The sequence below is a fragment of the Amblyraja radiata genome, chromosome 2 (genome assembly GCF_010909765.2).
Source record: "Amblyraja radiata isolate CabotCenter1 chromosome 2, sAmbRad1.1.pri, whole genome shotgun sequence".
In the NCBI taxonomy this organism is placed as follows: domain Eukaryota; kingdom Metazoa; phylum Chordata; class Chondrichthyes; order Rajiformes; family Rajidae; genus Amblyraja; species Amblyraja radiata.
This window is the reverse complement of record NC_045957.1, coordinates 14641513-14713601: the sequence shown is the minus strand read 5'-3', so window position 1 is coordinate 14713601 and position 72089 is coordinate 14641513. Positions and strand designations below refer to the sequence as shown.

Genomic DNA, 72089 nt, shown 5'->3' with positions numbered 1-72089 from the left:
GAGGTGAAGAATGCTTTTGGCCTTCATCAGTCAGGGTAGTTATATGTGGCCCTTGTGGCTAAAGGGATCAGGGGGTATGGAGAGAAGGCAGGTACAGGATACTGAGTTGGATGATCAGCCATGATCATATTGAATGGCGGTGCAGGCTCGAAGGGCCGAGTGGCCTACTCCTGCACCTATTTTCTATGTTTCTATGTTTCTATGGTATTGATAATAGAGAAGTTGGGACCTTATGTTACTGTCGTACAGGGCATTGCTGAGGCCGCATTTGGAGTATTGTGTTCGGTTTTGGAAGAGGAAGGCTATCATTAAGCTGGAAGGAATGCAGAGAAGATTTACGATGATGTTGCCAGCTACAGAGTGCCTGACCTGTGGGGAGAGATTGGGCAAGCTGGGACGTTATTCCTTGGAGGCCAGGTGGCTAAAGAGTGATTTTATTGAGGTTATAAAACTATGTTTGATTGATACTTCATTATCACATGCAACATGTCATAGTGAAATTCTTTGTGTTGCATACCATACACAATGTATGCAAAGAGTATAGGCAGCCGACAAAGGAACAAAGGTGTTCAATATAGTTCCCAATGGCCCCTTTTTGTTGTCGGCGGTTCCCCCACGCTGAGTCCCTCTTTGTTCTCTCAGCGGCCTCCCTTGATATAATTTGATATAATTTAATTGCCACACAACCAAGGTCGGTGGTATTTGGGTTGCCAGCAGCGGTACAGTAATAAAGAACACAACCACAATAAAAAATTTACACAAACATCCACCACAGCATTCATCACTGTGGTGGAAGGCACAGAGCTTGGCCAGTCCTCCTCCATTTTCCCCCGTGGTCGGGACCTCCACCCTCCACAGCCGTTGCTGCGGGCGTCCAGATGGTAAGGGACAAAGTCAAAGTCAAGGTAAATCCAGGATCGGCTCTTCCCAACCAGAGACCGCGGCTTCAGGCTGGTGTAGGCCGCAGGCCGGCGGTCAAAGTTTTAAAGTACCTGCCGTGCCGCAGCCGGAAGCACCGCAGTCTGCAGGGCCGGCGGTCGAAGCTCCCCTCCAGGGGAGATGGTAAGTCCATGCCGCACCCGCGGTAGAAGATGGCCGCGGGACGGCGGTGGAAGCTTCTTCTTCCCCCCGGGTCCTCCACGAGGGATCCCAGGCTGTAGACGCCGCACCAGCTGGAGTTCTGCAGACTGCTGCTTTGGGCTGCCGGCTGCCCCGGGCCAGCGTAACGGAGCGCTCCCCTCCAGCGAGCCCCAGCGAGGTCTCACCCGCTCCGCGCCGAGAGTCCACGCTGCGCCTGCCGCTGAAGCCCCGGGCGCATCTCCGGGAAAGTCCACGCCGATCCTTGCTGTTAGGCCACGGGGGAGGCGACCTGAAAAAAGTCGCCTCTCCATGGAAGAGGCGGCCGAAACGGTTTCCCCCTTACCCCCCCACACCACCCCCCACACATAACACACAAAGAAACATTAAAAACAGACTTTTAAACATACTAAAAAAAAAAAAAAGTTGAAAAAAAAACGGACACGCTGCCGACAGGCTGCTGCCAGTGCAGCACCCCCTTCACGCGGGGATCCTCTGTTCTCTCAGCGCCCACCCCACGCTGGGTCCTCTTTGTTCTTTCAGCGGAACGTCCTCGACCGGCCTCTGCCACACACCGCGGGCCCACCCGTTCTATTGTGAGGGGAATTGATATAGGAATCAAGAGCCAAAGGACATTGGTTTAAGGTGTGAGGGAAAAGGTTCAATGGGACCCTGAGGGGCAACTTTTTCACATAGAAGATGTTGGGTATATGGAACGACCTGTCAGAGGAGGTAGTTGAGGCAAGTACGATAACAACATTTAAAAGGCACTTGGATAGGTATATGGATAGGAATGGTTTAGAGGGATATGGGTGAATTGCAGGCAAATAGGCTTAGTTTAGAGGGGGCATCTTGCGTGGTGTGGATGAGTTGGGCCCAAGGGCTGTTTCGGTGTTGTATGACTCTGATTATAAAAAGAGGGGACAGATAGGAAATTAAATTACACTTTGAAAAATCAGCAAGAATTAAAACATATGGGATTAAGATCATTTCTTGGCAATGGGCTGGAATTGGCATGACTTCATGTTTGGTGCTAGAAATTACTTTATAAAATCTCGCAGCTGTATCCGTCAATGGACAACTGGTGAGGTTGACAGTGGGATGATGTTCATGTGAAACTAACATCAGAGCTGAGCGTCTGATTCTTATGGAATCAATTTGGGCTGAAGATGTTTCCTTGCTGAATAATTTTATAACTTTAACTAAAACAAGAACATATGGATATCTGTGCAGAAAGGAACTGCAACTGTTGGTTTATACCGAAGAATGTCAGCGGACAACTCAGCGGATCAGGGAGTATCTCTGGAGAAAAAGGATGGTGACGTTTCGGGTTGGAAGCCTTCTTCAGACATCTGTATTTATTTCCCAATCTGCCCCTCGTTTGTGCAGGAATAAAGTCATGCTATGAGCCTCAGTGTTATTTTAGACTTTGGGCCATTAAACAGATTCATGGAATCACAACACAAAAGGAGGCCATTCAGCCCATGGGTCTGCATTGATCATGTTAGATTGTAGCATATGTTAAGCTCACATGAGGTAAAATATCGGACCCTGGCCTCTTTCAGATGTTTCTACCTGTGCAGCATTCCAAAACTGATCAGGTAACTGAACAACCCTACCAACAGCTAGAGAGTGGTCCTGGGCTGCTATCAACGTCATTGGAGGCCCTCAGACTATCTTTGATTGGACTTTATCTAAAGGGCCTGTCCCACCAGCATGCGATTGCATGCGTCCAGCGTGACCAAATGTGGTGGCTTGAGGCGTACGGCCTCGCGGGGCCGGTCCCACTTCCAACCGCGGAGCCGTATGGAGCTGATCCCGACATCATACTCACCAATCAGCTGGGCAGGAGGCGGGCTGACTGAATTTGGACGTCGCACGGCGTCGGGTAGTTATGACATCACGCAACGGCACGCCGGGCGGTGACGTCATCGAGCAACGCTACGCGCTAGGCGTACGGCGTCAAGACGCTGCATACGGCGTCGAGACGCTGCGTACGGCGTCGAGACGCTGCGTACGGCATCAAGACGCTGCGTACGGTGTCGAGACGCTGCGTACAGCCTCAATGCGGCTGCGGGCCGACAGGCCATTGCCGCACAGGATTTTTGGACAGTGTCAGTTTTTCGGGATGCCCGGACCAGCTCCGCACAACTCCATATGGCTCCGGCGATCGAAGTGGGACCGGCCCCGCGAGGCCGTACGGCTCAAGCGACCACGTTAGGTCGCGCTTGCCGCATGAAGTCGCATGCTCGTGAGACAGGCCATTTACACTAAACATTATCTACATTATTCCCTTTATCATGTATCACCACTGTGGGTGGCTCGATTATAATCGTATATTGACTATCTGCTGACTGGATAGCATGCAATAAAAGCTTTTCACTGTAACTCGGTACATGTGGCAATAAATTAAACTCAACTCAACTCAATCGATGTCCAGCCGGAGATATTTTTCAAATAGAAGTTGTTCATGAGGCAGAGAAGCAGAATTAAGCCATTCAGCACATCGTGTCTACTCCACCATTCAATCATGGCTGATTAATCTTTCCCTCTCAACCCCATTCTCCTGTCTTCTCCCTGAAGCCTTACTTATCAAGAACCTATCAATCTCCTCTTTAAAAATACCCAATGATTTAGCTTCCACGGCTGTCTTTGGCAATGAATTCCATAGATTTACCACCCGCTGACTAAAGAAATTCAGCCTCATCTCAATACTAAAGGTACGTCCTTTTATTGAGTCGTAGACTCTCCCACCCCTGGAAACATCCTCTCCACGTCCATTTTTTCCTCACTGGAGCGCGGGAAGCTGAGGGGCGACCTTTTTGAGGTTTATACAATGGTGATGGTCTTGGATAGTCAGCTTTTTTCAGAGGGCGGGGGAATCTAAAATGAGAAGGCATAGGTTTAAGATGAGAGGGGAGAAAGTTAAGGAAGATCTGAGGGGCAGGCTTTTCCCACAGAGGATGGTGATTATAAGGAACATGCTGGTAGATGGCGTTATTTCCTTTCTATTGTGGTCCATGCCCATTAGGGGGTCAAAGCTGAGAGCCTGGAAGGTGATGTGAAAGAAAGCCAGACGATGGTAGATGGCGTTATTTCCTTTCTATTGTGGTCCATGCCCATTAGGGGGTCAAGAAGGTGGTAGAGATAGACACAACTACGATGTTTAAAAGTCATTTAGGCAGGTACTTGGATCGGAAAGGAGTAGACAGATAGGGGCCTGATGTGGGCAAGTGGGATTAATGCAGATACGCATCATGGTTGAAATTGAATTGTTGGGATAAAGGACCTGTTTCTGTGATGTAAAAGACTATGACTCTGACAATCCTTTTGCCCACTCTCTCCCCATAGCCCTGGAAACTCTTAAGGGCCGTGTCCCACTTGGCAATTATTTTGGTGACTGCCGGCGTCATATCAGTGTCGCCAAAAGATTTTGCACATTTCAAAATCCAGCGGCGACAAAAAAATGTTGCGACACTTGAAAAAACACCACGCATCATATGTCATCACGCCGCGTCATATCGCATCACACCGCGTCACGCCGTATCACGCCGCACATTTTTTGGTGACCTGATACATCAGTCAATGATGCCGGCAGTGATCGCCGAAACAATCACCAAGTGGGACAGGCCCTTTAAACTGTGTCCTTTGAATCTGGCTCCACCAGAAGAAAACACCGTGTGAAGAAAATACTGCTCAGGTTTCTTTTAAGTCTTTCCCTTTGTACCCTAGACCTATGCCCTCTAGAACTGATTTTGGTTTACAACAAAGATGGACACAAATTACCTATTCCTTCTCTCCAGAGATGCTGCCTGACCCGCTGAGTTACTCCAGCATTTCGTGTCTGAACTGCTCTACCCTGACAAATAGACTGTGACAAATCCCATTATCTATGCCTCCCATGCTTTTGTGCACCTCTGAAGGATTGCAGTCTCTGGTGCGCCAGGGAAAATAGCCCCAAGCGGTCCAACAACTACTTAATGATCCATATGTGAGTCGGAAGACCCATTCCTTCTCTCCAGAGATGCCCAGAGTTGCTCCAGTGTTTTAGTTTGGAGATACAGCGTGGAAATAGGCCCTTCAACCCACCGTGACCGCGCCGACCAGCGAACCCCATTTATTAACACTATCCTATGCCCACTAGGGACGTTTTTTACATTTACCAGGCCAATTAACCTACATACCTGTACGTCTTTTAAGTGTGGGAGGAAACCGAAGACCTCAGAGAAAATCCACACAGGTCACGGGGAGAACGTACAAACTCCGTGGTCGGGATCGAACCCGGGTCTCCGACGTTGCATTCACTGTAAGGCAGCAACTCTACCGCTGTGCCACCGTGGGGCCGCCCATTTTGTGTCTATCTATATGCAGGGATCTCTAGAACCAATAGTGCCAGATGTTGCTTCAGGCTAGCGTTGAGAAGGACACATGGACTGGTGGTTGTCCAACCTTTGCAGTTGTCCAACTCCAGGAAACTTTCTCGAGCGAGTCCAAGGGAAAATGGTAAATGATGATTTGCAGGTAAGAAGGTGGACGTATTACCATATGAGGTTCAGAGAGATATGTACCTTCCCTGATACTAATGTGGGGTCACGGTGGCTGGATGGGAAGATTCATCTCAGGTGGAAGGGGGAGAAGGGTGGTGCGGAGAGATGCAGTGCCGCCAGGTGACCAGGGAAAATCTGTCGATGAGCAGAACAAGTAGCTATCGAGAACTAATCATTGAGTACATCTGTGACTCTGACGTTGAAATCCATGGTCCACGGGCCATGAGCAGCCTCTGTGAGACGGTGGAAGCCAGTTTCAGAGTGCCTTCCTCTGGATTCTTCATCTCGGTCCTAAATGGCCTACCCCTCGTCTGGCTTTCTTTCACATCACCTTCCAGGCTCTCAGTGTTGACCCCCTAATGGGCATGGACCACAATAGAAAGGAAATAACGCCATCTCCAAGAAGTATATTGCTTATCCTACATTTGTCACAGGATAAAAGTCACATACAGAACTCTCTGTCCAGCAGCATTTTATGAGTAGCTTCCTATATAGATAGCAGAGACTGAAGAAGATGGGGCAATCAGGGACAGCATTCATGTTTGGTCCTGTCAGAAATGATCACTCTCTCTGAATGACTGAAAATAAAAGGGATATGTTTTTTCCTGGGAATCCTCCTCGTCTCAATCAACGAACAAGCGGCATTGTGGCGCAGCCTTACCTTTCCTGCCGTATAGCGCTTGCAGCACCGGAGACCTGGGTTTGATCCCGATTACGGGTGCTGGTCTGTACGTTGTACGTTTGTACGTTCTCCCCGTGGCCAGCGTGGGTATTCTCTGAGATCTCCGGTTTCCTCCCACACTCCAAAGACGTACAGGTTTTGTAGGTTAATTGGCTTGGTATAAGTATAAATTGCCCCCAGTGTGTGTAGGATAGTGTTAATGTGCGGGGATCACTAGTTGCTGTGGACTCGGTGGGCCGAAGGGCCTGTTTCCGCGCTGTATCTCTAAACTAAACTAAATCAATTAAACCAAACTAAATTCTGCATGCAGGTTCCTTACTCTGAGACCTATTTGTATGTGCAAAGTAGTTTTTAACTCGGCCTCCAACTCTTGGCTGAGTATTTAGATTGGCCTTCGGGGAATGCCTTGATTGTTGGCCATCAATTAAAAGACTAATTATAAATGTAGTGTCTGCATTAAAAAGAACCTGAAGAATTTAGAAAGGTGGTAAGAGGAGAATTTCAATTGCTGTGCTCCCTACTTTGTGATGTCTCTACTGACACTATTTCCATTTTTGCTTCTAATGTTCTCTCTCTGGTATTAAATGCACGTAAATGGCTTTGTTCTTTGCAATGTTAATTAACAGGAAGTGTAGCAAACCGTTTTATCTTGCTCATCTTGATACCAACCACGTCCTCGTGGCAGTAGAAGAAATGACACTCAAAGATACCAGATTACAACAAAAGACATGATGTAGTTGCATGTTATGTTATCTCTCCCACCACATTGTAAACGATTCATTTGAGAGATTAGTGCAGGTTTAGGTACAAAAACCACCGAGCTCCAGGGACGTGGGTTTGATCCTGATCACCGGTGACGCTGTGTGGAGTTTACACTTCCTTCCTGAGACTGTGTGGGTTTCCTCCAGGTGCTCTGGTTTCCTGCCACAGCCCCTCAACATGCTGTTTGGGAGGTCAATGGACCATTATTAATTGCTCTGAGTGGAGATGAGTGGCAGAGTTAACGGGCATATCTGTGAGCATAGGTTACCAGGATATAACTGGGGGAATAGTCATAGATCTATACAGATAGACACAAATGCTGGAGTAACTCAGCGGGACAGGCAGCATCTCTGGAGAGAAGGAAAGGATGAGATCGTTGTTGGTTCAGAGAAGGTAACAACAAAGCAAACAGATAAAATGTAGTCGGAGACAGTAAAACTGGGCGGATAACTGGGAAGGGGAGGGATAGAGAGAGAGGGAAAGCAAGGGTTACTTGAAGTTAGAGAAGTCAATGTTCATATCGCTGGAGTGTAAGCTGTCCAAGTGAAATATGAGGTGCCGTTCCTCCAATTTACGCATAGGTAAATACATAGGTCTATACAACACAGAAACAGGCCCTTTAGCCTGAAACGTCCTTGCTGACTAAATTGCCTACTCAAGCTAGCCCCACTTGCCTGTACTTGGCCCAAATCCCTCCAAACCATTACTATCCATTACCTCTCCAAATGACCATTAAACATTCTGGGTCAGTTGCTTTCGTCAGATTCACTCTTAGAAAGACAGATCTGCCACAGTGACTATGGGTCCATGTGTACTTGGCACTGACAGGGCAGATGATGCTCTTCCACTGACCTTCTGTTCAAAGCGAGAGTAGAATATATACTGTAGAGCTCGCCAGGAAGGGATGGGCTTGCCAGCAGAATGCTGGGGAAGGGGAACTTGAAACCATCTTTCTCAGTCCCACTATAGTGCAGCGCTTCTCCCACAGGGCTTCACACACACAAGATTCACATGAGTTATTGGAGTAGAATTAGGCCATTCACCCATCGAGTCTATTACGCCATTCAATCATGGCTGATCTCTGCCTCCTAATCCCATTTTCCTGCCTTCTCCCCGTAACCCTTGATACCTGTTCAAATCAAGAATTTGTGTATCTCAGCCTTAACAATATCTACTGACTTGGCCACAACAGCCTTCTGTGGCAATGACTTCCACAGATTAACTACCCTCTGACTAAAGAAGTTCCTCCTCACCTCCTTTCTAAAAGAGAAGCCCTTTAATTCTGAGGCTATGACCTCTGGTCCTAGACTCTTCCACCTGATTCTGCTGCTTTTTGCACTGACAATTTAATAACTCTGGCACTGGCCACTTAAATCAGCTGCCCTGGACAATTTATGACGTATTTTAATGTTGCTGTTTTTACCTGCACTTTTTAACTATTCATACTGTTTTATCAGGGACTGGATTGTTTTTATTGTTTTTATTTTATGTGTGAAATGTTTAAGTTTTATGTGCGATGCTCTGGTATTCCCTGGGAAACGTCTTCTCATTTTGCACTGTACAATTGTTGCTTTGCAAGATGACAATAAAGGTTGATTGATTGATTGATTGAGTGGAAACATCCTCTCCACATCCACTCTATCTATGCCTTTCATTATTCTGTAATTTTCAATGATGTCCCCCCTCAACCTTCTAAACTCCAGTGAGTACAGGCCCAGTGCTGTCAAACGCTCATCATGCGCTAACCCACTCATTCCTGGAATCATTCTTGTAAACCTCCTCTGGCCCCTCTCCAGAACCAGTTCATCCTTCCTCAGATATGGGGCCCATATTTGCTCACAGGACTCCAAATGCGGCCTGACCAGCGCCTTATAGAGCCTCGGTAAGGCTTCTCCTGGGTAGACACAAAAAGCTGGAGTAACTCAGCGGGACAGGCAACATCTCTGGAGAGAAGGAATGAGTGATGTTTCGGGTCGAGACCCTTCTTCAGACCTCCCCTGGCCCTGGTTGGACCCAGGAGTTGGTGCGTGGACTCTGCCACTCCGTGAGGTAGGTGGGTGCGCTTGGTGGGATCGAGGAGTCCGATCACGTTGTCTGACACCCTGAGAGGCTGGGCACCCGGTCTGCTCAGGCCCCGATGTAGGGTCACGGTGACAAGCGAGGTCGGACCCCTCTCGGTCGGGCCCAGTGATGTGAGGTTGTGGGGTGTGCAGCGCTGGAACGACGTCCCTTGAACAAGCGGAGGTCTCGTAAGAGCCGTGGGCCGCAGGCTTCGTTGGTCGCAGTGGGCCTCGCTTGTTGAGTCTGTTCGGTTCCAGGAGTCTGTCTGATAAGTTCTTTAAACCTGGTGCTCGTTCGATCGCCAGACCTGAAAGAAAATTTAAAAGAATATTGTTTGTGCAGCACGAAATCCTGATAGATTTTAAATCAGTGCTTTAAAGGCAGGTTATTTCATGCATTCTGGAGCGGGGCAATCTTCAGTGAAAAGGGAGGTGTGGAATTCTGTATCGGGTTCACTTGCTCAAAACGAGCTGTCTGACGGGTAGAATGTGTCTGATGCTATCGCTGTTCAGTGTAGAACACTTGTAATTGGTTTTCCAAAGAGGAAAACTGGGTGAGATAGCCGAGTGACTGGACTGTGACTATTCTGTAACAATTGAAGTGTGATTTCTATTCACTGTGCCGTGTTCCTGCACACTTTACAAAGTACCAAAACTCTATCTGCAAAGAGTTTTTATTTGTTCCTTTTTACGATAAAGTCAAGATTTATTATTCATCTGAAGTTGCCTCCCCTGATGACTCTCCATCTGAAACTGCCATTGCTTCATAATTCCCCGCGTTTCACATTTACATTGTAAGATTGGTTTTGCTGGTTTTAGAGTGCGCAGTGGTAGAGGTGCAGCGCCGGAGACCCGGGTTCGATCCCGACTACGGGTGCTGTCTGTGCGGAGTTTGTGTGTTCTCCCCGTGACCTGCATGGGTTTTCTCCGACATCTTCGGTTTCCTCCCACACCCCAAAGACGTACAGGTACGTAAGCTAATCGGCTTGGTACAAATGTAAAAACTGCCCCAAGTGTGTGTGTACGATAGTGTTAATGTGCGGGGTTCGCTGGTCGGCGTGGACCTGGTGGGCCGAAGGGCCTTGTTTCGAGTTGTATCTCTAAAAGTAAACTCAAACTAAATTGATCATATATATCTTCCATATTTGTAATGAGGCCATTCGGCCCATTGAGTTTATGCCAGCTCATGGGCAATCTCCTACTGGCCCAGTTTCCCAAAAACACTCAACCAGCATCATGAAATAGTAAAGAAGAGAATGAGATCATTTGGCTCACCATTCCGTACTACCTACTCCATTCCTTGTGTCTTAACCAGACACACTCTGGAACTGGTGAACACATTTACGCAGCTGGTTATTCACCTCATCTCTCTATCACTCTCATTCTCAGCCTCTCCTCTTGCTCAGCTTTATTTATTCTCTCCCAGATGTGGTACACAGTATTCCATGCGCACAGGGTTTTCAACTCAACGCAACATCTTGTAGCACTTCGCAGAAGCATTATTAAACAGTCAACACTGAACCACAGGAAGAGATTTCTTTGAGCACAAGGCGGTGAAACTCTGGAACTTATTACTGTGGAGGGTCGTGGAAGCTGGATCATTGGGGAGATTTATTGAAGATGTTGATACATTCTTGAAACATCGGTTAAATTAATCACTTTGCGTGGATCAGCCATGATCATATTGAATGGCATTTTTATGGGGTCAAGTGGCCTACACATGCTCTTATTTACTTTAAAGCATGGAAACAGATATTTTGGCTCATCGAGTCCAGGCCAACCATCAATCACCCATTCACACTAGTTCCATGTTATCCTGTTTTCTCATCCACACGCTACACATTAGGGGCAATTAATAGCGGCCAATTAACCTACAAACCCGCATGCCATTGGGATGTGGGAAGAAACCAACCCGGTCACTGGGAGGATGTGCAAACTCCACATAGAGAGCACTCGGGGGTGAGGCTCGAACCCGGGTCTCTGGTGCAGTGAGGCAGCAGCTCTACCTGCTGCGCCACTGTGCTGCCTTGTTGTTCTTTGGTTCAAAGACTTGATGGAAAAGATTTTATAGAAAGTTTCCATAGGAGCAAGAAGAGTGGAATGGCAAAGATGTGCAGGAGTCAATGATAAAATGTAGGACCTTTCCAGGTGAAGGTTTGTTCAGCGAAGGTGAAGCTTTGGGTGCAGGTATCTCAGAGGGTTATAACCCTGGTGGAGCTTACAGAGGTAGGCTGGGGGTGCACGACCACATGAGGATCTGGAAGGAAGGGTGGTATTTTTTACATAGTGACATTTATTAACCAGGCTCCAATGTATTGCTTCATTATTGTCACATGTGCTGAGATACAGAGTAAAACAGTTTTGTATACTATTCAGGCAAATAGTTTAGTTTAGTTCCTTGTCACGTGTACCGAGCTACGGTGAAAAGCTTTTGTTGCGTGTTATCCAGTGCACGGAAAGATAATACATGATTACTATCGAGCCATTTACAGTGTATAGATACATGATAAGGGAATAATGTTTAGTGCAAGGTAAAGCCAGCAAAGTCCGATCAAAGATAATCTGAGGGTCACCAATGAGGTAGATAGTAGTTCAGCACTGCTCTCTGGTTGTGGTAGGATGATTCAGTTGCCTGATAACAGCTGGGAAGAAACTGTCCCTGAATCTGGAGGTGTGCGTTTTCACACTTCTATACCTTTTGCCTTATGGGAGAGGGGAGAAGAGGAAGTAGCCAGGGTGCGACTCGTCCTTGACTATGCTGATGGTTCTAAATCATACCCAAATGAGTACATTTAACGACCTGTCCCACTTTGGTTTTTTTATCGGCGAATGCCGGCGACTGTCATAGTCGTAGCAGGTTGCCGTAAAAGCGGTGACTGGATCCCCCCCTACGACAATGTCTACGACAAGCTACAACCTACCACCTAGTCGACGTCAAGCTACGGCAAGCTACCGACAACCGGCGACCCATTTGGACATCTACCTACGACCACACCTATGACAACCTACGACCACACTGGCGACAACCTGCGACCACACAGGTGACAACCTACGACAACTGAAGTCAACGTACGTCCACCCACGACAAGCTACGACCCAGTCGACGACATCTGAAGACAACTGAAGACAATTCAGTCGCCGGTTGACGTAGGTTGACGTAGGTTGACGTAGGCAGTCGTCAATGGAATTGACCGAAGTCAGCACCGGCAACAACCTACGTCACCTGGCGACATCCTATGACAGCACCTACATCAGGAGAAGTCAAGCTACGTTCAATGGCGTCAACTCACTGTTGCTAAAAATGTTTGAACATGTTGAAAATCCAGTGGTGACCAGAAAGACGTTAGGTGACCATACAGGCGACTGTAGTCGTCTAAAAAATAGCCTAAGTGGGACTGGCTCTTAATGTATAATTTATGTTTAATTTGTTGTTGTGCGTTTATCTGAGTCTACCTGTCTGTGTTGCTGCTGTAAACAAGATTTTCATTGTACCTCCACTTCACCGTACTTATGCATCTTACAAAAGACACATGATTTGCCACAGAGCACAGATTCTCTCTTCCAAAAAGCAGACGGCATGGGAATTCTTAGCAGGTCAGGCACTAACTGCAGAGAGTAAAATAAAGTTAAGATTTTTAATAGGTAATCTATTATTAGCCAGGTATAATTAGAATTAGGATATCTTTGGTGGGGATGTGAGGGGCACTTTTATTTACACAGTGGTGGGAGCCTGGAACACATTGCTGGGGGGTGGGGGGGTGGTTGGGGAGGGGAGTGATGGAGGCATACACGATAGGGGCAGTTAAGAGGCTTTTAGATAAGCTCATGAATAGGCAGGGAATGGAGGGAAATGGATCAGGTGTAGACAGAGGAGATTAGTTTGACTTGGCATCATATTTGGCACATATTTGGCACAGACATTGTGGGCTGAAGGGCCTCTTGATGAATACTAGAGTGAGCTTGATTACCTGCTCCTACTTCCATTCTTCCAAAAAGTTATTCTCTTTTTATGTCTTTTTGGTCAGGCAGCATATGTGGAGAGAAATAAACCCAGTTTCATCCTTCCTTGCTCTTACACCAGAACTGGCCAGTTCTCACCCAAAATGAAGTGTTACTCCTCAAGCTTTCTCTGATCTTCCAGAGAGGAGTGAAAGAGGGTAAAGAGAATGTAGAGTGGAAGTAGGATTGGGGGTTAATGTGAGAGGCAACTGGGATATCAAAGTCACCCTCTTGGACTAATGATGGATGTATTGTAAATCAATCGCACAATCTATGTTTGGTTTGTGCAACGGCAAGGAAGCCACATTGTCTGAAATGGCCCCATAGCAGAAGCGTCCATGTCGCGGGGCTGGAAACGGGAAGTATCCTGAGCTAATTCTGCCACCACCATCATCTATTGTGACGAGTGATGGCTTCCACTGATTGTCGCCGGAAGCTTGCGTCCTTTTGAGGACGGACGATGACAGCGAGGTCAACATTTGTAACAAGATGCACACGAAAAGAAGAAGAAGCACTGAAATGTGGTGCGTTAAAGTGATAGGAGTGCAAGTGAATTATTGCCATTCCTGGAAAGTTAATTCAGGTTCCTGTATGGGGAAGGGGGGGGGGGTAAGAATTCCCATGTTTACCTGGGAAACCGTGTGAATTGAGAGTCGCTAATGGTGCAGATGGAAGAGTGGACAGGAGATATACTAGAGACTGCAGATGCTGTAATCTGGAACACAAAACACGTAGCTGGAAGAGCCAAATGTCTGGGGCCAAAGAGCTGGTCTAGGTTTTGAGTCAAGATGTCGCATCAGGACTGAGAGTTTAAAGCAGAGATGGCCAATAAAGTGGTGAGAGGGGGGGAGAGAGGTAGGAGCAGGCAGGCAATAGATGGCCAGACTAGATTCAACAATGGACCATTGTGGGCTCCACCTTTCCTTGGTCATCAGTGCCGGCTCTGATTTGTTCTGAGCCTTTTCATACCTCTCGTTTTACTTCCCCCCGACTCTCAGTCTGAAGAAGGGTTTCGACCCAAAATGTCACCATTTCCTTTTCTCCAGCGATGCTGCCTGACCCGCTGAGTTACTCCAGCATTTTGTGTCTATCTTCGGTGTAAAACGGCATCTGCAGTTCCTACCTACAAAAGCAATAGATGGATCCAGGTGAGGAAGAGGTGATGGCGATATGGCGCCAGGTGTGGAGGGACGGATGGAGAAGGTGATTGAATCTAGAAGGTAGACAAAAAAGCTGGAGAAACTCAGCGGGTGAGGCAGCATCTATGGAGCGAAGGAATAGGTGACGTTTCGGGTCGAGACCCTTCTTGAGACTGTGATAAGTGGAGACAAGAAAGGGCTGCACATTATGGAATTTACTAAGAAAAGAAAGTGATGAGTGGAACCAGATAAGGGAGGGATGTCGGGCTGATGGGAACATTGGGGGTGGTGGAATGGGGGACTCACTGGATTGAGTGTGTGGGTCATAAGCAGATGGAACCAGGTGCGAGAGGGAAAGAAACTGAGTAACAGGAGGTGGTGAAGGGTGGGGGGGGAGGTAGTTTAGAAAGGATGAGAAAGGTGAAAGGACCTGTGTGGATTAGCAGAGAGAAAGGAACAGAATGGTGCAGGTTACTTGAAAAGGAAGTTGATGATGGAATGGACCATTAAGAATGCGACTGGGGAAGACGCGGCTAATGGGGGCATCATCTTCAAGGTAGCGAAAAATGATGGAGGAGGACCAATTGAAGGTGGAGATTGATGGGATGAACGTGATGGCAAAGTAACCCTATCTATCCCCTGGGTGCACCATTAATACTGGCTCTGCTAGTCTTTCCATTTTGGATATTAAAACTTTCACAAAAGTAGGGTTCAAGACAAACCGATTGAAACAATGTTTTCAGTATCGTCAACCTTGCACTGTTCCCGTTCCTACACAATGCTGGAGATCTATGGCCAAGGTTTCCCCCCCGCAGGGATCAGTGCTAGGACCGCTGGCGATTGTGATAGTTATCAATCACTTGGATGAAAATGTAGATGAATTGGTTAGTTAAGGGCCTGCCCAACTTGGGCGTCATTTGCGTGTAATTTATGCGACATCATTTACGCGTCACGACGCACGGCGCACGCGTCGTGCCGCGCACATGATGTGCGCATGGTCCGCATTACGCGCGCATGGTGCGTGGTGATGTAGGCAGTGACGCGCGGTTGCGCGCGACGCCCCAGGATTTTGGGATGTACAAAATCTTCGCGCGTCATCTGTGTGACGTGCAAATGATGCCCAAGTGGGACAGGCCCTTTAGTTTGCACACAACACAACATTTGGCGGTGTTGCAGACCGTATAGTAGGCGATCAAAGAATTCAGAGGGTTATAGAAGACTTACAGATATGGGAGGAGAAATGATGGAGTTTAATCTAAGCAAGTGTGAGGTGTTCCATTTTTGGAGCTCAAACCCTTAACAGTATTGATGTATAGAGGGATCTTGGGGTCCAAGTCCCAGCTCCTTGAAAGTAACCACATAATCAGAGAGTGGTAAAAAAGGCATACGGTATGCTTGCCTCCATTGGTTATAAGGGTCAGGAAGTCATGTTGTATCTTTATAAAATTTGGTAAGGCTGCATTTGGAGTATTGTGTGCATTTTGGGTTGCCCCATTACAAAAGGGAGTGGAGGGTGTAAAGAGGATGCTGAAGAGATTTTCCAGGATGCTGCTTGGATTAGAAGGTATTATCTGTCAGGAGAGTTTTGAAAAACTTGGATTGTTTTCTCTAGGGTGTCAGAGGCTGAGAAACAACCTGATAGAAGTATATTAAGGTTCAGCAGTTCAGTTTATTATCACAGATTTGTCCTCCTTTTGGAAGTTTATTTATTTTCTTCAAATCTGCTGTCCATAATGGTTTCAAGCACAGCAACGACAGTGTTGGTTCAGTTCAGTTTATTGTCACGTGTACCGAGTTACAGTGAAAAACTTTTGGTTACGTACTAACCAGTCAGCAGAAAGACAATACATGATTACAATCAATCAATTTACAGTGCAGAGATACACGGGGATAAGGGAATAACGTTTAGTGCAAGGTAAAGCCGGCAAAGTCCGGTCAAGGATAGCCCGAGGGATATCAATGAGGTAGATAGTAGTTCAGCACTGATCTCTGGTTGTGGTAGAATGATTCAGTTGCCTGATAACAAAGGCATAGATAGGGTAGCACAGCCAGGGCTTTGGATAGCCAGAACGGTGGAAATATCAAAGACTAGAGAGCATAGCTTTAAGGTGGGAGGCACAAAGTCTAAAGAAGATAAGTAGGACCTAGAATGTGCTGCAAGGAAGAGGTGATGGAAGCAGATATGATATTAACCTTAAAAAGGCGCTTTTTAGAATATGCAGGGAATGGAGGGATATGCAGTACGTGTTGGCAGAATGGTTTTATTGAAGTAGGCAACATAATCGGCATTGTGGGACAAAGAGGAAGTCTTGCTTGACTAATGTTCTGGAAATTTTTGAGGATGTAACAAGTAAAATGGATAAGGGAGTGCCAGTGGATGTAGTGTATCTGGACTTTCAGAAAGCCTTTGATAAGGTCCTACACAGGAGATTAGTGGGCAAAATTAAAGCACATGGTATTGGGGGTAGGGTATTGACATGGATAGAAAATTGGTTGACAGACAGGAAACAAAGAGTAGGAATTAACAAATCAATTTCAGAATGGCAGGTAGTGACTAGTGGGGTGCCACAAGGCTCAGTGCTGGGACCACAGCTATTTACAATATATATTAATGATTTACATGAAGGCATTAAAAGTAACATTAGCAAATTTGCAGATGACACAAAGCTGGGTGGCAGTGTGAACTGTGAAAAGGATGCTATGAGGATGCAGGATGATTTGGATAGGTTGGGTGAGCAGGCAGATGCATGGTAGATGCAGTATATTTTGGATAAATGTGAGGTCATCCACATTGGTGGAAGAACAAGAAGGGAGATTATTTTCTGAATGGTGTCAGATGAGGAAAAGGGGAAATGCAACGAGACAGGGTTGTCCTTGTACATCCATCACTGAAAGTAAGCATGAAGGTACAGCAGGCAGTGAAGAAAGCTAATGGCACGTGGCCTTCTTAATGTGAGGATTTGAGTATAGGAGTAAAGAGGTCCTTCTGCAGTTATACAGGGCCATGGTGAGACCTCACCTGGAGTATTGTGTGAAGTTTTGTTCTCCTAATTTGAGGAAGGACATTCTTGCTATTGAGGGAGTGCAGCGTAGGTTCATGAGGTTAATTCCTGGGTTGGCGGGACTGTCATATGATGAAAGAATGGAGCGGCTGGGCTTGTATTCACTGGAATTTAGAACTGAGATGAGGAAAAATATTTTCACCCAGAGAGTTGTGAATTTGTGGAATTGTCTGCCTCAGAAGGCAGTGGAGGCTGAATCACTGGGTGCATTCAAAAGAGAGTTAGATAGAGCTCTTAGGACTAGCGGAATCAAGGGATGTGGGGAGAAGGCAGGAACGGGGTACTGATTGTGGATGATCAGCCATGATCACATTGAATGGCGGTGCTGAATCAAAGGGTCTAACGGCCTACTCATGCACCTATTTTCTATGTATCTATGTAAAGGGCCTGTTCCTGTGTTGTATTGTTCTATGTTCTATTGTTCTTGAGGCTGGAGGGATTAAGGAGAAAGCTGAAAAAGGGGGGCTGGGTTGTGATGGTCAGCCCATTTCATTGAAAGGTACAGCAGACTCCAAAGGCTGAATTCCCCACTTCTAAGTTTCCATAATTCTATGATGATGATAAATTGTACTTGGATTCAATTCAAAGCAGATAGTGCTGGAAATGCCCAGTAGGTCAGGAAGCATTAGCGGAGAAAGAAAAATTAACATTATGGATCAACAACCTTTCTTCGGAACTCATTCACAAGCAGGCAAGGCGAGTTTCTTGTGGCAGGCTTGGACCGTATCTGCTGCACAAGTATAACAATTCCCTGACATCTAATGAATTTCGCTGCTGAGATAGCTAATGTGGTGACAGCTGAGCAAATAGAGAATTTTCTCTGAGTTCCAAGAGCTGAAGCGATAGCAAACTCCCAATGTCCTCATTGAGGCATGTTATTATCAGCGACGCTCCTGTCTGCTGAAGGTGACTTTGAGTAGCTGATCTCAGTTACACTGCTTGCTCTGGATAGCTCATCGGTTGGAGGGCACAGAGCAGTGGAAGCGTGACATAGCCGAGCTCCCTGGTTAAATTACTATGTCACCAGATGGCTTTCTGTTAATTTAACTCATTATAAAATTAATTTAAAAAAGTTCCCAAACGCCACTTTACACCATCTGGGAACTTTTTCAATTTGGGTTGTATTGGCCGTGTTAGAACGCAGCAGATGCAAAGCCAACATGATACAAAACAATTGATGGAGCCAGACCTCTTCTGTAAGTACGCTTTCAGATGTTGCTACCTGCGCTGTATTTCAAAGTTTACACCAAAGCCTCTATTAAAATGAAGTTTTATTCGAGCTGACCTGTAATACACAGATAAAATCCCTCATAACACATCCACTATAAACCACAAACTGAGAAAACACAGTGTAACATTTCCATTTCTATTCACAGCACCCTGAATGAACCGTAGCATTATTATTCCATTGATTTTTTTTTCCTCTAGGTGCAGGCATTAATCGAAAAAGTTAATGGGAGAGGAAACCATGTGAGTATAGAGGACTCAAAACCTCCATTGGTGAAGCACCTGAGAAGTGTCTCGACCCAAAACGTCACCTATTCCTTTTCTCCAGAGATGCTGGCTGACACACTGAGTTACTCCTGCATTTTGTGTCTGTCTTCACAGAAATGAAGACTCTTGTATATATGAATACACAAGGAACTGCAGATGCTGGAATTGTGAGTCAAACAGCAACTCCAGCGCTGCGACACCTCTGCAATGATAGGTAGGATTTCATCAATCAAAAACTGCACTGATGAACATTCGAATGTGTTTGATTTGGGGGATTGCTATTCCATAGCATGTGATTTTGGCCTTTTCTTTTTGCAGTGTTTACACGTATTTCCTTGTGAGGTTGCATCAGGTATTTCTTGGTGTGAATCGCCCCAAGGCAGGTGCCATTCCCCAGTCATAATTTGGGGCATGTAATAACATCATCAACTTGAGCAGCACTTTTTATCGACTGAAAAGCAGAAATCAGACCATAAAATCCGTGATTTACAACTTGTGCTATCCGTTCGAAAGCGGCACGTTATGTTGAAACTAGTGAAACCGATGTGATTTAAAGGGTCATTGCTGGGGGGCGCCTTGTTTAATAAAGCAGCTACTGTTTCTACAGGGTTTTATTTTATTAAACATGTCAGGAATGGAATGGAGTTGTGCGGCCTACGGCAAATTCTCTGGCCCACCTGCCCCTGTCGTGCTGGATTACGGCATCTGGGCCCTCTGCCTGACATCGGGTGCCCCATGGTTTACGAGGTACTTCACTGTTCGTCTCATTTGACACCCAGCTTCAAATCACAGTCTATGAAGCATCTTGCGACATTGTACTTTTTGTAAAGGCATTTTATAACCTATTCAATGGTACTTTATCGTCACCTGCTCCTAGGCACATATATCTACAGGTGCTCGGTAGAAAACATCCTATTGTGTTGAATCGCATCATGGTTTGACAACTGCTCTGCCCAAGACGGCAAGAAACTGTTGCGGAGAGTTTTGGACACCACACAATGCATTACACATACCAGCATCCTCTCCCACCGACTCCATCTATATTTCAGGGAACTGCAGATGCTGGAATATTCCAGCATCTGCAGTTCCCTTTTGAACACTTTGTCTACTCCACTGCGATATCTCTTCAAGGTATGCCTACTTTGAAGAAGTTCTCCTCCTCTCTCCGGAGACAGTTTCACAACCTCCTCTCTAACTGCACACCTTCTGTGATCCCCCCTGCCCTCCAACTGTACGCCCAATCCGACCTCTCTGTCCTGGGTCTCCTCCACTGCCAGAGTGAGCAACAGCGGAAATTGGAGGAACAGCACCTCATATTCCGTCTGGGGTCCTTGCGCCCTTATGGCATCAACATTGAATTCCCCCAATTTGGCTAGCCTGTGCTGTCTCCTCCCCTTCCTTCACCCTCTAGCTGTCTCCTCCCCCCCTCCCATCCGCCCGCCCTCGGGCTCCTCCTCCTCCTCCCTTTTACCTTCTTTCTTTCCCCACCCCCCATCAGTCTGAAGAAGGGTTTCGGCCCGAAACGTCGCCTATTTCCTTCGCTCCATAGATGCTGCTGCACCCGCTGAGTTCCTCCAGCAATTTTGTGTACCTTCCATCTATATTTCAAGCTGCTTTGGGAAAGTATAATCAAGGACCACTCACACCCTGATCATTCCCTCTTCTCCCCTCTCTCATAAGGCAGCTGGTACAAAAGTTTGAAAACAGGTATCACTAGATTCAGGAATAGCTTCTTACCTGCTGTTATCAGACTGCTGAGCGCTCCTCCCATAAGCTAAGGGTGAAGTCCTGATCTCCCAACCTTGCACTTTTCTTTATCCGCAGTTTCTCTATTGCTGTAGCACTGTTATAGCTCTGTCCCACGGTATGATTTCATTCCAAGAGCTCTCCCAAGTTTAAAAAAAATTAAACTCATGGTAAGCACGGAAATGAACATAGCAGGTACGTCGGAACTGGAGACGTCTCTTAGCGCTAACGGCAGGTACTCTGGAAGACTCGCTAAAGGCAGGTAAGCATGGGAAGACTCATGGAGATTTTTCAACATGATGAAAAATGTCCACGAGAGCCCCGAGTACCGACGAGTGGTCATTACCGTAAATCTCTGAGTTCGAATCAGGGCAAACTCGGGAGAGCTGTTGGAATGAACTCGTACAGTGGGGCAGGGGTTTAACACTGTACTCTGCACTTTGGTCATTTTTCTCTTGTTGTAGTTGTGTACGGCTTAATTGCATGGATGGTATGATTTATCCGGATAGCTCAGAAATAACGTCTTTCATTGTATCACGGTACACATAATAATAAATGCAAGCTATTAACGATGTGTGTTTACTGTTCAGTTGTAAGGTTGCATCCGCAGTAGTACAAGTTGTAGTTTGAAACCTGCTTTCTCACAATAAAGCTGCATGTCAATGTAAGCCAGTGTTAAATTTCTCACTAACAATAAAGTACTTTGAAGTTCAGCAACTACTTCTTGGGTAAACATGACAGTCATCTTGTAGGATAAGAAGCAATTTGATTGAAGAGCAGGTAACCTGCTTTTGGGTAGTGTTTGTTCAACGCCACAAAAGGGAACACAAAACTCCCTGCTTTTTTTACAACTTCATGGGATCTCGAAATACCCACCTGAACCAGAAGAACCAGAATGCACAAATGTTGAAATGTCTGTCCTGCTCGTTTAGTCTGACAAGACTGCAGCACCCAAAAGCACATTTGAAAGTTTGTTTTAAAGGTGTGAGCTACACACAATACTCCCAAGTGCAGTCAAGTCGTGTTTATTGCTTGTCACCGATGATTGTTTTACAATTCTAATGATCTTCAGAAGTTATTAGAGGATTTAGAGATTGTCATTTGGAGGCCAAAATAGATCCTTTGTTTTGTGACAAATCCAGACAATAGTGAATTGATGCATTTTCGGAAGTTAAATAAGGGTAGGACATGTACAATAAATGGGAATGTCCAAAGGAATGTTGGGGAACAGAGAGACCTAAGGGTAAAGGTTCCCTGAAAGTAGCAACATTGAAATAGATGGGATGGTGAAGAAGTATACTTGCCTTTGTAGGTCAGGGCACAGAATATAAGAGTCTGAAGAAGGGTTTCGACCCGAAACATTGTCTATTTAATCTGAAGAAGGGTTTCGACCCAAAAACGATGCCTATTTCCTTCGCTCCATAGATGCTGCCTCACCCGCTGAGTTTCTCCAGCATTTTTGTCTACCATAATAGTTGCAATGTTGCATTGCAAATTTACAAAACACTGTTTAGGCCACGCTTGGAGTACTAATGGGGCTTTTTCACGGGGCGAGTTGACGCAAGATGTCACCAGAGTGAAGTGGTCGTGGTCCAGCACGAGTCTCGCACGATATAACGGGGGGTAGATAAAGAGTTCCCACGGTACTCGGCATTCCTGTTATTTGTGCGAGTGACTTGTCCGTCTCCCGAGCTTTCGCGTTAAATCTTGAATGAACATCGTGAACTACACGTGACACAAATGATGTCACTTTTTTATTCACACACTATAAATATCCTCCCTTGGTTGAATTGGCTCATTTGGAGACATGCCTATACTAAGTAATTTCGAGTACAGGATGGTGGTTTTTTTCATTGACGCGCTGTCTACGACTTTTTTACTTTGCAGCTGCAGGGCACAGACAGACTTATAAGAGAAGTTTAAGTTAACTGCAAACACAGCACTTTTACATCAATAGCAATGTATGTTTTTAAATCTTGGATAACATTAAATGGTTCTCCTCTTGATGAACTTATATATCGTTATATAAACTCACATGAGCACTCGGGAAACTCGGCAGCCTTCATCTCCAGCAGGTTCCTTTTTCTCTCCCTGTTTCTATAATCCTCTCTGGATTTATCGTAGAGAATCTTGTTAAATTGGTACCATTCTACAAGTTCCCCCTCTTGTTCCCTGGTGAAGTTATATGGCCTTACCTTCTGCCATCTTCCCTTTACATAAGCGTCTGTTGAGGCTATTCCTACAACGGCTACTGGGGAGGCAATCTGAAATCCACCTTGCTCACCCTCTCCCTGCTCCAAGGAGCCCACAGGCAGTGTTATCTGTGGCATCTCCTGTTGCCTCTCCACCTGTCTCTCTTGCTGCGTCTCCTCCTCATTCTCCTGCATGGCAAAAACATCTCTGACACGCTTTACCCCCTTTCTTTTAGATTTTCTGGGAGCCATCTCTGCAAGTGTTCCTGTTAAAAAGATTATCCAACAATGACAATTAGGTGGGACGTCCTCGAAGGACACATGTTCCCTTGTCGATATTGAGACCACCTTTTTTACTCACCTTCTGTCCCCTCTGTCCAGCTTCCGGGTTTACCGTTCGCAGGAGTTCCCACGCGCTATATCTCTAAAATCTGAAGTTAGGTAATGTCTAAAGGAACTGCAGACGCTGGTTAATGCTGGTTAATACGCACAGAAGGACACAAAATGTTGGTGTAACTCAGCAGGTAAGTCAGATCTGGGGAGAAAAACATAAAAAGCTGGAGTAAGTCAGCGGGTCAGGCAGCATCTCTGGAGAAAAAGAATAGGTGGCGATTCGAATCGGAACCCTTCTTCAGACATCCTAATCGGAATTGAGTCTGAAGATGTGTCTCGTCCCGAAACATCAGCTATTTTTCTCCAGAGATGCTGCTTGACTCGCTGAGTTACTCCAGCTTTTTGTGTCTGTCTTCGGTTTAAACCAGCATGTGCAGTTCACTCCTTACACAGGTCTCTGTACAACATTGATTGGTAGCGTTCCGGACCCTGCTTCGGAAAGGCATCGATCGCTAGTCGGCGAGGACTCCGACCTGTATCTCTCAAAGAAGTACATGTGAAAAATTTCTCACAGACCATAAAAATGCGTAACCTTTCAGTAAAGTCCCTTTTAAAGTCCCTTTTAAAGATTATAGTTATTTTCTTGAATCTCATTAACATAACTCATGAATAAGTTGATGTCCATATGCGGATGCAAATCTTTATTTTTATTTATTTTTTAAATTCAATCCCACAGAAGACAATTTTTACTCACCTTCTGTCCCCTCTGTCCAGCTTCCGGGTTCACCGTTCACAGGAGTTCCCACGGTACCCGCAAGAGTTATTACGGATATCACACTGGCCACTACGTCCATATAATGTTGCAATGCTCAACCACAAGTGTACAAGTCACTCTTGGAGAAATTCAAACTTTCTTGAATTTTCTCCCGAGTGACCAAGATACACGATTACCTGCCGTTAGCGCTACGGTGGTCCACGGTGGTCCACGAATGCCGTACTGTTATCGCACGAGGTTCCCACGATGTTAAACTCTGGTTAACTCTTGCGTCAAGTCGCCCCGTGAAAAGGCCGCTTTACAGCATAGAACATAGAACAATAGAGCAAAAGGCCCCTTCAGCTCACAATGCCTTTGCTGAAAGCATCCTGTCGGATTGCATCACAGCTGGGTTTGGGAATGTCTCTGCCCAAGACCGCAAGAGAACAGTGGATGTCGCTCAGTCTACCGCACAGACCAGACTCCCCACCATCAGCTCCATCTAGACTTCTCGCTTCCACTGGAAATCAGGCAACACAATCAAGGACCATTTGCATCCTCCGCTCATATTAGGCAGAAGGCACAAACAGATTCAGGAACACCTTCTTCCCCTCTGTTATTACGCTCCCATAAGCCAGGGTATAGACCCAATCTTCCAACCTACCTCATTTTGGACGCTTGCAATTTTCTCAGCAGCTGTATTGCTACAATGCTGTAAAACAATATGCTGCACTGTTATTTTTCTCTGTGTACTACCTGTCGCACTTGTGTATGGCTTGATCATACTCATGTATAGTAAGGAATGATTTTACTGGATATCACACAAACAAAAAGCTTTTCACGGTATCTTGTTACACGTGACAATAATAAACCAATACCATTACCAATAGCACTGGTCGCCACATTAAAGGAAGTATGTGATTATGCGGGAGAGGTCGGGGAGGAGATTCATTGAGATGAAGGGTCTCAGCACCCATTCCTTCTCTCCAAAGGTGCTGCTTGTCCCGCTGAATTACTCCAGCATTTTGTGTCTATCTTCATTGGGATGTTTGGAGAACTTTGGCTATCAGGACAGATTGAACAGGCTGGGCTTGTTATACCTGAGAGAGGCTGATGGGTAATCTGATAGAGGGGTCCAGAACCAGGGGTCACAGTTTAAGAATAAGGGGTGGGCCATTTAGGACTGAGATGAGGAAAAACTTTTTCACCCAGAGGGTTGTGAATCTGTGGAATTCTCTGCCACAAAAGGCAGTGGAGGCCAATTCACTAGTTTTCAAGAGAGAGTTAGATTTAGCTCTTAGCTAACGGAATCAAGGGATATGGGGAAAAAGCAGGAATGGGGTACTGATTTTGGATGATCAGCCAAGATCATATTGAATGGAGGTGCTGGCTCGAATGACCGAGTGGCCTACTCCTGCACCTATTTTCTATTTTTCTATGTTTCTATAGAGGTATATGGTTTGCTGAGAGGCACAGAGTGGATAGATATTCCAAATCTTTTTTTTTCCTCATAGCACTCTCAAAAACAATAGTGCATTAACTTAAAGGGCCTGTCCCACTTTCACAACCTAATTCACAACTTTTTTACTCGTGGACATTTTTCATCATGTTGAAAAGACGCCCCGACCTACTTGATGCCACGAGCAGTGGTGGACTGGCCAGGGTGTCAACTTGCCCGATGGCAAGTGGGCCCCTGATGAAGTGGGCCCCCTTTGTCTCCTGGCAACCAATATTTTTAGACCCAGTCCGCTACTGGCCACGTGTACCTACGAATAGCATCACCGCCTGCTACAACCTACCTACGACCTCCTACGACCTCGTGAAGACCATGCTGCGTGTATGAGTCAAGGGTAAACTCGGCAGAGGTTGTGAATTAGGTCGTGAAAGTGGGACAGGCCCTTAAGGTGAGAGAGCTTCAAAGGGGATTTGAGGGTTTTTCACAGAGCCTGGTTCTTGTTCCCTCTATCATGTATTTGTACACTGGGAATGGCTCAATTGTGATCACGTATTGTCTTTCCGCTAACTGGTTAGGACGCAATCAAAGCTTTTCACTGTACCTCGGTACACGTGACAATAAGATAAAACTGAAACTGAACTGATACTTCTGATCTTGGTGGCTGTCTGTGTGGCATTTACGCATTCTCTCTGTGACCACATGGGTTGCCTCTGGGTGCTCAGTTTCCCCCCAAATCCCAAAGATGTGTGGGTTTGTAGGTTAATTGTCTGCTGTAAAGTGCCCCCCCCCCACAGCATGTGAATGGGTGATTGATTGATGGTGTGGACTCAGTGGGTTGAAGGGCCCATTTCCACGCTGCATCTCCAAAATAAACTCCGGTATTACACCCATCCTTCCCATCCTCCAACATAGTTGTCCAGTCCTGGTTCCTTGCATAACTCTGATTTAAATAGTTCCATTATTAATGCTCTATTCTTTTCAACGACTGAATCCTTCATCCATGGAATTCCCTTTACAATCTTCTCTTCATTACGTCCTTCCTTTGTGAACGTGCTGACACAGAGAGACAATATGGTGCATGAATTTCATCAACCAGGATGTTGAGAACAGGAGTTGAACACCATGCTATATTTGTAGAGGACGGTGCTGAAGCCACATTTGGAGTTTTGATCATCCTGCTGTAGGAAGGATGCCAATAAATTGGAAAAAACATTACCAGGTTCTGATGTTGGGGGAGTCCAGAACCAGGGGCCACAGTTTAAGAATAATGGATAGGCCATTTAGAACGGAGATGAGGAAAAACCTTTTCCCCTAGAGAGTTGTAAATCTGTGGAATTCTCGGCCTCAGAGGGCGGTGGAGGCCAAATCACTGGATGCATTCAAGGGAGAGTTAGATAGAGCTCTTAAAGATAGCGGAGTCAGAGGATATGGTGAAAAGGCAGGAACGGGGTACTGAATGTGGATGATCAGCCATGATCACAGTGAATGGCGGTGCTGGCTCGAAGGGCTGAATGGCCTACTCCTGCACCTGTTGTCTATTGTCTATTGTCTATTGAAAGATTTCAATTTCAGGGTACACAGTACGAAGAGGCTGGATATGCTTTTATCTCTTAAATCGAATACATGTACTCATGTGCTCATGTACAATATGATTTGACTGGATAGCTTTTCACTGTCTCTTGGTAAACATGGTAAACAAAGCTAACCTTATGGAGGTTTTTAAAATCATGAGGGGCAAAGGTAAGGTGAACAACCACAGTCTTTTTTCCTGCCATATGGGAGTCTAAAGCTAGATTTAAGGTGCGAGGGGAAAGATTTAAAAAGGACCTGAGGGGCAACATTTTCACACAGAAGGTGGTGCACATATGGAACAGGCTGCCAGAGGGCATGGTGGAGATGGGTACAATGATATAGAAAATACACATGGACAAGTACATGGACTGGAAAGGATTAGAGGGATATGGGACAAGTACAGGCAAGTGGAACTAGCTTGATTAGGCAACTTGATTTGGAATGGACAGGTTGGGCCAAAGGTCATGTTTCATGTAGTATAGCTCTATGAGGTTTTAGTCACCGGATCTTATTATGAGGCTTTGTTTTCCATGAGAAGGCACCTTGGAACATTTTACCAGAGGGAGGGCTTGGCAGATATCAATCCAGTAAGTGTAACATAAGCTAGGAAGAGAAAGAGCAAATAAATAGGGGAACAGAAATAAACTAAATACAAATAATGGAGCAACACAGCAGGCTCAAGCAGCAGATCTGAAGGCTAAGGGATGGCCGGTGTTTTCAGTCGAGACTCTGCATTAGAACTGAAAGTGTAGAGGGAGGATAGCTAATATGAAGATATAAAGTAAGGGGTGAGATAGTAGTTGATAGGTAAGAATCGATTGAGATGGACGTGGGGCGGTGGTTGATGGTCAGATAGAAGGGGAGGGTGAGTTTTGAAACTGTGGCTAGTGGGTGATAGGTGGATACAGGTGACGTAAAAGAAAGAAAAATAATTACGCAGAATGACACAGATAGGGGGAGAGGTCAGGGAACGTAGAGATGGAGGTTGGAAGAGGATGAGTGGAACAGGATACAGAAGGGACGATGGGAAGATGAAACCAGATGAGGGAGAGGAAGAAGAAACTGTGCAGATAGGAGTGTGGATGAGGAACCGATGGAAACAGATAGGGGGAGAGTAATAAACCTTGATAACAAGAGAAAGAACCTCGGTGGACTGGTAGGAGCCGGAAAGGTACATAATAAGTGTTGGTTACCCAAAACTATCACCTATTTGGTTACCTGAACATAAGCCCCTGTTTTACTCTTTCTTCTTACCCGTCAATGGTTCAAGTATACTTTATTGTCACATGTACCTACATCTTACTATTCATTAGGCACTACCATACTTATGTACAAGAGTATAAAACAGTGGATTACACTGAGGCAGTATGCAAGAGCCATCACGTTTTCGGCACCATCTTGTACCATGCATGTTCAGAGATGTTAAAAATGTTAGACTCTTAAACTTCGCCATAAAGTCACATTGTCCCGGTGGCGTTACCGGATTGGAGTTACATAGATACATAGATACATAGAAAATAGGTGCAGTAGGAGGCCATTCGGCCCTTCGAGCCTGCACCGCCATTCAATATGATCATGGCTGATCATCCAACTCAGTATCCCGTACCTGCCTTCTCTCCACACCCCCTGATCCCTTTAGCCACAAGAGCCACATCTAACTCCCTCTTAAATATAGCCAATGAACTGCCCTCAACTACCTTCTGTGGCAGAGAGTTCCAGAGATTCACCACTCTCTGTGTGAAAAATGTTTTTCTCACCTCGGTCTTAAAGGATTTCCCCTCTATCCTTAAGCTGTGACCCCTTGTTCTGGACTTCCCCAACATCGGGACCAATCTTCCTGCATCTAGCCTGTCCAACCCCTTAAGAATTTTGTAAGTTTCCATAAGATCACCTCTCAATCTCCTAAATTCTAGCGAGTACAAGCCGAGTATCAACCAGACAAAGCAAGAGGGACAGGGTCCCTCCATTGGAAGAGCAGCATTTTGGCACAGCTATAAGTGCCACTGCCTCACAATTACAGGGTTCAATCCTCACCTCAGGTGTTGTGTACATAGAGTTTTCACACTGATTAGAAAGGGTATCAAAGGTTATGGGGAGAAGGCAAGAGAATGGGGTTGAGAAGGAAAGATAGATCAGCATGATTGAATGGCAGAGTAGACTTGATGGATCAAATGGCCTATTTCTGCACCTATGACTTTTGAACTTATTCTCCTTGTGCCTGCATGGGATTCCTCCAGCTGTCCTGGTTTTCTGCCTCATTCCAAAAAAGTGCGAGTTGACAGGTTAATTGGCCCATTGTAAATTGTAGATAGACTGAAAATGCTGGAGTAACTCAGCAGAACAGGCAGCGTATCTGGATAAAAGGAATGGGTGACATTTCGGTTCGAGACCCTTCTTCAGACTGAGTGACTCCAGCAATTTTTGTCTATCTTCGGTGTAAGCCAACATCTGCAGTTCCTTCCTACACTTTTGTAAATTGTCCCTTGTATGTCCAGATGAGTGGTAGAATTAGGGGCTGTGAGAACTGATGATAATGGTGGTAGAATAAATAAAGTGATTGATTAATGTAGGCTTAGTGTAAAATGGACGTCTGCTGTTTTGGTGTTGATTAGGTGGAGCAATGGTCGTTTTTCTGTGCCGCACGTCTCTATCACTATTGCTCTCTAGTGCACCAAAATGGGTTTTTAATAACAATCCAGTCAGTTTCATGTTCATCATATTCAGATTAGTTTGTTGTTGTGTACATCAGGGTGAAATACAATTCCCTAGTCGTATGAAGCTCACGGAGCCAACAGCATACATGATAATCATGGATACAACAATAAACACAATGACAAATGCAAAACAACTGAATGGTGCCAAAGGACGCAAAGCGTTGGGGAAACTCGGTGGGTCAGGCAGCGTCTAATGGTGCAAAGTTTGTAGTGCAATCTGAAGCAGTGCAAAAACAATACCAATAGCGGAATAACCGAACGAGGTAGAATTAAGAGGAAGAATGAGGAAGATTAAGAACTTTGAAAAATTCTGGAGTATTAAACTGAATTTAAATGACACATCTGGTGTGGGAGGATTAGATTTTTGGATTGTTAATTCATTCTTTTGGATTTTTAATGCAGCATTTAAATCACTGCTCCACCACTGTGCCCAAATGCGTGTACAATAAAGCAATCAAATGATTGGGGAATATTTTATTGCAACTCCAATTCTCCGCTACTGGTTTACTTAAGCTGGTAATATCGTTTTACTGAAGCTAAGCTTAACGGAGCAAAATGCGCATTGTTACTCAGAAGTTTGATGCGAGTCGTGAATTCAGTAGAAAAGCGTAGTTTCAGAGTTGTTCTTGAAGTTAAGTGTGTGTATCTCTGTGTCGTTGCTTCCTGGAATTTGCTATCATGTAATGAGAGGCTATTCGATGCACTGCTCCAGTGAGGCTCTGCACAGCAGGCGCTTGCATCTCAGAACTCTGCTGAACAATCAGTTTAGAAAGAGCTCAGGGTGGAAATTAAACCTCCAGATTCAGCCAAAATATGGCATTAGCATTAAAAGAGAACACAGTTAAATAAAGGTAGGAGAACTGGAGCACTAGTCAATCTTTTGATAGCACACACAGATTCTCATCGATGTGATGCAACTGTTAATTTGGAGCTGGCTCCTGCTCTGTGTAATTATAAAGTCATAAATTCCTCCAGTCAAGCAAAGATGCTACAAAATTAGAGTCAATTATCTTTGGAACGACAACGACATTTTGGAAATAGATCCCAGAATATTAAGAGTCATTTAATGAAAATAAAATTGTTCTCTGCTTGGTAGAACACATTTCAGGAACATCACCACTTATTGGTCAGAACTGCTGCTACACTGTAAAATGGATAATGTGTTGTCTAATTTACTGTTGCTGGTGGCGCTGGTCCCGATAATTAGGAGGAGGCAGGAATAGAGGTCTAGGGGTTCATAGCTGCCAGGAACACACAGGTCCTACCCAAAGTCACCTCATTAAAATCAGAAGCAGATGGATATCATATGATTATTATTGCAACTAACTATTCTCATGTTCCCTTTGCAGTACTGCTCTCCTCCTATGTCCCCTCTGTAAACTTTAACTCATCCGTATACCTAGGAATAGGAATACTTTATTGTCACATGTGACTAGGCACAGTGAGATTCTTTGCTTGCATACATAATGTATACAGATAGCAGCCACCTACGGCGCTGACAAAGTTACAAAGCACGCCGGCTCCTTCCTTTTGTCCCCCTCCCCCCAACATGTCCCCCATGCCGAGTCCTCCATTGTCCTTCTTGTATTTTTTGTATTTATGTTTAAAATACTCGTGGCTAACATCTTGTTGGTTACTGTCGTTTTGTCTAATCAATTCCTGGGACAATCTTGGTTAAATTATTAGATTAGTATCCTGGGACCTGGACTATTGGTCAGGAGATATTGAGTTTGATTCCACTTCAGCAAGCGGGGAATCCAAATTCAAGCAATGGATAAGTCAGTAATGGCACCATCAACCTGTGTTAAAACACATGTGGTTAACTGATGCCCTTCACGAAAGGAAACTGGTCGTCTTTACAAATCTGATCTATATGTGGTTTCAAACCATCAATGGGGTCAATTCTTCATTGGAATAAGAAGAAAAAATATTGGGGTATTCTGCAGGACAAACAACATAGGTGGGCGGGATGGGGGGGGTGGGGGGAGATGGGAAAGACAATTAGATATGTTTTGCGTTGTTAAAAAACAAGCTTGTGTCACATTGTGTCAGTGAGGATTGAAAGATGGAAGACAGTGTAAAGAGAATTGGGAGTGCTGGTGCAGGATTCCCAAAAGGTTCATTTGCAAGTGGAATTGGTAATAATGGCAAATGCAATGTCATCAGTTATTTCGAAATGACTGAAATATGAAAAGAGGGATGTAATTCCGAGGCTTTATAAGGCACTGGTCATACTGCTTTTGAGGTATTGTGAGCCGTTTTGGGCCCCGTACCTGAGAAAGGATGTGCTCGCATTGTAGAGGGTCCAGAGGAGGTTTATGAGAATTATCCCAAGAATGAGTGGGTTAACCTATGATGAGCGTTTGATGGCACTGGGCCAGTCCTCGCTGGAGTTTAGAAGAATGAGAGGGGACCTCATTGAAACATACAGAAAAGTGAAAGGCCTGGATAGAGTGGATGTGGAGAGGATGTTCCACTAGTGGGAGAGTATAGAACCAGAGGGCATAGAGTCAGAATTAATTGACGTGCCTTCGGAAAGGAGATGAGGAATTTCTTTAGTTAGAAGGTAGTGAATCTGTGGAATTGTTTGCCACAGGCTCTCAATGGATATTTTTAAGGCAGAGATAGATAGGTTCTTGATTAGTACGGGTGTCAGGGGTTATAGGGAGAAGGCAGGAGAATGGGGTTAGGAGGGAGAGATAGATCAGCCATAATTATATAGCGGAGTAGACTTGATGGGCCAAATGGCTTAATTCTGCTCCTATCACATGAATTTTCTGATTATCTTCTTCAATGGTATTGCATCTCTTTTGCTTTATTGAGCATTTCGGGACAATCTTTTATGTTGAGTAAAACGCAAAAATGCCTAGTTGCTGAATGCATTGGTATTGATTGGCTGTTGTGTTCACCAAATCTTACCCCAGATAAATTTGTTCTTGCTTGTTAGTAGATAAACAGAACAGGATTAGATAGCACAATTTAATCCTCTCTCCTCTGTTTGGCAATCTAAGACAGAGTAGCTCTGATGCAAGAAAGACATCAGAAGACAGCTCAGACAGTTAAGTGTTAAGGGCCTGTCCCACGAGCATGGAACGGCAAGTGCGAACTAACGTGGTCACTTGAGCCGTATGGCCTCGCGGGGCCGGTCCCACTTCGATCTCCGGAGCCGTATGGAGTTGTGCGGAGCTGGTCCCGACATCGCACGGGGTTCCAAAAAACTGACACTGTCCAAAAATTCCGCGCGGCAACGGCCTGCCGGCCTGCCGGCCTGCAACCGCATTGAGGCCATACCCACCGCCTCGACGGGCATGCACAGCGTCTCTGATATTAGTTTACCAGTGCATCATATTTGGCACATAAATTGTGGGATAAAGAGCCAGTTCCTATGCTGCACTGGGTTATGTTCCATCTTCATGATAGAGAAAAGAATTAAAGGTGACACGACAAAAATCTTAGTACTTTAACGAGTAGTTTTAATCTGCAACATACTTCGTGAAAGAGTGGTAGAAACACATTAATTTCTGGATTTCAAATACCAGTTGGATAAGTGGCCGAATCATGCAAGGGTTCGAAGAAATGCCAGACAGCGGAATGAACCAGACTGCACGTATCAGAACAGATCTGATGGGACACATTGCTTCCTTCTGCGATATATTGTTTCTCCGATTTCATGGTTTCATATCGCACAACCTATTCCATCACTACAATAGGATGCAGCTCTCTGAGTTCAAGGCATTGAGACAAATAAGGGAGACAAAGGGTGAGCATCAGGAGATGAACGTGACGTGACAGCTAAAGCATTTCTGGAGCATGTAAAAGATAGGTTCAAAAACAAGGCATTATTGAAAGCACGTTTCTCCCACTTGATAAGGAGGGAGAAAACAATGAACAATGTACACTGGAAATGCATTCTCTTGCTATAGATCCCGGGGAAGATCTTCCCTGTTAGCTAGTATAGTTTTTTGTTTAGTTTAGAGATCCAGCATGGAAATAGGCCATTCGACTCACCGAGTTCGCATTGACCAGCGATACCCGCACTATCATTAAAACTATCCTACACACAGGAGGGACAATTTACATTTATACCAAACCAATTAACCTACAAACCTGTACGTCTTTTGAGTGTGGGAGGAAACCGGAGCTCCCGGAGAAAAACCCACGCAGGTCACGGGGAGAAGGTACAAACTCCGTACCGGTAGTCAGGATCGAACCCGGGTCTCCGCCACTGTGAGGCAGCAACTCTACCGCTGCGCCACCCTGCCGCCCTGGCCACCTCGTTTATTCACACTATATTCGTCAAAGTATTCGGCACTACTTTCTGTAGTTTTTACATTGAGAACAGTGGAATTGCATGTCAAATAATTTATCCTGCTGGGACTAACATAGAGGAATGTTAACAGTAACTGGATTGCCGGAATAAACTGCGCCCGTTGGAATGCCAGAAGTTGCCGTCAGTTGCACAGTGCAGTGCCAATGGGCGCTGACAAATATGACTGTCATTTTAACCATAAGTCCTCGGCTGAGCAAAGAAACCCACGGATTGTCCCCTACTGCCTCACTCGACTCCTGCGCTCAGCAATTTGTATACTTGAATACTGACTGCTGCTTAGTCAGAGGGTGGTGAGTCTGTGGAACTCATCGCCACAGATGGCCGTGGAGGCCAAGTCAGTGGATATTTTTAAGGCAGAGATTGATAGATTCTTGATTAGAACGGGTGTCAGAGGTTATGGGGAGAAGGCAGGAGAATGGGGTTGAGAGGGAGAGAATTGGGGAGTAGACTCGATGGGCCGAATGGCCTAATTCTGCTCCATGAACTTTAAAATGCACCTTGCATTATAGTTGAGGCCCTTCTTCAGACTAGCATACCTTGAGGAGATTTTGCAGTGGAGGTGTCAAAATGTAGAAACAAAGAACTGAAGTCAACAAAAAGTGAACACTAACGCTCGTGCCAGAAATGGCTTGGAAATACAGGCAACAACCCAGCCAATGAACTCTGAAGGAGGCAATGCGAGTGAAATAAGACATTCTTTTAAACCCCACATTTTACATCACCGAATACTTCCACTGAATATATTGCCTGGCCTTTTCCAATCTTATAAACACCACTGTCTGTCGTATATTATTGGCTTCACCCTGCACCAAGGATAGGCAATAAAAAGACCTGTTCACATTTACAACTCGCATCCAAAAGCTTCTTTCTCTTACACAAACCCGCAGTTGTTTCATTTTTAATATTGTTCCTGAGATAACCTTTATGATAGGGATCTGGTATATACATTATTCATCAAGGAGTCTTGATATTTATTGCTGTTCTGTGGGGATGAATGAACACAAAGCACAATATAAATACAAATCCAAGGTTACAGTGTGGCAACAATCAGTCCCACTCCTTTGCTTTTGTGAGTAATAAATTAAGTTCTTTTTTGTGTGGTGCAAGGAAGCATTTGACTTGTGACCTGTGGAGGATTTAAGCTTGTGTATGGCATGCTGTGACTTTTTGGCCTATGTGACGTATGTCGCCTACACGTATATGCAATGAAAATCTTCATTAAAAGCACCACGTTGCAGAAAGGCTGTTGAAGTTTTTGGATTTTAATTTTGGTTTCCACGTGGGGATGTTTGGCTGTTTTTCCGGCTGTGAACAACAAATGGTCAAGGGGTGGTTCCTTCAAAGCACAGCTGGCAGAACAGCTGCCTCACAGTGCCAGAGTCCAGGGTTCGACCCTTACTCCCGGGTGCTGCCTCAATCAATCAATCAATCAAAACTTTATTGTCATTTAGAAATACATCGATATATGCAATTCTTTTTTTTTTTCTTTTTTAAAAAAATTATTAGCACAGTATATTGCAGTAGTACAAGCCACGTATATCTTATTACATTTATTGTACCCCTTCAATTTTTAAGCTTTAAAGAAAGATAGAAATAAAGAAAGTAAAGAAAGTGAGTCGTGTTAGTGTGAAAAAGTGATCAAAAAGAAAAACCCATTAAACAAAGAATTAGGGAAAAAAGTTAAGAAATAGACCATAGAAAAGAAAGAAAGAAAAAGAAACAAAAGCTCTATTATGAAAACCGTGCAAAAAGGGATATACCAACTTCGTATTTTTCATCCCCCCTTACCAGATCCTGACACTTTTTTTTTTATTTTTTTTTTTTTAAATATATTATTTTATTAGAAGTTAATACAGTACAAAACAGTACAGTGGAACCTAATTTTAGGTGCCAACTATGTCATACCGTAATCCATTCTATGTACAACCTCTACTTTTATGTTTTGAGAAGGAAGAAAGCAAGACAAGAAAAAGAAAACAATAGAAAGGGGAAAAAGAGGAAAAATAGATGGTAGAGAATAGAAAAACGTGTAGAGTAGAAAGTAGAAATATGAGAGAAGGCTCCTTAAAAGGGAATTTTTCAAATCTTTATTCGGAGATGTAGATCTATCCACGTCATGAACTGAAATCAGCAATCTTTATGGTACCGCTGCATCACATGATTCCAAAAAGTCGATGAAAGGAGACCAACTCCTTAAGAATTGGTCATATTTATCTATTAGTCGGAGTCTCATTTCTTCAAGGCGTGCTATGTCCATCATATTCCTAATCCACATTTTAACAGTTGGTATGGTTGTATTTTTCCAAAATTTAAGTATCAATTTCTTTCCAATTATTAACCCATAATTAAAAAAAACGTTTTGGTCTTTATTTAAATTGGTATCTTCTACTATTATTCCAAATATAATCCATTCCGTTTTAGGTTCTATTGTGGACTTGAAAAGTTTTGTAAATATATCAAATATATCGCTCCAAATTTATTCAACTTTGTACATCCTACAAATGAATGTGTTCCATTTCTTTTTTAAAGTGCTGTTGCACCTTATACTTGTAGTAAGTCGACAAATGCAGACCACGGGAAAAACGGGAAAAAAGCTTATACTAAAATTCTGGAAAAACGCTCCTATACCAACAATAAATATGTGGATTTCAAATATGTTTGAAACATTACACCTGGAAGATATGAGACTCCTCCTTGCAGGCAAATCAGACCACTTCCAAAAGACGTGGTCTGCAGATATATGCAATTCTAAACGAAATTCCGTTGCATTTGGCTCCCCGTGCAACACAAAATTAAACAGAAGGATAAAATGAATAAAAAGACAAAATGGATAAAAAGATAAAATAGATAATGGTGGCGGCCCATTACATGGCATTCAAGAGTCTGATGGCTCGTGGGAAGAAGCTGTTGCGAAACCTTGACGTTCTACTCCTTATGCTACGATATATTTTGCCCGAGGGCAGCAGAGTGAACAGTCCATGATGGAGATGTGTGGGGTATTTTATAATGCTGTTGGCCTTAGAAAAGCAACGTTTGCTCACAATGTCCCCGATTGAGGGGAGAGAAGTCCCGATGGTTCTGTGTGGAGTTTGAATGTTCTCCCTGTGTCCATGTGGGTTTTTTTTTTCCGGGGGTGCTCTGGTTTTCTCCACATCCCAAAGATGTGCGGATTTGTAGGTTAATTGTCCTCTGTAAGTTGCCCCAAATGTGTGATAGAACAAGTGTGAATAGGGATTGCTGGGAGAGGATGAGAAAGTGGGATAACCTTGAACTAGTATGAATGGTTGATTGATGATCAGCCTGCACTCAATGGGCTGAAAGGCCTGTTTCCATTCTGTATCTCCAAACTATACTAAACTAAATTAAAGAATAGGCACAAGTAACTGCAGATTTACAAAATAAGATACAACATGCTGGAGTAACTCAGCAGGTCAGGCAGCCCTCAATACCTCAACTCTGGTCAAGAAGGCTCACCAGCGTCTCTTCTTCCTGAGGAGACTAAAGAAGGCCCATCTGTCTCCTCAGATTCTGGTGAACTCCTACCGCTGCACCATCGAGAGCATCCTTACCAACTGTATCACAGTATGGTATGGCAACTGCTCTGTCTCTGACCGGAAAGCACTGCAGAGGGTGGTGAAAACTGCCCAACGCATCATCGGTTCCTCACTCCCCTCCATTGAGTCTGTCCAGAGCAAGCGTTGTCTGCGAAGGGCGCTCAGCATCGTCAAGGACTGCTCTCACCCCAACCACAGACTGTTTACCCTCCTACCATCCGGGAGGCGTTACAGGTCTCTCCGCTGCTGGACCAGCAGGTCCAGGAACAGCTTCTTCCTGGCGGCTGTTACATTACTCAACACTGTACCTCGATGATTGCCAATATATTTATTTATTGCTCATATTCTATGTCGCTATTCTAGGGAGATGCTAACTGCATTTCGTTGTCTCTGTACTGTACACTGCACAATGACAATAAAGTTTGAATCTGAATCTGAATCTGAATCTGAGCATCCCTGGAGAACATGGATAGGTAATGTTTCAGGTTGGAAGTCTAAAAAAGTGTCCCAACTGAAAAGTCATGTTCTCCATGCGCTCCAGAGATGCTGCTTGACCCGCTGAGTTACTCCAGCACTTTGCGTCCTTTCGTGTAAACCAGCATCTGCAGCTCCTTTCTAGCTACATTTATCTAGAGACGCGGCCTGACCTGCTGAGTAACTCCAGTCTCTTTTTGTAAACTAAATCAGCCATAAAAATAATTGCAGGCTGATTCCGATAAAACCTTCATCAACAAAAACTCAATTTTCTTTCATGGAATCACCTGCAGTTCCTTCTTAAACATTTTCTTTCATGGAATCATCTGCACCACTTGTTTTTAACCCCCCACTTTTCTTGCTTTTGTTCTTCTAGCCTGCATCATTTCTGGTTCATGCCACCGATGTGTGCATTCTGTAATCGAAAGGAATTGGACACTGAGCACTTTTAAAAAAACCACAAGCGGCCTCCGTAATGCAAAATGGATACAAATATAAATTCTGTATGGTAGACATTTATTGCCGGCGCAGAGGGCTATTGGAGAAAATATTTGGACTAGATCATGCCTGCCACCTGCAATTGCCATCTGCACTATTCCTGCGGATCCAACTTATTTTTGCAATATAGCGGTTCAACGATCCTGGAGGACTCAATGTTATGGTCCTTATGTAAAAATGAACAGTTCACAAAAATCAATTTATCATTTATTTCTAAAATATGCTCTTAAAAATAGAGGCAGGAAGAACAATACTGATAGTACATGTATTTATTTACATTTATTGTGCCTTTAAATCAATGCATTCACTGTGTCATTAAGCACAATGCAAACTGGTTCAAAGATCGAGCACCAAATATTTTTCCTCTCTAACATATCGGCACATATTAAGACCTCTCCCTGCTGAATGCTCTGATGCTTTTAATAACAGCGTCTCTCTCATGCCCAACTAACATTCAGTAGAAGAAAACATAGTTTAGTTTTAGAAATGCAACTGACCGAGTCCACCCTGACCATCGATCACCCATTCACGTTAGTTCTATGTTATGCCAATTTCCCACATACCGGGGGGAATTTGCAGAGGCCAATTAACCTACAAACCCGCATGTCTTTCGGATGTGGGAGGAAGCTGGAGCACCTGGAGGAAATCTATGCGGTCACAGGGAGAACGTGCAAAATTCACACAGGCAGCACCGGTGAGGTCAGGATCGAACCTGGATCTCCGGCGCTGTAAGACAAATGCTCCACTAGCTGTGTCACTGTTCCGCCTTTAAATATATGCTGAATGCTTGAACAGATTATTGGAAATACTCAGCAGGTCAGGCAGCGTCTTGAATTTTAATGCAGTTTCAGCTCCAAATGTCAAACAAAATTGACTTAAAAGACCTACAGTATAAACATTCCAGCACAGCAACCAGTAGAATAATGAGACTACAGACAGTGTTGCGTTTGTTTTTGTAATTATGGCAGAATAAAGCAACCATTTCTCAGTGCATCACCGGTCTTCGTGTCACTGAATTTCTACAGGGATAGTGCGTGGCAAATTCGAACACAATGCAGCTTGGGGGGAAAGCAAGGGGATAATGTTAGATAGACACAAAAAGCTGGAGTAACTCAGTGGGTCAGACAGCGTCTCTGGTGAAGGGTCTCGACCTGAAACGTCACCTATTCCTTTTCTCCAGAGGTGCTAACTGACCCGCAGAGGAAATCCAGCTTTTTGTGTCCATCTTCAGTTTAAACCAGCATCTGCAACACAAGAGGAAAAGGTTTCTTTCAAGAATCCTGGCTCCATAATGAAACCTCAACAAGCAGTGCCAAGTTAACAAACACTTACATTAGCATATATAGCAATTGTTTTAACTTGGGTTTAACGTTTAAATTCAGCATGTTTCCCAATTCCGCGGAGAAAAGGCAGAGAAATAATTTCAAACAGCCACCTGAAGAAAAAGTTATTCTAGCAGAGTTCATCTCTGTTCCCGTGACAACCGTGTTGTGACTTGCACGCTCAATACTAATGAATTTGTCTTTACAGCTTACTCTTTCAAAAAAAGGCTTTCTCAATAAAGTCACTCACATTCCACGTGAACTTTGCCTCCCGAATGAACCTTGTCGGCGGACTGTATCCCAAGTTTGTGGAGCTTTCACCTTTTCCAATAGAGTGTCTCATGAAATGGAACATTCCTGGTGACCCAACTTGTTCCAAACCCAAGCAATGTGGAAAAGTAGTCATAGAGTCATGGAGTGATACAATGTGGAAACAGGCCCTTCGGCCCAACTTGCCCACACTGGCCAACATGTCCCAGCTGCACTAGTCCCACCTGCCTGCATTTGGTCCATATCCCTCCAAACCTGTCCTATCCATGTACCTGTCTAACTGTTTCTTAAACGTTGGGTTAGTCCCAGCCTCAACTACTCCCATCTGGCAACTTGCTCGATACACCCACCACCTTTTGTGTGAAAAATATCCCCTCAGATTCCTATTAAATCTTTTCACCTTGAACCTATGTCCGCTGGTCCTCGATTCCCTTACTCTGGGCAAGAGATACTGTGCATCTACCTGATTCATTCCTCTCATGATTTTATACACCTCTATAAGATCACCCCTCATCCTCTTGCGCTCCAAGGAATAGAGACACAGCCTACTCAACCTCTCCCTACAGCTCAGACCCTCTAGTCCTGGCAACATCCTTGTAAATTTTCTTTAAACCCTTCAAGCTTGACAATATATTTCCTATAACATGGTGCCCAGAACTGAACTGGAAGAATCGCTCACTGCCAGTAAATTCCGCCCACCTATTTTTTTTTCACAAACATGCCTTTACTTCCATGGCCATATGGAATGTGAACTGGGGCATTAAAACAAATTTAACGTTCAGAGTATGATGGAATAATGAGCACCCTAGTAAGAAACATGCGAGATTGTGCCAAAGTAATTAAAGCAAGCCCTTTATTCAAAGTTTTCTGGGCTCCGCCATGGTTGACACTTGGGACTGGCAAGCCTGTGCTTTACATTATTTAATAACCAAAGAATATTAAAAATGTTTGAATATGAGCAATGCAATAAGTAGATCTTTATTTCTAATTGCAATGAGTCAGTTCATGGGAGATAAATGTCAATATGTCCCATTCTGCTTAATTGCAGCATATTTTTGTGAAGTTCATGAGGCGAATAAAAACGACAAAATATTTTCTGGTTGGGTTGACTATATTAAAATGTGTTCATTGTAAATTGCAAGATGGCATTTTTCAAGTTAACCCATTGTGACTCAGATTGCTCCAAGGACAATAGACCTCTCTCTTTCAGAATGCTGAACGCTTAGTTTAATTCAGGGTTATGAACCACTAACTTCCATGCTTCGGAAACAGACTGAGGCTCTGGGGGTTGCCTTGAATTGCAATCAAATGCCACGTTCTGCACCAGCCAAACATAGTGCCTCATTAACGCACAAGTGCAAGAGAATTCATCGTTTGATGCTGCCATAGTATTCATTATCCAACAGACATTGCTGGAGACGTACTGGCTGGGAGTAGGAGACAGCTCTGAGTTCAATGTAAATATTATTAAGAGGGCTGGAATAGTTTGAGTTCAGTAAAAGGATCTACTTCCAATTCACTCACCCACCATGCCATCAAGCTTAATAGCGTGTTTCAGAAGCAAACATACGGTGTAATTCAGAGAGACAGATAATTCATAGTTGGGTTAGATAGGAAAATGGGTTAATAGGCTCGGCTTAGTTTACAACATTGACTGAACAAACACTCGGCGGATGGAATGGCCACCCGTTGTTTTATGTGTGGATCCTTTGCCCGTAGAGGATCAGCTATGCAAGGAATTTGCAGAAGCTGGAGAGAGATGGCAAGTGGGTATATTGGCAAGCTGAATGGTTGGACGATAACATGGCAGATGGCGTGCAATGTGGAACGATGTGATGTTATTTGCTTCACCAGACACGGTACATATGCTGAGCCTTTGTAAAAGCGGTGTGAGATTTTGTAGTATTAATTTTCAAAGGGAACTCGGTGACTTGTACACAGGTCGCCGAAATAGCATATGGGTACAGTGGGCTATTAGCAAGGCAAATGTTATGTTGTCTTGATAATACCAACTTTTATTTCATTCCTCTTGCAATATCCCTAACAATCCACAAACCCTCCGCTAACCCTCTGCAATATTCCAGAGATTCACCACCCTTTGCCAGGAAGTTAACTGCAATTGGAGTAAATGGATCATCCAGTCTAGGTGAGGTCTGATTGCTGAGGGGTGGATATTACTGCGGCTTTAACCATTAATTGGCAGCACAGTGGCGCAGCGGTAGAGCTGCTGCCTTATGCCCCTGTCCCACTTAGGAGACCTGAACGGAAACCTCTGGAGACTTTGGGCCCCACCCAAGGTTTCCGTGCGGTTCCCGGAGGTTGCAGGTGGTTGCCGGAGGTTGCAGGTAGTGGAAGCATGTAGGGAGTCTGACAAAAACCTCCGGGAACCTCCGGGAACCGCACGGAAACCTTGGGTAGGGCCCAAAGTCTCCAGAGGTTTCCGTTCAGGTCTCCTAAGTGGAACTGGGGCATTTACAGTGTCAGAGACCTGGGTTTGATCCTGACTATGGGTGCTGTCTGTATGGAGTTTGTCCGTCCTCTCTGTGACCGTGTGGGTTTTCTCCGGGTGCTCTGGTTTCCTCCCATATTCCAAGGATGTGCGGGTTTGTAGGTTAATCGGCTTCTGTAAATTGTCCTTTATGCGCAGGATAGAACTAATGTATGGGTAATCCTTGGTCAGTGTGGACTGGGTGTGCCAAAGAGCCTGTATCTCTAAAGTCATTAACTCCCAAACATTTGTTCACATCAGACTGGTGCCTAGGCACAGGAGAATTACAAACATACACTTATTCAAACAAGGGTGTAAATATGCCCCTGTCCCACTTAGGAAACCTGAACGGAAACGCGTGGAGACTTTGCGCCCCACCCGAGGTTTCCCTGCAGTTCCCGGAGGTTTTTGTCAGTCTCCCTACCTGCTTCCACTACCTGCAACCTCCGGCAACCACCTGCAACCTCCGGGAACCGCACGGAAACCTTGGGTGGGGCGCAAAGTCTCCAGAGGATTCCGTTCAGGTTTCCTAAGTGGGACAGGGGCAGTAGGAACCACAGGTCAATTAGTTGAACTCGGTATTGTTGAAGCTTTTAGAAATGATAGCCTAAGGCGCAACCAGCAGTCACTAAAGGGCCAGTTCCACTCCTAAGAGCCATCCCAACTATTTTTTTATTCATGGACATTTTTCAACGGGATGAAAAAACATCCCGACTTACCTGATGCCCCGAGTACCTACGGCTAGCGTAACGAGCTGCTACGATATATCTACAAACTCCTACAGCCTCCTATGGACTCGTTACGAACATTCTGTGAATTTGAATCAGGGGAAAACTCGGGAGAATTAGTGAATTACCTCGTAAAGTGGGACAGGCCCTTTAGACAGCCAGGCATGGATTGTGGAATCTGAATAGAGACAAGTCATGATAGAGACAATCATATTTAACCAACGTGATAATGATGAAACAAAGATGGCTGATGATGAAAATGCTTTTGAGATCGTGTACATGAAATTTTGACTGGCATTTGTTAAAGTGCCATTTTAAGCTGATAGCCATGGAATAAAAATGACAGTAGCGTGGATACAAGAACGTTTAACTCACAGAGGGTGATAGTGAACAGTTGTTTTTTTTGGAACATAGGGGCTTATACAATGGAGTTCCCCAGAGATTGACACTAGGACCACTGGTTCTCTTAATATAAATTAGCGACCTGACACAGGCCCTCTTTCCAAAGCCGCCTTTCCAAAGATGACACAAAACCTGAATCCATAGTGAAATGCAAGGAATACTTGGTGGTAGCATGGGCAGGGCGGTGGGAATGTCTGAGTCATGACAAATAAACTTTAAGACAGTGTTGTTTTTTGGAAGGGAAAACAAGGCGAAGCAATATCGATTGGAGGGTATGATTCTAAAAGGCGAACTAACAAGAGAATATTAACATGCAAGGGCAGTTTGAGATTGAGAAGGAGGAGGTGATGGGGCTCTTGAAGAGCATTTAGGTGGATAAATCATCAGGTCCTGATGGGATTGAGAGAGGCGATTGCAGAAGTCTTGATGATGATCTTAGCATCTTCTCTAGCCACAGCCGAGATCCCAGAGGACTGGAGTAGCTAATCTTGACCCCTTTATAGAAGGGAAGCAGAGAGAATCCAGGGAATTATAGGCCAGTGAGCTTCAGGTCAGTAAATCTCCGACAGCTCATTCCATATTCCCACCACTCTCTATGTGGAAAAAGTTGCCCCTCGGATTCCTATAAATCATTCCCCTCTCACCTTAAACCTACGTCCTCTGGTTCTTGATTCCCCTACTCTGGGTACAAGACTGTGCATTCATCCTGTCTATTCCCCTCGTAATCTTATACACCCCTCAGGGATAAGATCACCCCTCATCCTCCTGCGCTTCAAGAAATAAAGTCCTACGCTGGTCAAGCTCTCCCTTTAGCTCAGGCCCTCTGGTCCTGGCAACATCCTTGTAAATCTTGGTGAACTTTTATTAATTTATTTGTACTAAATCTTGACTGGTTTAGCACCACTGATGTCCTGTTCTCAGAGCCAGATATTAGGAAATATGCCTTAATGAGGGGAATTCAAATTTCAGAGAATGATTCCACAAATTATGGATTTTAAACAGGAGAAACTGGTGTTATATCCTTTGGAAAAAAAGAGATTGAAAGGGGATCTGAAAGAACTATGTGAAGTCATGGTATGGAGAGGAACTATTCCAGAAGGCATAGAATGGAAGTTTAGTTCAGTTTAGTTTAGTTTAGTTTAGTTTAGTTTAGTTTAGTTTAGTTTAGTTTAGTTTAGTTTAGAGATACAGCACGGAAACATGCCCTTCGACCTACTGAGTCCGCACTGACCAGCGATCCTCGCACATTAACATTATGCTACACACACTAGGGACAATTTTACATTTACATTTATACCAAGCCAATGAACCCACAAACCTGTACATCTTTGGAGTGTTGGAGGAAACCGGAGATCTCGGAGAAAACCCACGTGGTCATGGGGAGAACGTACAAACTCGGGTCAGGATCGAACCCGGGTTTCCAGCGCTGTAAAGCGGCCTTTTCACGGGGCGAGTTGACGCAAGATGTCACCAGAGTGAAGAGGTCGTGGTCCAGCACGAGTCTCGCACGATATAACGGCAGTAGATAAAGAGTTCCCACGGTACTCGGCATTTCTGCTATTTGTGCGAGTGAACTTGTCCGTTTCCCGAGCTTTCCCGTTAAATCTTGAATGAACATCGTGAACTACACGTGACACAAATGATGTAACTTTTTTTTCACACACTATATATATCCTCCCTTGGTTGAATTGGCTCATTTGGAGACATATTTTACTGTGTATGTGGGAGACACAGATGGACTGAGCACAGTACCTCGGTCTTACTGTGTGTGGGAGAGGGGGAGAAAGAGACGTACACTCACAGAGGCAGAGTCTCTCAGCCTGTGTAAGAGGGAGGGAGAGAGAGAGAAAGGCACACACAAGGTGGATGTGAAATCTCACCTGCCTGTTTCAGTGACAGACACCCGCCGTCAGTAAATGAAGACACCCCCATCTGTCTCCCCCTCCTCTCCCTCGACTCCCCCACCTTTCCCTCCCAACTCCAGTCCCGTCCCGACCCCCTGGGAAACTGAATAGAGCAACAGTCAACTGCTGCCTGTGCGCTGATATGACAATAAAGGCTACTTTACTTTACTGAGTTAAAGAGTTCCCACGGTAGACTGTAAAACTGGGACCCTGGTTCTGGACTCCCCCAACACCGGAACCCTTCTTCAGACAGCCTAATCGGAATTGAGTCTGAAGATGTGTCTCGTCCCGAAACATCAGCTTTTTTTCTCCAGAGATGCTGCTTGACTCGCTGAGTTACTCCAGCTTTTTGTGTCTGTCTTCGGTTTAAACCAGCATGTGCAGTTCACTCCTTACACGGGTCTCTGTACAACATTGATTGGTAGCGTTCCGGACCCCTGGACCCGAGGACTCCGACCTGTATCTCTCAAAGAAGTACATGTGAAAAATTTCTCACGGACCATAAAAATGCGTAACCTTTCAGTAAAGTCCCTTTTAAAGTCCCTTTTAAAGTCCCTTTTAAAGATTATAGTTATTTTCTTGAATCTCATTAACATAACTCATGCATAAGTTGATGTCCATATGCGGATGCAAATCTTTATTTTTATTTATTTTTTAAATTCAATCCCACATAAGATAATTTTTACTCACCTTCTGTCCCCTCTGTCCAGCTTCCGGGTTCACCGTTCGCAGGAGTTCCCACGGTACCCGCAAGAGTTATTACGGATATCGCACTGGCCACTACGTTCATATAATGTTGCAATACTCAACCACAAGTGTACAAGTCACTCTTGGAGAAATTCAAACTTTCTTGAATTTTCTCCCGAGTGACCAAGTTACACGATTACCTGCCGTTAGCGCTACGGTGGTCCACGGTGGTCCACGAATGCCGCACTGTTATCGCACGAGGTTCCCACGATGTTAAACTCCGGTTAACTCTTGCGTCAAGTCGCCCCATGAAAAGGCCGCTTAAGGCATTAGCTCTACCGCTTGATTGGCTGAAGAGTTAAAAGAACATTTATATGCATTGCACCATTAGAATTGAGAATATTCTGCCAGCGAATTCAGAACAAAAATTACTGTAAATGTTGGAAATTGGAACTGAAGACAGAAAAAAATGGAAATGCTCGATGGGTCAGGCAACATCTTTGGAAGGTGAAGCAAAGTTATGCCCCTGTCCCACTTAGGAAACATGAACGGAATCCTCTGGAGACTTTGCGCCCCACCCAAGGTTTCCGTGCGGTTTCAGGAGGTTCCCGGAGGTTTTTGTCAGTCTCCCTAATGGTCGAAAGTGGTTTACACTTCTTCTATGTTCCGGCGATTATTTCAAAAAATTCAAAACCGGCCGCGACTAAAAATAGGTTGCCATTTTAAAAATCGGTAATTTTTTAGTCGATGCCGGTTGCGATGCTAGTTGAAGGTGGTTGCCGGAGGTTGCAGGTAGTGGAAGGTCTTACCTTCCACTACCTGCAACCTCCGGCAACCACCTGCAACCATCCGCTCGGAAACCTTGGGTGGGGCGCAAAGTCTCCAGAGGTTTCCGTTCAGGTTTCCTAGGTGGGACAGGGGCATAACGATCCTGCTTAATGATCCTTAAGCAGAACTAGAAAAATTGTGAAACTGGTGTGTTTTAATAGTTCTGCTCTCACCAAACGGAACAAGGACAGAGTTCCTCTGGTCCTCACCTTTCACCCTTCCAGCCTCCGCCTCCAACACATTATCCTCCGACATTCCGCTCACCTCCATTGTGATCCCACCACTAATCACATCTTCCCAACTGCTCTCCTTTCCGCCTTCACGCCAACTCCTTGATTCACTCGTCCCTTCCCTCCTAAACCACCCCATCTCAGCTACTTTCCCTTGCAACTTTTCTGCCTTTGGTCTCCTACACTGTTCTAATGAATCCCAACGAGAACCTCATATTTTATATATCTAAAATCAATATTGTATTCAACAATTTCAGATAACCAACCTTTCTTGTTAGTGCCGGATCTTGCCAGTTCTGATGTATGGTCAGCCTTCTGTGTCATTGGCTCTGTTTTTCATGGGCCGAATACAACACATTTCCCAGCATAACATCTGGAAAACTGCAAGAGATGTATTCTTCATCTCACCACTGAGTCTTAGAGGAGTCCAATGCTGAACTAATTGCTGATGAGGACCTCTCATCACATTTGGGTTTTCTGTTTTCTTGTGGGAATCCTGAAATTCCTGAGAGTTATGCATGAAATTGCAGGTGATCCCTGCATTACAAGAGGCTGCATTCCTAGAGAACCATCCATTTTCCCATTGTGATCCATGTTATTAGCAAAGATGTGTTCTTATGGGAGGTTTTCTCTCATATTAAACTATTTTATCGGCAATGACAAAGCGATCTACTGCTAGCTGAGGCCCAACATTCGACTTGGGGGTGGACAAGGCTCATGGATTAGGATGGGTTTAGGAAGTGGGGGTATCAGGGAAAGGGTTGGGATTCAACAAGTCTATCTATCTATCTATCTATCTATCTATCTATCTATCTATCTATCTATCTATCTATCTATCTATCTATCTATCTATCTATCTATCTATCTATCTATCTATCTATCTAGCTATCTATCTATCTATCTATATCTATCTATCTATCTATCTATCTATCTATCTATCTATCTATCTATCTATCTATCTGAATTCTAATCTATATCTCAAGTTTCTGGGCACTGATTTATGAATTACATTCGGCCAAATTTCCATGACCTGAACTGCTGCAACATGGGAGGGTCAGCTGTTCATGGAACTGTGACCATTTTGCTGCAGATTCCAGGTCAATTCCTCGACCAACTACAGTTCCCATACCGCCACAACAGGTCACCAGATGCAATTTCACTGGCTCTCCACTCTGCACTGGACCACTTGGACAATAAAAACACCTAAGTCAGGCTGTTGTTTATAGACTACAGCTCGCCGTTTAATACCATCATCTCTTCCAAGCTGGTTACAAAGCTCATGGAACTGGACCTCTGCGCATCCCTCTGCAATTGGATCCTCGACTTCCTCATCCACAGGCCACAGTCTGTTCGAATTGGAGGAACCACTTCATCCTCAGTATCAATTAGTACGGGAGCACCTCAAGGCAGCGTGCTCAGCCTCCTGCTTTACTCACTCTATACCCATGACTGCTTAGCAGGTCATAGTGCGAACTCCATAATCAAGTTCGCCGATTACACCACTGTTGTGGGACAAATCACAGATGGGGATGAGTCAGAGTATAGAAGTGAGATTGACCGACTGACCAAATTGTGCCAGCACAACAACCTGGCTCTCAACATCAGTAAGACCAAGGAACTAATTGTGGACTTTAGTTGGGGAAGGATGAGGATCCACAATCCTGTTTATATCAACGGTGTTGATCGATGGTGAAGAGGGTCAATAACTTCAAATTCATGGGCGTGCATATATCAGTTCAAGTTCAAGTTCAAGTTCAAGTAAGTTTATTGTCATGTGTCCCTGATAGGATAATTTCTATGACATTCTTGCTTTGCTTCGACACACAGAACACAGTAGGCATTTACTACAAAACAGATCAGTGTGTCCATATACCATAATGTAAATATATACACACATGAATAAATAAACTGATAAAGTGCAGATAACAGATAATGGGTTGTTAATAATCAGAGTTGTGTTCGAGCCAGGTTTAATAGCCTGATGGCTGTGGGGAAGTAGCTATTCCTGAACCTGGTTGTTGCAGTCTTCAGGCTCCTGTACCTTCTACCTGAAGGTAGCAGGGTATCAGATGATATTTCCTGGACCCAGCACACCGTTGCAATTGTAAAGAAAGCTCTGAACTGCAAAATACTATATTATTATTTGCTATTTGCACTATATTTGTTATTTATTGTACTTTTTCTTTTTTTCCCCATTATATACAATGTTTACATATTCACATATTCTGTTGTGCTGCAGCAAGTAAGAATTTCATTGGCACGTCCGGGACATATGACAATAAAACACACTTGACTTGACTCCTTAAAATTGCTCGCATTGAATAACGCAAATATTTTTGTGAAAATAAACTAATTTCCGTTTAATACACATATACAACAGCTCAGATCTTACCATGCCGCAACTTTTCTTTGTAGCTCCTCTTTGCAATGTTATCAAGCCATATCTCACCATGCTGCAGTGTTTATTAAATTAATTCAATACTGCAGTGTAGTGATTTGATATTACTACAAAAAGATACATTTATACCCACCGTTTTCAGCAGATAATTAAAGCAGTTCTTTTTACCCTGGCTGGATCTCATAAATGCAACTGATATTTAATAGTGTGAGTCTGCAGAAAGAGTCATCTTTAATTTCCTGTTGTTTGAGGAGGTGGGTATAAGGCATTATTTTCACTCTGGTTTGCGCTCATAACTATTTAAGGCATCTGCAACCGAAGAGATATAAGAACATTCTTCTCACTGATCCTTAGCTAACGTAATCAAGTTAATGATAGTTTTGCTTAAGATTCCTGCATCTGCCATCTCTTGTGCCTCCATTATTAAGTACATTTTTTCCAGAGTTCTGATTTCAAGCATTGGAAATTTCATTGAATTCAAATCCACATTCCGCAGAATTCCTCCTCCATTCTGCCTTTGTGTGGGAAATGAGTCAGTGTTTAACATTCTTATTCTCAGGGAGTAATGCATATTTAGACTATGTTCTTGGGTGAAAAGAGGCAAGTATTGACAGGGTTAAGAGAAATGGAGATGAGATTCAGGGGCTCCCCAGATTACAGCTAACCTGACTTCGGGAAATCCGATTTCATGAAATTTCTCCCATTCATTTTTTCGAACCCTGTGATAATAATAATAATAATATGCTTCATGGTATTCATTAGTGACTGGATACAACATATATTCTCCATTAGTTTAATTAAAGGTAATGTTGGGGTAATTATTTCAATGAAATGAAAGAATTATAGCAAGAACATGTGGAGTGATATGGAATGGAATACTTTATTGCCACATGTGATTCGGTACTGTTTCTCAGGAATGGAAACCTTACATAATCCGGATATTGCCTGTATGCCGGGATATAATGCTGAGGCTCCATAATGTGATGGTCAGACTGCATTTGGAGTATTGTGAGCAATTTTAGGCACTATATCTGAGGAAGGATGTGCTGGCTCTGGAGAGGGTCCAGAGGAGGTCGACAAGAATGATCCCAGGAATGAGTGGGTTAACCTATGATGAGCGTTGGATGACACTGTGCCTGTACTCGCTGGAGTTTAGAAGGATGAGTGAAAGACTTGGATAGGGTGGATGTGACGAGGATGCTTCCACTAGTGGGAGAGTCTAGGACCAGAGGTAATAGCCTCAGAATTATAGAACATTCCTTTAGGAAGGAGATGAGGAGGAATTTCTTTAGTCAGAGGGTGGTGAATCTGTGGAAGTCTTTGCCATAGAAGGCTGTGGAAGCCAAGTCAATGGATATCCAGAGATGCTGCCTGTCCCACTGAGTTACTCCAGCATTTTGTTCCTATCTTTGGTGCAAACCCGCATCTGCAGCTACTTCCTACACAATGGACATTGGTATATGTATTTTTATCCAGCACCATTTGCTGGTTGCGAGTGAACAGAATTTTGCCTATCAACAGCGGTCCCTTTACTCACTGCATGGGGCTACATGGGGCTACATGGAAATTATGCTCTCTTTTGCGAATTCCTGGAGACTGCGAACGCAAGAATAAAATTCAATCATCCTAGGACACGAATGGAGCAATGAAGGTGAAATTGGGAAGAGTAAATCTAACACACAGAATGTTACCATTGTAATGGCACTGCCAAAGAAGGTGAAGTAGATTGGTGATATGGTACAATAACTGACTAATGATGCTAAGGATTGTATAATGCTACATTGGGCATCTCTGGAGTCCTGGCCAATATTTTCTGTCAATGTCATGGAAACAGATTATCTGTTCATTATTCCTCAGCTACAGTATTTGCAGGAGCTGATTTCTTTCTCAAATCATAACAATGGCTACATTGCAAATCCTTAAAAGCTTCTAGATACCCTGAGTTTGCAATGGATGTTACAGAAATGCAGAAACATGGAAACAAGGAACCGCAGATGCTGTTTTACACAAAATAATGCAAAGTGCTGGTGTAACTCAGTGGGTCAGGTGACATCTCTGGAGAAGAGGGATAGGTGATGTTTTGCATCGGGCCCTTTCTTCAGACTTCTCTTTTCTTTTCTGGTTCTTCCAGCAAATGGACAAGTCATCCACCGGCATGTAGATCAAATATGAGCAAGGGTCACAGGAGAATTGTTCACCATTTGAAAAATGTTCTGGGATGCTGCTGGGAATAATATCTTCTGAAATACATTGAACGCATGTAGTCAATAACTATTCTCCTTCAATCCAACAGGGATCATGTGTAGGAAGGAACTGCAGATGCTGGTTTAAACTTAAGATACATGCAAAAAACTGGAGTAACTCAGCGGGACATGACTAGTCTATATCTCTCGTTTCCCTTTTCCCTGACTAGTCTATATCTCCTGTTTCCCTTTTCCCTGACTAGTCTGAAGAAGGGTCTCGACATGAAACGTCACCCATTCCTTCCATCCAGAGATGCTGCCTGTCCCGTTGAGTTACTACAGCGTTTTGTGTCATCAATCCTTGCCAGCTTAAATATCAAGTGGAGCATTGGTGTATTGTCAAGGATCTGGGTGATTTCATCAGTGGCTGATGTTACAGCATCCCAAAGCCAGGCGGGAGTTGAGCCATGTGTGCAGTGATTACGAATGTCAGGGGATATGGGGAGAAGACAGGAGAATAGAAACATAGAAACATAGAAAATAGTTGCAGGAGTAGGCCATTCGGCCCTTCGAGCCTGCACCGCCATTCAATATGATCATGGCTGATCATCCAACTCAGTATCCTGTACCTGCCTTCTCTCCATACCCCCTGATCCCTTTAGCCACAAGGGCCACATCTAACTCCCTCTTAAATATAGCCAATGAACTGGCCTCAACTACCTTCTGTGGCAGAGAGCTCCAGAGATTCAGAGAATGAGGCGGGAGGGAGCGATAGATCAGCCATGATTGAATGGCAGAGCAGGCTTGACGGGCCGAATGGCCTAATTCTGATCCTATCCCTTATGACCTTATTATTGTGGTCTCTTAAACTTGTTCTAATCAACTTTGGACATGAGGGGCGAATTTCCCAGGTTTCCCTTGGAATTTCATGTTTTGCTTCTCCCACAGGAAAAATCAGTTGCTGCTGTCGGAGAGTGTGAACGGAATCAGTGTCACAACAAGCAATCATGACGTATAATCATGTCAAGTCATCGAGTATTGTCACATGTCCATGTACAATGAGGGACAGGTAGATGGAAAAATACTGCTTGCAGCAGCATTACGGGCACATGCACTCAAACAAGCACCCAAAAAATATAAATTAAACATGAATTATGTATCAATTACACATAAATTCGACAAGATAATAAAAAGAAAAGACTTCAAAAAAGCAAAATATTCGTGCAAAACACAATTGAGTAAAAAACAAGTCCATGGCAGTGCAAGAGGTGGACTGTAGTGTTGTGTTGCTGAAGTAGGTATCGGGCTGCACAGGTTAGTTCAAGAACCTGATAGGTGTTGGAAAGTAAACACAAAATGCTGGAGTAACTCAGCAGGACAGGCAGCATCTCTGGAGAGCAGGAATGGGTGACGTTTCGGGTCGAGACCCTTCTTCAGGCTGAAAGCAAGGGGAGAGGGACGAGAGACATAGATGGTGATGTAGAGAAAGATATAGAACAAATGAATGAAAGATACACAAAAAAAACATCACCCATTCTTTCTCTCCAGAGATGCTGCCTACCCGGCTGAGTTGCTCCAGCATTTTGTGTCTATTTTTGATTTTAAGCAACATCTGCAGTTCATTCCCACACACACAGTTGTTGGAAAGTAGTTGTTTCCGAGTCTGGTGATGTACATCCTATCCGATGGTAGCTGCGAGAAGAGGGCATGGCCTAGATGGTTAGGATCATTGATGATAGATCCTGCCTTCTTGAGGTAGCGAACCATGTCGATGCTTTTGATGGTGGTGAGGGCTGTGCCTTGTGATCAACCAGGCTGAATCCATCAGGTAGCCTCTTGAATAGCCTCTTGCATTCCAATACATTACAAATTGCCATACCAGGTCTTGCCATATCAGGATACTTTCCACAGTACATCCGCAGAAGCCTGTTAGAGTATTCGGTGACTTGACAAATCTCTTTAATAGTTGCACTGTTGTTACTTGGGCTAAGTTTGATGAACCAGTAGCTTAAAGCAAAAGACTCAAAGTGTTGGAGTAACTCAGGCAGCATCCCTGGAGATCATGGATCTGAGGCATTTCGGGTCAGGAACCTTCTCCAGTCTGAAGAAGAGTCCCGACCCAAACCATCACTTATCCATGTTCTCCAGGGATGCTGCCCGGCCTGCTGAGTTACTCCAACACTTTGTGTGTTTTTGTTTTGAAAACCAGCATCTGCAGTTCCTTGTTTCAATGTTTTGACTGAACCTGCTGTTTATTAAATTCATAATTTTATACACAGAATTTACAATAATCAAACAGGCCCCCAATCCAACTTGCCAATATCAACATTCCTCTCAGCTTACTTTGTCATATACCATCAATATATCCTTTAATTCAATTTTTTTGACAGGCTTATCTCTGAGAACGTATCGTCTTAAAATCATCTTTGCCACCGTTGAGAAAAGGGTGTTCTCGACTGCCTGTTTCCATTGCCTGGACATTACATTGAACCTATCATTGACTTCCCCACATATTGTTTATTTGCTTTGTAGTTTTGAATCTCACCTTTGGTGCCAGAGTCATAAAATGCGCTCTCATCTGTTGGCTAAATATTGCAATATGTTTTAAGTAAAGGGCCTGTCCCACGAGCATGCGACTGCATGCGGCAAGGGCGACCAAACCGGAAGTGGGGGCCGCGCGGAGGTCGAGTGATCCCCGTACAGGGCCTGTCCCACCAGCATGCGACTGCATGCGGCGAGCGTGACCAAACCGGAAGCGGGGGCCGCGCGGAGGTTGAGTGATCCCCGTACAGGGCCTGTCCCACCAGCATGCGACTGCATGCGGCGAGCGTGACCAAACCGGAAGCGGGAGACGCGCGGAGGACGAGTGATCTCGTACGAGTTGACGTGAAGTTCGAGCGAAGTCCACGGGAAGTTCGCGTGTGACGTACGGCGTCAAGACGCTGCGTACGGCGTCGAGGCAGTGCGTACGGCCTCAATGCGGCTGCGGGCCGGCAGGCCGTTGCCGCGCGGAATTTTTGGACCGTGTCAGTTTTTCGGAGCCCCGTGCGATGTCAGGACCATATGGCTCCGGCGATCGAAGTGGGACCGGCTCCGCGAGGCCGTACGGCTCAAGCGACCACGTTAGGTCGCGCTTGCCGCATGCAGTCGCATGCTGGTGGGACAGGCCCTTAACTCATTACTTGCACAGAAAGTGTCATAAGATAATAATTGCGGGAAGTCCATAAGTGGCTGGGAATACATATTTCTCGCTCCAGGAATTACACTTGTCAACTGTGTACAGTTGAGTTTACATGAGGAGATTTGTGAATTTATCATTTTACTGAAGGGAAGAAAATGTGAATCTGCATGTTCGATTACCAGGGGCTAAATTTTTCGGAAATTACACATGTCATCCTACCACTAATTCTATAGGCTACAAAGCAGCTGTAAATCATTTGTTCATCCACAACGCGTCAACATTCTGTTGTGGTGAATGACTCCATTTACCACGTAGTTTCAAAGTCTGTGACCTCAAATGTACAATAATGCAGTATCATTGTTCACACTTGCAATTAATCATGTTCTCCTTTACTGTATGTCTGTCAAAGCTGCCAGTGTAACCATTAGTGCAACATCTAACTGTTTTCCACATCAAAGTATGGCGAAATGGGACTAGTAAAGATAAGTAAAATAGTTGGAACTAGACCAAGTCACCCAACGCGGGGGGGGGGGGGAGAGCGCATGGTGTCACAGGGCTCACCATTCCCTAGAGAGAGGGGGGGGGTTGAGGGGGAGGGGGGGTTAGAGAGGGAGTGGGGGTTAGAGAGGGAGGGGGGGTTAGAGAGGGAGGGGGTTAGAGAGGGAGGGGGAGGGGGTAGAGAGGGAGAGGGAGGGGGTAGAGAGGGAGAGGGAGGGGGTAGAGAGGGAGAGGGGCAGATGAGGAGGGAGGTAGAGACCCTACCCCATCTCCCTCCTCCTCATTTCCCTCATCCTCCTCCCATTCCCTGCCCCAGGATCCACCCAGTTCATAGAGCAGCGGCAGGGCCTGGAACGGCCTGGTTCTCGTACTCCACCCGGCCCTGGCTGTAGCCCCAGGATCGTCCTTGCATCAGCTCAGCCGCTGCCTGGGCTCCAGTGCAGGTGCCGACTTCACTGTCCCTGACCCTGGACGCAGGCTCGCCCTTGGTTCAAGCGGCAGCTTCTTTCGCAGCCTCAGACATGGCCCAATCCCAAACCCTGGGCTCGGCTCTCACTCCAGCTCGATCACCGGGCTCGGCTCCAACCAGGGCCCGCGGCTCCACCCTCACCACCAGGTGTCGGAAGCCGCCACACGAGAGCTGGAGTGTCCCTCCCTCCCGGAGTTTCCCGTCCTGCCTTGCGAGTGCATTGTGACATCACTCTGGGTTTTTTTTCTGAAATGGGTGAGTTTTCGGGCTGTTTTTAAAACTTTAAAGGATTAAAAAGTTTGGAAGTATCGTTGGGAAAACGACGGGAAGACGTTTATCGCCTCGAGGGGAAAAATGTGAGTAGAATGTGTGAAAATGGGAAGGCGTCTGCAAGGAAATGAGAATCAAGCAGGTTGTGCCCAAATGGCACACACCCACACACACACATATACATGGCACACATATACATACACACAAACAAGATGAGAGTTTTAGTTATATATAAATGCCATGGTTATTGAAAGGCCGGTTTCCTTGCTATATAGCTTGATGAGTCTCCTTTAAACTCAATCGATCCATCTTTCTCAGGCTAACAGCTTAACTTGCCTCAAATTTACTCTTTTAGCTCTTTGGTATGCAAGCCATTAATTCCATGAAATTGTATCAACACCAGAATATTTGTAACCATATCGGCACATAGGGCAGCACAGTGGCGCAGCAGTAAAGTTGCTGCTGACACCCAGGTTCAATCCTGACTACGGGTGCTATCTGTATGGAGTTTGTACGGTCTCCCTATGAACGTGTTGGTTTACTCCGGGTGCTCCATTTCCTCCCACACTCCAAAGATGTACAGGTTCATAGGTTAATTGGCTATGGTAAAATTGCAAATTGTGCCTTGTGTAGGATAGTGTTAGTGTACGGGGTGATCGCCGGTCATTGTGGATTCGCTGGGCCAAAGGGCCCAATTCCATGCTGTAACTCTAATGTCTAAAGGCTAAATCTGGTCCACAACTGAGATGACAATGGTCAATAGAAGGCTTGATGGTTGGATCTAAATGCTCGTTCTTGTTCCAGATTAAGACAAGATACATGTTTCTGTTTTAACCATCGTACTGGCGCAACAGTGTTTAAATTATTTTTTTCTTGCGATATGATATAATTGATTAATCCAGTATTTATTCAGAAGGCAGATCAAAGTCAACCATTTACTGTGCGCCTGGATTTAAATATATCCTTCAATGAAGGACATTAGCAAAGCAGATACTTCCGCAGACAGCTCAAAAAGTTCAGAGTCCACAAACACCTCCTGGTCCGTTTCTATCAATCCATTATCGAAAGCATCATCACCTCCTCAATCACAGTCTGGTACGGAAACACTGACAGTCACTCATTACACAGAATACAGCGCATTGTCTCCAAGGCATCCAGGACCATCAACTCCCCCCTCCCCTCAATCCATTCCATTTACCTCCAACGTACTTCAAAACGGGCAATAAAGATCATCTCGGACCCCTCCCATCCAGCAAACCACCTTTTCCAGTCTCTCCCTTCAGGGAGGCGCCTCAGGTCACTTGCCACAAAATCCACCCGTTTTTAAAACAGCTTCTTCCCCTCAGCAATAAGAACACTCAATTCCCTCCAATAACAGACAACACTAAGGACTCTTGATGTATATAGTGTCTTGTCTATGGTCTTTGTCTGTTCTTTTGCACTATGTTCTGTTGGTGAGATTTGTGATTTGTGATGAGGTATGGATGCACTTTATTACTATGATCTGTGTTGTTATATGTGTTAATGGGACTAAAGCAGTGTACCATCATGTACCGAACCCAAATACCTCCAACCCTGGTTGCGTGGCAAATAAAGATTCTATCTATCTATCTATCTATCTATCTATCTATCTATCTATCTATCTATCTATCTATCTATCTATCTATCTATCTATCTATCTATCTATCTATCTATCTATCTATCTATCTATCTATCTATCTATCTATCATATTTGCTCACATTGGAGTAAAAATCATTGGAGTCCATGTGGTATCCTGATACTAAAGTGCAGTGTTGGATGTGAGTGAATAAATCACCATAGTATTGTAAAGTTGCAGAATTTCCTCTACAGATTCCCCATGTTATTATTAATTACTTGAATTTCTGGATTAATACTTTATACCAAAGCAGATTTTTCAGATTGAAAGCTGTTGTTTGAGCGATGTCTTGGTATTATTATAACATCAGGAAAGATTAGGTTTGAATGGAATCCAGGAGTTTGGAAGGATGATCGCGGTCAGCTACACTTGGTTATCCATAGTCTTGTCACTTTTTGTGTGGATACATCAGTATTGAAATAACGGAGGTAACTTTATTCTCAGTAAAGAAGGATATATGTAAATCTCCGACCGCCGGCCTGCGGCCTACACCAACTTGAAGCCGCGGTCTCCGGTGGGGAAGAGCCGATTCTGGACTTACCTGGACTTTTACCTTGTCTGCACATCTGGACGCCCGCAGCGACGGCTGAAGAGGATTGAGGTCCCAACCACGGGGGAATATGAAGGAGGACTGGCCACTTTTGTGCCTTCCACCACAGTGATGGATGCTGTGGTGGATGTTTGTGTTAAATTTTTAGTGTGTTTTTGTGTGTTCTTTATCATTGTACCGCTGTTGGCAAATTCATTTCACTGGCACTTTATGTGCAATGTGACGAATAAAACTGATTGTATTGTATTGATTGATTGTATGTACCTTTCATAACGAGAAGAAACCGGAAGGTGAATTGGCCATGATGGCCCTCAAGACATTCAGTACAATTCAGTATGTTTTTTCAATAGCTGGTCTGATAACAGGCCTTAGTTCCACTTAAGATAGTCACAAATGCTTGTATAACTCAGTGGGTCAGGCAACATCCCTGTAGTACATGGTTAGGTGATGTTTCGGGTTAGGGCCCTTCTTCAGACTGAAGAATATAGTGTTGCATCGATAGAGAATGTGCAGATGAAACAATGTAAATGCTGCAACAAGATAGGTAAATCATAATAGACTGGCCAGATGGACCACAATGCACCAGCCATATTGTCTGCATGGATCAGTAAGGCAGACTGTGTAGCATGTTGAATGGCCATGTGTAGTTCAATGAACTGAGGGGAAGGGCAATCAGCAGTGTGGTGCTTGTTCCTCACGAAGACCTGTGGAAATACACATCACCTAAGAAAAATAGTTAATAAATCATATTTGCGGGCAAATGGTTTGACATTTGCTCCATTACCGTGGAGAATAATTAATTTCTTTGGAATCAAACCTGAGATTTCTATCACCCCGTGACCGAAATAGCAAGTTTAGAAGTTCATCTTCAGGATGTGGCCAACACAGGTAAGACCAGAATTGATCATCACCCATTTATACCCTGAAGTGGTGATGATTAGTCACTTTCTTGCACTGCTGCAGTCTTTCTGGTTAAAGATACTCCAAGGATGTTATCGGAACTGGCGTTTCACAATCACAATAATACTTTATTAGCCAAGTATGTTTTGCAACATACGAGGTATTTCATTTGCCAAGTCAGTCATACAAATAAAAAGCAACGGAACACACAAAATACATTTTAACATAAACATCCATGACAGAGACTCCTCCACATTCCTCACTGTGATGGAAGGCAAAAAAAAGGATCAATCTCTTCCCTTTGCTCTCCTGCGGTCGAGACCTCGAGCCCTCTGTTGATCTTGACTCCCGTAGCAAGCGGCGTTTTGGCCCTCCGCATCGAGGCGATCAGCTCCTGCATCGGGGGGATGTCAGCTCCCCCGGGCTGGACGATCGAACCCCGCGTCGGGGCTGGTCGAACCTTCCGTGATGTTGGAGCTCCCAACATCCATGACCTCTCCCGAGACTGCAAGCTCCCGATGTAAAGTCCGCAGGCCGCCGTTGGAGTGATCCCAGGTAAGGGATCGACTCCGATGTAAGTCCATGACCCGCGGTGGGGCCCAAGGTCAGTCCGCGGAGGTCTCCAGCTCCATCGATGGTAGGCCTCAGAGCGACCGTAGAATGCGATCCAAAAATTAATCGCAGTTCCCCCCCCCCCCCCCCCCACACATAAAACAAACCGGCAAACATTTACACGAAAAACCAAACAGACTGTTGGCGGGGCTGCCTATCGTACGGCGCCCACCAAAGACTGATTCAAGAGTTAGACCCAACATCCATGAAAGAATGGAGATACATTTGCAAGTCAGGACGATATGTGATTTGAGGGGGATCTGGTAGGGTGGTGTTCCTGTGCACCTGATGTCCTTGTCTTTCTGTGATGGCATTTGCAGGATTGGGAGCAGCAACACACTCGTTTTAACTCATTAGATAAGATGGCCAGTCTGAAAGGCAGTCCAAAGTCTGTGTTTACATATTCTGTTGTGCTGCTGCAAGTAATTGTTCCATCTGGGACATCTGACAATAAAACACACTTGCATCTCTTCACTCTTGACTCATGTCAACAGCACAAAGATAGACACAGAAAGCTGGAGTTTCCCTCTCCCCTGACTCTCAGTCTGAAGAAGAGTCTCCACCCGAAACGTCACCTGTGAGATGCTGCCTGGGCCTCTGAGTTACTCCAGCATTTTGTGCCTATCTTCGGTATAAACCAGCATCTGCTGTTCCTTCCTGCACATGTTTTAACATTGATATCCACCAGTGGCATAATTATACAAATCAGATAAAAGAGGCATACACATCGCTGAGTAAACTTTCAATCGTTTTTCAAACAGAGCACTATTTTTAGTGACTCCAAGTTAACTTCCTGAGTATCCATTCCATTAGTTAACCATAAAGGGTTTCGCAGCTAGATTAAATTGCGCTCAGCCAAGCTAATTCAGCTGTCAAAAAACAACTCGCAGGTGGATGAAAAGGTCTCAAAGCCAGCTGCATGCTTCTTCCTCATACTGTACTCACTTGTGGTTTTCCTCTGATTCCTTTGTGTGTGAATAATGAGTGGTGACAGCAGGAGGGAAACACCTGCAACATACCCTTCCCACGCCCCCACCCACACCTACCCTGCACTGTGACAGGTTCTCAGGGATCAAACTCACGTTACTGCTGTGTAATTCACTGCCGGGGCCGGCTAGCAGGTGGACTCTGTCTCAAGCTGCTCATAGCACCCCGCCTGAGGAAGCAGGAATAATGACCACAATATTTTATACGCTGCTAACTTTGTCAGCTGGCAATGAGACCGATGGGCTCTGTGAGGTGTAATGGGGAAACCATTCATCGCAGAAGGCTGACAATTCAGTTCCACATCGCACGTCGATATACCCTTGTCCAGTGTTGTCAATACCAAAGATTATAGAGCAGAGCAAGATAGACCACTCCTTCAATGGACTAACGTGTAGTACGTAACGGAACGTCACGGCTGCCATTTGTTTATGCCAAACGCGACATCTTTGGTAGCGGGGATGGACTCCACAGTTATACAATCTGCTCTTACATCAGGTCGCAGGGAAAAGCAAAGATACTAGAGGCTCCTCTAGTATCTTTGGGGGAAGAGGACGTTTCCTCCACCCCTGAGTTAATCCAGGACTGATTCTCGGCCCCCCCGATACCAGATCAAGGCGACCGGCGGGAGAGCCTCAAGGCTGCCCGAGGCAGTGGGCAATGCTCCTCTAGTACCTTTGGTGTAATCCGTTCAAGACCCTTCATCAGTCGTTATTCTCAGTAGATAGACACAAAATGCTGGAGTAACTCAGTGGGACAGGCAGCATCTCTGGAGAGAAGGCCCATTCCTATCCAGTGATGCTGCCTGTCCCACTGAGCAGTTTGTGTCTATCTGCTGAGAATGACATCTGAATAAGGGTCTTGACCCGAAATGTCACCCATTCCTTCTCTCCAGAGATGCTATCTGACCCGCTGCAGTTACTCCAGCTTTTTGTGTCTGCCTTTGGTTTAAACCGGCATCTGCAGTTCCTACTGCCAGAGAATGATAATGTTGGAATGTTTTTTGTATTTTCCCTTTATTAGCTGCTACCAAGAGTACTGTGGCTGGATAACAATCATGCATCAAGGAATGGTGTATAAATAGTCTTTGATTTACAAATTTTGTTATAACACCATTAAATCTTTGGGGGCATATATCTTCAATTTACAAAGAAATAAAATAAAATAAAGAATTTAACTAAACAGAATTTTGTAAATTATAAAAACTGGATGAAATACATTATGTATTCCTATCCATGGAGTGTTGTTTTTCATTATCACAGATAGGTTCAGGTTTATTTTGAAGAAGTGCCTACTTTGAAGAAGTTAAATCTACTCAAGGTATGCCTACTTTGAAGAAGTTCTCCTCCTCCCTCCGAAGATAGTTTTACAACCTCCTCTGTGACTGCCCCCCCCCCCCCCCCTCTGTGATTTCCCCTGCCCTCCAACTCTCTCCCTCAGCCCTCTGGCTCCTCCTCCTCTTCCTTTCTCCTTTCTTCTCCCCGCCCCCTCCACCCTACATCAGTCTGAAGAAGTGTTTTGGCCCAAAACGTTGCCTTTTTCCTTCGCTCCATAGATGCTGCTGCACCCACTGTGTTTCTCCAGCACTTTTGTCTACCTTCAATTTTCCAGCATCTGCAGTTCCTTCTTAAATGGTTTAGCTTTATTATTGCCACATGTATCGAAGTACAGTGAGAAGCTCTGTTTTGCATGCTGTCGAAACAGATCAGATATACCATACATAATAATAATAATAATAATAAATTTTATTTATTGGGCGCCTTTCAGACATCTCAAGGACACCTTACATAGGTTAACAGGAAATATAAACATATAATCAGAATAAAATAAATAATGACATCACAGAAACACAAATTAAAAACAGAATTCAGTCCAAAAACAAAAATCAAAAACACAATGTGAAGAGAGAGCAGCGGCAGCCAAAGCGCGCCAGCGTCCACTCTCTCTTCACGGCAGCCATCTTGGACAAAGACTAACAGGATTACCTTACAGACAAAAAATCATCCCCCCACAATGGACACCACTGTGGGGGAAGGGACAATGTCCAGTCCCTATCCCAAGTTCACCCCAAAGTCAGGCCTATAGAGGCCACCGCAATTGCCTCTACGGAGGCCCGATGTTCCTGGCCGTTCTCACCGGGTGGTCTTGCCCCGGCGTCAGGAGAGTCCTCTCAGCGGCTGGTCCACCTGGAAAGGCCGCTATCTAGCTGGAGACCGCGGCTTCCGGAGCCGACAAGGCCGCGCCGGTTTGGAGCTCCCAGGCTCCCGATGTTGAAGTCGGCGCCGCCCGCTCCGCTCCGCAGACCCGCAGCCCGGAGGTGTTGAACACGGCGGTCACAGCTCACCAGAGCTCCAGCGCGTTGATCCAGCGCGGTGACCCAGGCAAGGCATCGCCCGCTCTGCTCCGCGATAGCACTCCAGCGTTGTGCCGCCACCGAGGCCGAGGTGCTGGGCGGTCCCCGCCACGAAACAGCGCTCCAAGCCCGCTGGTAGGCCGCGAGGACGGGTCGACGGGCAGCCCGGAGAAAAAGCTGCCTCACCGACCAGGTAGGGACCTAGAAGTAAAATTAACCCCTACCCCCCACATTAAAAAGTCCATATCCCCTCCGGACAAAAAACAGGACTCACTAAAAACTTTTAAAAAAGCGAAGCATAGATACAACCACTTCAAACTCAAGTACAATAGGCAGAGAAAATGGGAAGATGCAGAGTGCAGAATATAGTTCTCAGCATTGCACTGCATCAGTTCCTTGGACAAAGTCCAGTGTCCTCTTTGGGATAGAGGTGAATCGAACAGTACCCTAGCTTATAGAAGGACAATACAGAAGCCTGATATTGAAGCAGAAGAAGCTGTGACATCCCAATGAGTCAAAGGAATTATTGCAAAAGTTCCAAAGTAAACACTCATAAGTCTAGGAACACCTGGGAAAGTGAATTATATAATAGTGGCAATAGTGATTGGTGAGTATAAATTCCTTGCAGACATTCTTGGGAAGCTCTTGCAGCATTATTCAGAGTTAAATGATGAGTACAAGAGCATTCTTAGCTCCCTCAGTCTAAGAACTCTACTTCCACTAGTTTGCCTCCTTCTGATAATGGAGGAGGCCCAGGGCAGAAAGGTCAGTATAGGAATGGGAAGGGGAGGTAAAATGATTAGCAACTGGGAGGTCCAGTGGGCCTCGGCAGACCGAATGCAAGTGCTCGACGAAACGGTTGCTGAGTTTACGTTCAGTCTCGCAGATGTCCAGGACGCCACATCGGGAATACCAGATGCAGTAGATGAGGTTAGAGAGGGCGCACCTCAACATCTGTCTCACTTGGATGGACTTCTCGGGTCACTGGATGGATGTGAGGGAGAAGGTATAGGGACAGGTGTTGCATCTCCTGCGGATGGAGGGGAAAGTACCTGGGGAGGGGGTGGCTTGGGTGGGAAGGGATGAGTGAACCAAGTGGTTGTGGAGGGAACGGTCTCTGCAGAAGGTGGAAAGGGATGGAGATGGGAAGATGTGCCTGGTGGTGGGATCATGTTGGAGGTGATGAAATGTTGGTGTATGATGTGTTGGATGCGATGTGTCTGGTGGGGTGAAAGGTGAGTACCAGGGGAACTGCATCCTTGTTCTGCCTGGAGGGGAGGGGGAGCAAGAGCAGAACTAAAGACACAGAGGAAACACAGTTAAGGGGTCCATCTAATACAGAATTGGGGAAACAACACTTGCTAAAGAAAAAAGACACTTGCTAAAGAAAGAAGGCATCTTGGATGTCCTCAATTGGAAGGTTTAATCTTGGAAGCTGATGTGGCAGAGCTGGTGGAATTGGGAGTAGGGAACAATGTATTTTTAAGAAGTAGGGTGGGAGGATGTTTAGTGGGAGTCGGTAGGTTTGTAGTAGATGTCAATCGATAGTCTGTCACCTATGGCGGAGACAGAGAGATCAAGAAAGGGGATAGAGGTGTCAGAGAATGTGTTCTATTTCCTCCGTTGCTTTTGTGGTTCTCAGGCCTAAGTGTTGGCTTTCCTCTTTGACTGTGAGGTGGTGTGGTATTTGTGGGAGTCTATGCTTTCCCATTGCAGCTGTGTGGAAATTGTAGATTGTGACTCCTTTCCGGTTTCTCTCCCGACCCCCTTTCCCTACTTCATTTGATTGCATAATACCTGCTTCTCCTCTGTTGCTTCCCACCGTTGTGGCTTCCCACCGCCCTCACACTGGTGCTGGTGTTGTTTAAAAAGTGCAAGGCCCATTTTTGTATCATTTAGCAAAACACAAAGGGAGGCAAGGAGGCCCAGCGGTAGAGTTGCTGCCTTACAGCCCCTGAGACCCAGGTTCAATCCTGCCTGCAGGTGCTGTCTGCACGGAGTTTTACGATCTCCCCGTGGGATTTCTCTGGGTATTCTGGTTTCCTCCAACACTCCAAAATCATACAGGTTTGTAGGTTAGTTGGCTTGGTATAATTGCAAATTGTACCTAGTGTGTGTAGGATAAGTGTTAATGTGCGGGAATCGCTGGTCGGCGCGGATCGGATGGGTCGAAGTGCCTGTTTCCGTGATCTATCTCGAAGTGTTGGAGGAACTCAGTAGGTCAGGCAACATCTGTGGAGGAAATGGACGGACGGAATCTTGTGTTGGGATCCATTCTACTGCATTATTTATTTGTCCTTTCTTGGACAACGCTCTGACAACCACAACAGAATTCCAGTTCGCTATTAATATTTGATGCACTCCAAAAGCCAATTAACAGAAGCTGCCTTCTGCTTAATTACCCATGTAAGAACTGCAGCTGCTTTCAATAGGAATTGCAAACATGCTCTGCGTAGAGGGATGCCAGCCTAGGGAGTCTACACCAGGTCCTTGGAGAGCAATCCTGTCCATTCTCATTCCCATGCCCATTTCCATTTCCATTCCAATTCCCACATTCCCATTCCCATTCCCAAGTCCATTCCCAAGCCCATTCCCATTCCTATGCCCATTCCCATGCCCATTCCCAAGTCCATTCCCAAGCCCATTCCCATTCCTATGCCCATGCCCATTCCCATTCCCATGTCCATTCCCACATTTCCATTCCCATTCCCACATTCCCATGTTAATTCCCATGCCCATTCCCATTCCCATTCTCATTCCACTTCCCATTCCCATGCCCATGCCCATGCCCATGCCCATGCCCATGCCCATGCCCATGCCCATGCCCATGCCCATGCCCATGCCCATGCTCATGCCTATTCCCATGTCAATTCCTATGTCCATTCCCATTCCCATTCTCATTCCCATTTCCATTCCTATTCCCATTTCCGTTCCTATTCCCATTCCCATTCTCATGTCCATGTCCATTCCCATTCCCATGCTCATTCCCATGCCCATTCCCTTTCCCATTCCCATTCCCATTCCCATTCTCATGTCCATGTGCATGTCCATGTCCATTCCCATTCCTCTCCCCATTCCCCTCAAATACACTTTTTTGGCCTTGTCAATTATACTTTTTTTTAAGTGCGCTGTCCAATTCCCTTTTGATAGCGTGATTGGTTCCGCTTTCATCAAAGATCACGTGATTGGAGCGGGAGGTAAGAGTAGGTCTTTGGACAGCCAGATGGAACTGGTTCATACGAGAATAATACTGAATGCAGCCACCTGCAGAGAAAAAGTTGATGGCAAGTACTTGCAGACATTGAGGCCCATGACCTAATTGATGAAGTGGATTAGAAAGTACTGATGTGATGTTAGTGTTGTGGGATGGACAGTAGGGTGAGGGTGGACCTTTTGGTGAAAGGTATGGAAAGCCCCAGTCAGAGTTTCTAAGCGCAGAGGGAGTGGGAAATTGGACTTTGTGCATCCATGTTTATTATAGTTTAATTTGGAGATACAGTGCTAAAACAGGCCCTTCGGCCCACCGAGTCCGTGCCTACCAGCGATCCTCATACACTAGCATTCCCGGCCCACTGAGTCCGTGCCGACCAGCGATCCTCATGCACTAACATCATCCCACACAATAGGGACAACTTTACAATTTGACTGCCGAAATCAATTTACCTACAAACTTGTATGTTTTTGGAATGCAGGAGGAAACTGAAGCTCCCGGTGAAAACTCACGCAGGTCACGGGGAGAACGTACAGACAGCAACCGTAGTCAGGATCTAACCTGGGTCTCTGGCGCTGTAAGGCAGCAACTCTACTGCTACACCACCATGCCACAGGTGTACGGAAAGGCTTGCAAGGTCAGTACAAACATTTACAGTCAGCTTAAAATTAATGCCAGGCTTTGGCAAACTGTGTGAAGCATGTGACACTCTGCGATGAGAGTCAGGAGGCATGGCAAAATAATGCATTTACTGGAAATCTGAATAAAAAATAGAAAATACCGCAAATAGGCCATCCAGTGTCTATGAAGGAAGGAGTGAGCTTTCCAGCATTTGCGGTTATTTCAGTAGGAATGCCCAATATGGTTTACTAGCCAGGCGTAAGCCTTCGAATGATAACATCAAATGCCAAATACTAGAGGGTATACGTTTAAGGTGAAAAGGGGAAAGTTTAAAGGAGATGTGTGGGGCGTTTTTTTTTACAGGGTGAGCGGTGGGTGCCAGAAATGTGCTGCCAGGGATGGTGGTGAAGGCAAATACGATAGTGCATTTCAAAAGCTTATAGATAGGCACATAGATATTTTCTAAGTTTTGTTTAGTTTATTGTCACGTGTACCGAGGTATAGTGAAAATCTTTTTTGTTGCGTACTATCCAGTCAGCGGAAAGACTATGCATGATTACAATCAAGCCGTCCACAGTGTACAGATACAGGATCAAGGGAAGGACGTATAGTGCAAGATAAAGTCCAGTAAAGTCCAATGAAAGATAGTCCGAGGCTCACCAGTTAGGTAGATGGTAGGTCAGGACAGCACTCTAGTTGGTGATAAGATGGTTCAGTTGTGAGGCAGAGGAGATTAGTTGAACTTGGCATCATGTTTGGCACAGACATTGTGGGTGGAAGGGCCTTTCGCTGTGCCGTACTGTTCTGCGTATATGAGATTTGTGAGGCGTGAGTTTTCACACAGTGTGGTGGTTGTTGTTTGAAGGGCTGGATTTAGATATGACAGTAACGTTTAAGAGGCATTCAGACAGACACATGAGCTGGCAGGGAATAGAGAGGTCAAGCTGCAAAGGGTAGGGAGAAGATTTACGAGGATGTTGCCAGGACTAGAGGGTCTGAGCTCGAGGGAGAGGTTGAGTAGTCTGGGGCTCTATACCTTGGAGTGCAGGTGGATGAGGGGTGATCTTATTGAGGTGTATTAAATCATGAGAGGAATAGATCGGGTAGATGCACTTGCCCAGAAGACATAGGTTTAGGTGAAAGGGAAAACAATTAATAGGAATCTGAGGGGTAACTTTTCATACAAAGGGTGTATGGAACAAGCTGCCAGAGGAGGTAGTTGAGGCAGGGACTATCCCAACGTTTAAGAAACAGTTAGATATAGGGATAGGACAGGTTTGGAGGGATATGGACCAAACGCAGCCAGGTGGGACTAGTGTAGCTGTGACATGTTGGCTGGCGTGGGCAAGTTGGGCCGAAGGGCCTGTTTCCAAACTGCATCACTCTATGACTCTATGTGCTTGTAAATTGAGTTAGTTAGATTAGCATCATAGTTGATGCAGATGTGATGGGTTGAAGGGCCTGTTCCTGCACTGTTCTGTTCAATAAATACAGTGACTGCTTTAAATTACCCTTGCTTACTTAATAAATGAAGGCAAAAGCCTAACTGCGTTTTCTTAACATTCTTTCTAATCGACAATAGTTCCTGGCGAAATGGAATTATGAATCTTTAATAAAATCACTCTCTTAGGATGGCTATTACGACATTTTAATTAATCTAGATCTATTACAATTGGTTCAGTAAACAGGCAATTGTTCATTAACTTTTCAGGCGCACTCCTTTAAAAGTGCAATCACTAAAGTTATCATTATAATTTGACTAACCGTCACAGTAACAGAAATTTGCTACAGCGTAGGTGGCTATTCGGCCCATCAAGTCAGTGCTTGTAATAATAATAATAATACATTTTATTTATGGGCGCCTTTCAAGAGTCTCAAGGACACCTTACAAAAATTTAGCAAGTAGAGGAAAAACATGTAAGCGGAATGAAATAAATAGTAGAGACATGACTAGTACACAAATTAGAGACATAATTCAATTCAAAACACAATATGAGGCAATTCAAGCACAGATGAAAAGGGAGGGGGATGTGGGGCTAAGGATAGGCAGAGGTGAAGAGATGGGTCTTGAGGCGGGACTGGGGAGGGAGTTCCAGAGCCTGGGAGCTGCCCTGGAGAAGCCCTTGTACCTGACAGAGCAAAGTTGCCCTTCTCATTCCTTGGCGTTCTCCCCTGGGGCTCTGCAAATTAACCATTTCTTACATTCGGAATTAATTGAATTTGAATTGAATTGAATTGTAATTGAATTAATTCAAAGTCAGTATCCTGTGTGACTGCTGAGACAGCAGTGCGTAATGCTTGGGGTTAATTTTCATCTTCAATCGTTTTTTTTAATGCACCTTCAGGCTCTGGGAATCACTGACATTTATTCCCAAATTCTCTAACGTCTTTGTTAAAATGGTGGTGAGTGACTGTGGTTATTCTGGTGAAGGTTCTCACACAGTGCTGCTGGGAAAGAGTTCCAGGGTTTAAACCCAGTAACAATAAAGGATCAGCGATATCTTTCCAAGTCCAGAGAGCGGTGCTGAACTGCTATCTACCTCATTGGTGACCCTCGGACTTTCCATGATCGGAATTTGCTGGCTTTACCTTGCACTAGTGGGTATTCCCTGATCATGTATCTATACACTGTAAACGGCTCGATTGTAATCATGTATTGTCTTTCTGCTGACTGGTTAACACGCAACAAAAGCTTTTCACTGTACCCCAGTACACGTGACAATAAACTAAACTGAACTGAACTGATGTCTTGGAGGGAGCATGCAATTCAATAATTCAATGACTCTTTATTGTCACGTGCTTGGTACAGTGAAACCTTCGTTTTTGTATGCAATCCGGTAAAATCATACAACTGAATTCACCCGGCACCCAGGAGCCGCCATGTTTCTTGCACTAACAAAGTTTCAAAAGTTCTTCGTACAGTCTTATCTACTCGTAGCGACGAGCCAGTCCCACCGGGTCCCTCTCCGTTCTCAGCGGCCTTGCGCCAGGTTCTCTCTCAGTTCTCGGCGACTCCCCCCCGCTGTGTCCCTCTTAGTTCTCAGCGGCCTGTCTGCCGGGTTGCTCTCGGTGGCCCGTCTAGGTCTTGGTGTTCCCATGCATAGGTTTGCTGCCCTTGCCCTTCTTGTTGGTTAGAGGTCTTGCACTAGGAAGATGCTGTCAAAACAGCTTGGGTTGAATGCAGCACGTTTTGTAGAAGGCGCGCACTGCAGTCATGTTGCACGATGCCACTCTCGTTGAATTTTGCTCGAGTCACACTTATCCAGACAAGTTGAAGGTAGTCCTCACATTCCTGGCCTGTGTCTTCCAGATGCTGGGAAGTCTTTGGCTTTCTAGAGGTGTCTAACTTGCTGCTGTTGATTTTACTCTCCCTCCCCTTATTCGTAACAAGGACAGTCCCCCTTGCCCTCACCTTCCACCCAATCAGCTGTCGCATACAACATATAATCCTCCGACATTTTCGCCACCTCCAACGGGATCCCACTACTGGCCACAACTTCCCATCTCCTCCCCTTTCTGTTTTCCACAGAAACCGTTCCCTCTGTAACTCCCTGGTCAATTTGTCCCTTCCCACACAAACCACCCCTTCCCCAACGTACTTTCCCTTGCAACACCTGTCCCTTTACCTCCCCCCTCAACTCCATCCAAGGACCTAATCCATCTTTCCAGGTGAGGCAGAGGTTCACTTGCACTTCCTCCAACCTCGTCTACTGTATCTGCTGTTCCTGGGTCAACTTCTCTACATCGACGAGACCAAGCGCAGGCTCGGCGATCGTTTCGCTGAACACCTCCGCGCAGTATACAACAATACAATACAATACAATACAAATTTATTGTCATTTGAGCCTCAGTGAGACTCAAACGAAATTTAGTTTCCACAGCCATACAAACAAAAACAATGTCCTACAGACATACACACAATTAAATTCACACAAACATCCATCACAGTGAACCCACTGTGATGGAAGGCAAAGTCTTTTCTCTCCCCTGTTCTCCATGTCTCTCCCGATGTCCAAGCCCCAGGCGGGTGATGATAAATCCCACGGCCATTTTAGGCCACGCGGGGCGATTTACGGCCCCGCTCCCGGTCTGAAAGTACAAGGTTGGAACCCCCACGGGCGATGGTGAGTCCCACGGCCATGAAGCCGCGCCAGGTGATGTACGGTCCCGGTCCGGGTCGTTCCATCCCGGCGACACGGGCTGGAGAGATCGCGTTGCGGGAGCTCCGGGAAGCGGTCTCTCTCTCCCCCCGGACCCTCGAGCTCCCGATGTCCCAGTCCACCGGACCTGCGGCTGCGTTGCTGGAGCCTCCGAGCCCCAGGAGCCGAGTCGCAGCAGCGAGTCACCACCGCTCCCCACGCTCCGAGGCCGGCCAGCCCCACGATGGTGAGTAGTCCGCAGCTCCGCAGTCTCCCGAGCCCCCGGGTCGTTCAGGTTGGAGGCCGCTCCACGGTGCTAGGCCCCAACGACAAACGGAGACCCGACAGGGAAAAGGTCGGGTCTCCCAGACAGGGAAGAGATTTTAATTAGTTTCCCCCTCCCCCCCCCCCCGCCCCCCACATATACACATTTAAAACTAGTATTAAAAAACACCAAACACTACATTTAACTAGACAAAAAATAAAAAAAAGACAGACAGGCTGTAGGGGCCGCTGCAACGGGTGAGTCAGTCCGTCTTAACCAACCCGATCTCCCGGTGGGTCAGCACATCAACTCCCCCTCCCATTCCCAATCTGACCTTTCTGGCCTGGGCCTCCTCCATGGTCAGAGTGAGCACCTATTTCACTTGGGCTGCTTACACCCCAGTGGAAATTGGAGGAACAGCACCTCATATTTCGCTTGGGGAGTCTACACCCCAGCGATATGAACAATGACTTCTCTAAACTTAGACAGTCCT

At 45.1% G+C, this 72089-nt stretch overlaps 1 long non-coding RNA gene across 1 annotated transcript; it reads left to right on the top strand.

The window, feature by feature from the left end:
• The first annotated feature begins 31758 nt into the window (after positions 1–31758).
• Positions 31759–50713, top strand: LOC116984065. The gene is made up of 3 exons (XR_004414874.1): positions 31759–31817; positions 48031–48035; positions 50694–50713. It is a non-coding gene; the product is annotated as an uncharacterized LOC116984065 (long non-coding RNA).
• The last annotated feature ends 21376 nt before the right edge of the window (positions 50714–72089 follow it).